The sequence below is a fragment of the Manacus candei genome, unplaced genomic scaffold (assembly GCF_025592945.1).
Source record: "Manacus candei isolate 608988 ecotype Guabito, Panama unplaced genomic scaffold, ASM2559294v1 h1tg000007l, whole genome shotgun sequence".
NCBI classification, from domain to species: Eukaryota; Metazoa; Chordata; class Aves; order Passeriformes; family Pipridae; genus Manacus; species Manacus candei.
This window is the reverse complement of record NW_026138055.1, coordinates 6979729-7050018: the sequence shown is the minus strand read 5'-3', so window position 1 is coordinate 7050018 and position 70290 is coordinate 6979729. Positions and strand designations below refer to the sequence as shown.

Here is a 70290-nt window from a genome sequence, read left to right as displayed (position 1 = left end):
AGAAGCTCTCAGGTCCCTCCTGCAGTATCCAGGCACCTTTCCAGTCTCTCCTCTACTTAGGAAAGCTCAGTTTCATGTACCACATGTTCTCAACTCTTAGACTCATAAAAGGGTTTTATTCTCTTTCCCAGACATCTCTGATGGCCTAAGAGCACATCTGGATACTTCCAGCTGTTTGTCTTTTAGGTGAATCTGTGGAGATGGGATCTGAGCTGAGAATCTGAATGGGCAGCTTTCCAGAGACCCCACAGTCACTTACCTGATGAAGGTCTTGGTGTTCAGGCAGCAGCAAATCGAGCAGCAATCACTTGGCTCCAGATGCCCTTGGGGTCAGGGAATGCTGCTTTGCCTAAAACAGCCTGGTTTTATACCCCTCCTGGTGGGTGGGACATGCCCTTATTGCTGCTGGTACAACTGTCCTTGGCCAACCAGGCAGTGCCCCATCAGTGTGGGGGTGCTGGGGCTGCCCCTCATCCCTCTCTGCTGCAGTGGCAGAGGCTGAGGGGCCTCCTGGGGCTGTTGCAATGTCACCATTATCCTCCTGCAACACGTCCTGTGACACAAGGGCTGGGCAGGAGCTGCCGGGAATGGAGAAAGAGCTTTGCTCTGCAGAGGTGAAGGGTGCTCGTGGTGACTGCTCAGGGTCAGTGTCAGGAGAGGAGAGCACAGGGGGAAGAAAAACCACAGAAGACAGGGACGATCTTAGCGTCCCTCAGTAAACTCTCCATTTCTGGAAAGCAAGGGCAGTGAAAGGCTTTTCGGGCCAGAGAAAATGGCCTCAAGTAGCAACAAGTGAGGTTTAGATGCTTGGACTCAATGATCTTAGATGGCTTTTCCAACATTAATGATTGTTGGGAGGGAAAGCCTTCCCTGAACCATCCCAGGGTCACCAGTTCCTCCCATGGACATGGACACACACAGGTATTGAACCACTCAGAACCCAAAGCCTGAGCTTTGCTTTCCAGAGAGGGAGGGGCCACTGCCTTTGTTGGAGCAGATTGATGTCAATGCAGATTGACTCCAGATGGAGCAGAGATGTCAGGCCACTCTGCTTATTCCCTGGGGGATTACAAATTGGAATATTTCCAGGCCAAAATGGGACCTTTTTCACAGGTCACCTGGTCCAGGAGCTCTATGACCTCCTCCTCCTCCTGCCTGGTGGGATTGGGTGTGGAGCAGCACAGCTCCTGCACTGTCCACAGCAAGGAGGGCTGAGCACAGAGGAACAGGACAAGGAGCAGCATCAGGGACAGGTAGTGTGGGCAATCATGGCCATGCCCACCCAAGGGATACACCAAGCACAGCTCTTCACATGAACCTGGGGTTGTAAGGGACAGGGGACACCTGTGACTGGCAGGACACTGGCACCACTTCCCAATGGGACCATGTGCAGAATTGCTCCATCACTCCCACAACAAACATCCTGCATCAACAGGCACTGACAGGCTCTGTGTCCCCACGCCACTGCCAGGCACGAGCATCCCCAGGGACACACACACTGGTCAGCCCCAACATCCCCAGCTGCTTCTCCTCACACCAAGCCACCTTTGCCACCCCCACAGCCAGCAGGCACAGCACAGCCTCCATGCCAAGGACACGCACACACGGCCCAGCCCTGCAATGCCAAACTGCTCATCTTTATTCAAGCTGGGAAAAGCAGCCTCTGCCCCACAGACCCCACGGCTGGCATGAGATGTCTCCAGCCCAGCAGCACCCAGCAGGAGCAGCTGCCACTGCTGCTGTGCCAGCAGCTGGGCATGGCAGAGGCAGGGAGGGGAGAGGACATCGGGAGGTGGTTCCAGGAGCCAGAAGCGAGGGGGACGTCCTGCTGGGACATTTCAGGGTCTCAACTCCACATGCTGTACAAAGAAAGCAGAGAAGCTCTTGTAACTTTTCCTCCCACTCTCTCCCACCTCCCCCGCAAGGACCATCCAGTCTGTGGTGCAGGAGACTCAGGCTCAGCACAGGTGAGCTCCAGTTCTTTTGTGCAGACAGTTTGGACCTGGGTTATCTCAGTGGTGACAGCCCTGACTCCAAGTCTGTGCACATGCAGCAAAACCTGGATCATGTCCTGGGTGCTGCCCAAGGACAGCAAATGCTTCACTCCTTAGCGGTTTTGATGAGTCCTCTGCAAAGCCTGAATGAGCCTCCTGGCACTGGAGGAGAGTTGGGAGGCACTGGCTGACCTGGGGCTCCTGCAGCCCCACTCTGGTCTGGTCCAAACCCACGAGGGCTTTTACCTTCATTCTTGGGCCTCTCCCACAGACCATAAATGCAGGAGAGTATTTATCAAGCATTAGCTAGAAAGAAATTTCTAACAGATCTTTCTGTGGAAAAAGGAGGAAAATCTTTTTTCAGCCAGGGTTCTTGTCCTTACCTTTTGCAGCACAGACTGACTCCTGAGCATCCTCCAATTGGTGTTGTGGGGTAGCGGCAACCCCCAAAAGCGCAGAATCCCCCTCGCCGTATGCATTCATTTGGATCTCCTGTTTCCATGGGCAAAGACACACAGAGAACAATTCCAGTGACAATCTGGGAGAGCTGTGTGTTGTGCAGGACAGCTGAAACTTCCCGTGAATTTCAGGCCAACAGATGGGCTCAGCTCAAAACTCCCTACAGACACATCTTCCATTGCAAGGAGGACTTTTCCCCCCTATATTGGGTGCACACAAGAGCAGAGAGTGGGAAGGACCAGCATGAGGTCGAGGAAGAGCCTTGCTGGCCCCCCAGCTGCATTGCCAACACTACCTGCCCCAGCACAGCTGGAAAGCAGGGGACTCCTCCCATGCCACATGCCTGTCCTGGCTGTGCCATGATTGGTGTGACCTCTGAGGGAAAGTCCTTGCCCAGCCCTTGCATGGATCATGCCTTGGGGTAATGAGATGGATGCATCACAAGATGAGAAGGGACATCTTTCAGGCACTTAAAGAGGAACATCTGGGTGCAGAGTTGGAGCCTGAAACCAACCCCCTTCCTGACCATGAGGACAAGCCAGGCTTCTATTTACAGGGGCTCTACCCGCCCCACATCTGTATCTGTTGGAAGTTCACTTGAAAAACTCCATTTTCCTCAATCCCCCCCAACATTTGCATCCTTTTAAGTACTGTGGTCAATCCAAGGCCATGGAAAACTCCAGTTCTGGGGGCTCAGACCTCCCCCTCAATCCCCTCTTTCCCTCTCACCTGCAGCACCCTGGACCAGCAGGAGGAGCAAGGGGAAGAGCAGGTACAGGATCTTCATGGCTGATCCACCACTGCCACGTCTTCACAGGGCTGCAGAGGGCACACCAAGGCAATGAGGACATGGAGGACCCCAGGGGGTGCAGAAGCCTGGGCACTGGGGTTCCCCAAACTGCAGAGGGGCTGCCTCCAAACACAGCACTCGATCTTTCCTCTACCTTTCTCTTAAGAACAATTCTGAGGTCTGTGCCACCTTGCAAACCTTGGGAGTGTTTCCTCATGTCTCAGTCTCTGGGAAATCCATTACCTAAGATGATCCTTTTCCAAGAACTTTGTCTAAGGTCTTCCATAGGCTTTCCCCAGAGAACAGACTGCACACCTGACCCCAATTCTTGCCCATTCAATCCAAAGAAAGTTTCTATTTGCCCACAAAGAAGCTCTCAGGTCCCTCCTGCAGTATCCAGGCACCTTTCCAGTCTCTCCTCTACTTAGGAAAGCTCAGTTTCATGTACCACATGTTCTCAACTCTTAGACTCATAAAAGGGTTTTATTCTCTTTCCCAGACATCTCTGATGGCCTAAGAGCACATCTGGATACTTCCAGCTGTTTGTCTTTTAGGTGAATCTGTGGAGATGGGATCTGAGCTGAGAATCTGAATGGGCAGCTTTCCAGAGACCCCACAGTCACTTACCTGATGAAGGTCTTGGTGTTCAGGCAGCAGCAAATCGAGCAGCAATCACTTGGCTCCAGATGCCCTTGGGGTCAGGGAATGCTGCTTTGCCTAAAACAGCCTGGTTTTATACCCCTCCTGGTGGGTGGGACATGCCCTTATTGCTGCTGGTACAACTGTCCTTGGCCAACCAGGCAGTGCCCCATCAGTGTGGGGGTGCTGGGGCTGCCCCTCATCCCTCTCTGCTGCAGTGGCAGAGGCTGAGGGGCCTCCTGGGGCTGTTGCAATGTCACCATTATCCTCCTGCAACACGTCCTGTGACACAAGGGCTGGGCAGGAGCTGCCGGGAATGGAGAAAGAGCTTTGCTCTGCAGAGGTGAAGGGTGCTCGTGGTGACTGCTCAGGGTCAGTGTCAGGAGAGGAGAGCACAGGGGGAAGAAAAACCACAGAAGACAGGGACGATCTTAGCGTCCCTCAGTAAACTCTCCATTTCTGGAAAGCAAGGGCAGTGAAAGGCTTTTCGGGCCAGAGAAAATGGCCTCAAGTAGCAACAAGTGAGGTTTAGATGCTTGGACTCAATGATCTTAGATGGCTTTTCCAACATTAATGATTGTTGGGAGGGAAAGCCTTCCCTGAACCATCCCAGGGTCACCAGTTCCTCCCATGGACATGGACACACACAGGTATTGAACCACTCAGAACCCAAAGCCTGAGCTTTGCTTTCCAGAGAGGGAGGGGCCACTGCCTTTGTTGGAGCAGATTGATGTCAATGCAGATTGACTCCAGATGGAGCAGAGATGTCAGGCCACTCTGCTTATTCCCTGGGGGATTACAAATTGGAATATTTCCAGGCCAAAATGGGACCTTTTTCACAGGTCACCTGGTCCAGGAGCTCTATGACCTCCTCCTCCTCCTGCCTGGTGGGATTGGGTGTGGAGCAGCACAGCTCCTGCACTGTCCACAGCAAGGAGGGCTGAGCACAGAGGAACAGGACAAGGAGCAGCATCAGGGACAGGTAGTGTGGGCAATCATGGCCATGCCCACCCAAGGGATACACCAAGCACAGCTCTTCACATGAACCTGGGGTTGTAAGGGACAGGGGACACCTGTGACTGGCAGGACACTGGCACCACTTCCCAATGGGACCATGTGCAGAATTGCTCCATCACTCCCACAACAAACATCCTGCATCAACAGGCACTGACAGGCTCTGTGTCCCCACGCCACTGCCAGGCACGAGCATCCCCAGGGACACACACACTGGTCAGCCCCAACATCCCCAGCTGCTTCTCCTCACACCAAGCCACCTTTGCCACCCCCACAGCCAGCAGGCACAGCACAGCCTCCATGCCAAGGACACGCACACACGGCCCAGCCCTGCAATGCCAAACTGCTCATCTTTATTCAAGCTGGGAAAAGCAGCCTCTGCCCCACAGACCCCACGGCTGGGATGAGATGTCTCCAGCCCAGCAGCACCCAGCAGGAGCAGCTGCCACTGCTGCTGTGCCAGCAGCTGGGCATGGCAGAGGCAGGGAGGGGAGAGGACCTCAGGAGATGGTTCCAGGAGCCAGAAGCGAGGGGGACGTCCTGCTGGGACATTTCAGGGTCTCAACTCCACATGCTGTACAAAGAAAGCAGAGAAGCTCTTGTAACTTTTCCTCCCACTCTCTCCCACCTCCCCCGCAAGGACCATCCAGTCTGTGGTGCAGGAGACTCAGGCTCAGCACAGGTGAGCTCCAGTTCTTTTGTGCAGACAGTTTGGACCTGGGTTATCTCAGTGGTGACAGCCCTGACTCCAAGTCTGTGCACATGCAGCAAAACCTGGATCATGTCCTGGGTGCTGCCCAAGGACAGCAAATGCTTCACTCCTTAGCGGTTTTGATGAGTCCTCTGCAAAGCCTGAATGAGCCTCCTGGCACTGGAGGAGAGTTGGGAGGCACTGGCTGACCTGGGGCTCCTGCAGCCCCACTCTGGTCTGGTCCAAACCCACGAGGGCTTTTACCTTCATTCTTGGGCCTCTCCCACAGACCATAAATGCAGGAGAGTATTTATCAAGCATTAGCTAGAAAGAAATTTCTAACAGATCTTTCTGTGGAAAAAGGAGGAAAATCTTTTTTCAGCCAGGGTTCTTGTCCTTACCTTTTGCAGCACAGACTGACTCCTGAGCATCCTCCAATTGGTGTTGTGGGGTAGCGGCAACCCCCAAAAGCGCAGAATCCCCCTCGCCGTATGCATTCATTTGGATCTCCTGTTTCCATGGGCAAAGACACACAGAGAACAATTCCAGTGACAATCTGGGAGAGCTGTGTGTTGTGCAGGACAGCTGAAACTTCCCGTGAATTTCAGGCCAACAGATGGGCTCAGCTCAAAACTCCCTACAGACACATCTTCCATTGCAAGGAGGACTTTTCCCCCCTATATTGGGTGCACACAAGAGCAGAGAGTGGGAAGGACCAGCATGAGGTCAAGGAAGAGCCTTGCTGGCCCCCCAGCTGCATTGCCAACACTGCCTGCCCCAGCACAGCTGGAAAGCAGGGGACTCCTCCCATGCCACATGCCTGTTCTGGCTGTGCCATGATTGGTGTGACCTCTGAGGGAAAGTCCTTGCCCAGCCCTTGCAGGGATCATGCCTTGGGGTAATGAGATGGATGCATCACAAGATGAGAAGGGACATCTTTCAGGCACTTAAAGAGGAACATCTGGGTGCAGAGTTGGAGCCTGAAACCAACCCCCTTCCTGACCATGAGGACAAGCCAGGCTTCTATTTCCAGGGGCTCCACCCACCCCACATCTGTATCTGTTGGAAGTTCACTTGAAAAACTCCATTTTCCTCAATCCTCCCCAACATTTGCATCCTTCTAAGTACTGTGGTCAATCCAAGGCCATGGAAAACTCCAGTTCTGGGGGCTCAGACCTCCCCCTCAATCCCCTCTTTCCCTCTCACCTGCAGCACCCTGGACCAGCAGGAGGAGCAAGGGGAAGAGCAGGTACAGGATCTTCATGGCTGATCCACCACTCCCACGTCTTCACAGGGCTGCAGAGGGCACACCAAGGCAATGAGGACATGGACGACCCCAGGGGGTGCAGAAGCCTGGGCACTGGGGTTCCCCAAACTGCAGAGGGGCTGCCTCCAAACACAGCACTCGATCTTTCCTCTACCTTTCTCTTAAGAACAATTCTGAGGTCTGTGCCACCTTGCAAACCTTGGGAGTGTTTCCTCATGTCTCAGTCTCTGGGAAATCCATTACCTAAGATGATCCTTTTCCAAGAACTTTGTCTAAGGTCTTCCATAGGCTTTCCCCAGAGAACAGACTGCACACCTGACCCCAATTCTTGCCCATTCAATCCAAAGAAAGTTTCTATTTGCCCACAAAGAAGCTCTCAGGTCCCTCCTGCAGTATCCAGGCACCTTTCCAGTCTCTCCTCTACTTAGGAAAGCTCAGTTTCATGTACCACATGTTCTCAGCTCTTAGACTCATAAAAGGGTTTTATTCTCTTTCCCAGACATCTCTGATGGCCTAAGAGCACATCTGGATACTTCCAGCTGTTTGTCTTTTAGGTGAATCTGTGGAGATGGGATCTGAGCTGAGAATCTGAATGGGCAGCTTTCCAGAGACCCCACAGTCACTTACCTGATGAAGGTCTTGGTGTTCAGGCAGCAGCAAATCGAGCAGCAATCACTTGGCTCCAGATGCCCTTGGGGTCAGGGAATGCTGCTTTGCCTAAAACAGCCTGGTTTTATACCCCTCCTGGTGGGTGGGACATGCCCTTATTGCTGCTGGCACAACTGCCCTTGGCCAACCAGGCAGTGCCCCATCAGTGTGGGGGTGCTGGGGCTGCCCCTCATCCCTCCCTGCTGCAGTGGCAGAGGCTGAGGGGCCTCCTGGGGCTGTTGCAATGTCACCATTATCCTCCTGCAACACGTCCTGTGACACAAGGGCTGGGCAGGAGCCCCTGGGATTGGGGAACAGCTTTGCTCTGCAGAGGTGAAGGGTGCTTGTGGTGACTGCTCAGGGTCAGTGTCAGGAGAGGAGAGCACAGGGGGAAGAAAAACCACAGAAGACAGGGACGATCTTAGCGTCCCTCAGTAAACTCTCCATTTCTGGAAAGCAAGGGCAGTGAAAGGCTTTTCGGGCCAGAGAAAATGGCCTCAAGTAGCAACAAGTGAGGTTTAGATGCTTGGACTCAATGATCTTAGATGGCTTTTCCAACAGTAATGATTGTTGGGAGGGAAAGCCTTCCCTGAACCATCCCAGGGTCACCAGTTCCTCCCATGGACATGGACACACACAGGTATTGAACCACTCAGAACCCAAAGCCTGAGCTTTGCTTTCCAGAGAGGGAGGGGCCACTGCCTTTCTTGGAGCAGATTGATGTCAATGCAGATTGACTCCAGATGGAGCAGAGATGTCAGGCCACTCTGCTTATTCCCTGGGGGATTACAAATTGGAATATTTCCAGGCCAAAATGGGACTTTTTCACAGGTCACCTGGTCCAGGAGCTCTATGACCTCCTCCTCCTCCTGCCTGGTGGGATTGGGTGTGGAGCAGCACAGCTCCTGCACTGTCCACAGCAAGGAGGGCTGAGCACAGAGGAACAGGACAAGGAGCAGCATCAGGGACAGGTAGTGTGGGCAATCATGGCCATGCCCACCCAAGGGATACACCAAGCACAGCTCTTCACATGAACCTGGGGTTGTAAGGGACAGGGGACACCTGTGACTGGCAGGACACTGGCACCACTTCCCAATGGGACCATGTGCAGAATTGCTCCATCACTCCCACAACAAACACCCTGCACCAACAGGCACTGACAGGCTCTGTGTCCCCACTCCACTGCCAGGCAGGAGCATCCCCAGGGACACACACACTGGTCAGCCCCAGCATCCCCAGCTGCTTCTCCTCACACCAAGCCACCTTTGCCACCCCCACAGCCAGCAGGCACAGCACAGCCTCCATGCCAAGGACACGCACACACGGCCCAGCCCTGCAATGCCAAACTGCTCATCTTTATTCAAGCTGGGAAAAGCAGCCTCTGCCCCACAGACCCCACGGCTGGCATGAGATGTCTCCAGCCCAGCAGCACCCAGCAGGAGCAGCTGCCACTGCTGCTGTGCCAGCAGCTGGGCATGGCAGAGGCAGGGAGGGGAGAGGACCTCAGGAGATGGTTCCAGGAGCCAGAAGTGAGGGGAACATCCTGCTGGGACATTTCAGGGTCTCAACCCCGCACACTGTAAGCAGAAAGCAGACAAGCACATTATCTCTTGTAACTTTTCCTCCCACTCTCTCCCACCTCGCCTGCAAGGACCATCCAGTCTGTGGTGCAGGAGACTCAGGCTCAGTGAAGGTCCATTGTGCAGACAGTTTGGTCCTGGGTTATCTCAGTGGTGACAGCCCTGACTCCCAGTCTGTGCAGATGCAGCAAAACCTGGATCATGTTCTCAATCTGTGCAGGAGCACATGCAGTGCAGGGAACTGAGGGTGCAGCTATAAATTGAGCTCTGGCTTGTGGGAGCCACAGGCAAGAGGCCATGAACTGCCCATCTTTTGCTTAACAAAGGGCCCAGGCACTTCTGTCACAGGCAGGTGTCAGGACACTCAGTGACATGGTAGGAGCTCTTGACCCCAGAATCTGACTCACTTAGACTCTGATGGTGTAAAACACAGTATTTCCTTTGTTGGGTTCACAGCTTCAGAGGCACCAGTTTGAGTTGTTCCTCCGTTGTTACACCCTGATTAAATTATTGCAAGGAGGATGCAGACATCTGAGACTTTGCTCTGGGAAACCTGGGGTTGAGCTGGGAATGAATCTTGTCTGCCTGTGTGGGTGTGGGGTGTGCAGGGAGTCAAGCTGGGCATCCGTGGGCTCACTGGGGCCACTCACTGCAAAGGGGCTTCGGTCCCAGCTCAGTGGTGTGAGTGTGGCTGCCAGAGTTGGCTCCTGGAGGGTTGGAAAGGATGTTTCCATTAACAGATGCTGCCCAAGGACACTAAATGCTTCACTCTTTGGTGCCTTGGGCGAGTCCTCTGCCCAACCTGAAGGACCCTCCTAGCACTGCAGGACAGTGGGGAGGTGCTGCCTGTCCTGGGGCTCCTGCAGCCCCTCTCAGGGCAGGGCCAAACCCACCAGGGCTTTTGCCTTCATTCTTGGGCATCTGTCACAAATCATAAAGGCAGGAGAGTATTTATGAGGCATTGGTGAGAAAGAAAGCTTGAACAGTTGTTCCTATGGACAAAGAAGGAAACCTTCCTCACCCAGGAATCCAGACCTTACCGTTCACAGCAAATGGTGAATGCTGAACAGTGTCCAATAAATCTTGTACCGGACTTGCACTTCCAAAATGTGCAGTATCCCCCTAGGAGCTGGCATGCATTTTTAATTCCTGTTACCATGGGGAAAGGCACACACAGAACAATTAAAGCAACAGTCTGGGAGAGCTGTGTATGTTTGCAGAAAGGCTGACACTCCCCGTACATCTCAGACCAGTAGATGGGCTCAGCTCAAAACTCCCCACAGACACAGCTTCAAGAGCAACATGTCTCACCTAGAAGGACTCTTTCCCCCTAAATTTTGCACACAAAAGCAGAGAGTGGGAAGGACCAGCATGAGGTTAAGGAAGAGCCTTGCTGGCTCCCCAGCTGCATTGCCAACACTGCCTGCCCCAGCACAGCTGGAAAGCAGGGGACTCCTCCCATCCCACATGCCTGTCCTGGCTGTGCCATGATTGGTGTGACCTCTGAGGGAAAGTCCTTGCCCAGCCCTTGCAGGGATCTTGCCTTGGGGTAATGAGGTTTTGGGACACTCAGTTGATGCAGGACTAGATGAGAAGGGACAGCTTTGTACCTCAGGCAACCCACCAATCTAAACAGTCTTGGGTCTCTCTCCCATCCAATTACAGGGCAAGAGACCCTGAAAAAGGAACATCTGGGTGCAGAGTTGAAGCCTGAAATCAAACCGTGTCCTGAGGCACAGGAGAAGCCAGGCTTCTACCTTCCAGGATTCTCTCCATCCCAAATCTGTGTGCTATTGGATGGTTACTGGAATAACATGTCAAGCCCTGCTAACCTTTGCATCCCTCCAACTAACATGGTCACTTGGTGGGACATGGAAAGCCACAATGATGGAGGATCACGTTTCCCCACCTCTCCTCTTCCCCTCTCACCTTCAACATTCTGCACCAACAGGAGGAGCAAGGGGAAGAGCAGGTACAGGATCTTCATGGCTGATCCACCTCTCCTGGCTCTTTACAGGGCTGCAGAGGGGACACCAAAGCAGTGAGGATGATCCTTTCCCAATGATTTTTCCGAAGATCTTCCACAGACTTTCCCTATAGAACTAAAGATCTTTTACTCCCTTAGGCTTCATGGATCAAACCCATGCCCTAAACACTCTGCCTAATCACTTCTTCTTCCCTGCGATCAGGAAAGTCCTCCCAGCTCGCCGAGCCCATCCCCAACTCCAGAGCAGTCCCAGGATTCCCATCAAAGACACTCCCCAGCCCCACACTTGCCACCCCTGCCCCGTGCAGCCCCGATCCAGGGATGAACCAGAGGACAGGGAAGTGTCTTGGTGACCAGAAAGGGAAACAGAAATCAACCTTGGGAGTTCCTGAAAGCCTGAAATGATGGGAAAACACTTTACTGCAGTGGGAAAAGTGTTTCCTTACTTTGCCAAGCAAAGTCCTACTTCCCCAAGAAAGAAGCTCTGAGCTCCCTCCTGCAGCATCAAGGTACATTTCCAGTCTCTCCTCTACTTAGAAAAGCTTAGTTTCACCTTCCACATATTCTGGGCTCTTCGACTCATATGAAGGCTTTTATTCTCTTTCCCAGACAACTCTGATGACCTAATAATACACCTGGATACTTCCAGCTGTTTGTCCTTTAGATGAGTCTGTGCAGATGGGCTTTGAGCTGAGAATCTGAATGGGGAGGTTTCAGAATGAGACCCCACAGTCACCTACCTGATGAGGATCTTGGTGTTCAGACACTAACAAATTGAGCAGCAATCACTTGTATCCAGACACTGCTGGGATCAGGGAATGCTGCTTTGCCTAAAACAGCCTGGTTTTATACCCCTCCTGGTGGGTGGGACATACCCTTATTGCTGCTGACACAACTGCCCTTGGCCAACCAGGCAGTGCCCCATCAGTGTGGGGGTGCTGGGGGTGCTCAGGGTCAGTGTCAGGACAGGAGAGCACAGGGAGAGAAAAGGCCATGGCAGAAAGGGCTGATCTGAATATCCCTCAGTAAACTCTGCATTTCTGGAAAGCAATGGCAGTGGAAGCTTTTTTGAGATTGGTCCCTTCTCCCAGGGAACAAGTGACAGGAGCAGAGAAAATGGCCTCAATTACACCAGGGTGGTTTAGTTCAGGCACTAGGAACAATTTCTTCACCAAAAGTGTGGTCAGGAACTGGCACAGCTGTCCAGGGTATTGTGGAGTCCCCATCCCTGGGGGGATTGAAAACCACGTAGATATGGAACTGGGGACATGGTTTAGTCATACTGTGCTTGTCAGGGACAAGGGACACCTGTGACTGGCAGGACCAGGACACAGGTCCCACTTCTCAAAGGGAGCATCTGCAGAGCTGCTCCATCACTCCCACAACAAACACCCTGCACCAACAGGCACTGACAGGCTCTGTGTCCCCACTCCACTGCCAGGCACGAGCATCCCCAGGGACACACACACTGGTCAGCCCCAACATCCCCAGCTGCCTCTCCTCACACCAAGCCACCTTTGCCACCCCCACAGCCAGCAGGCACAGCACAGCCTCCATGCCAAGGACACGCACACACGGCCCAGCCCTGCAATGCCAAACTGCTCATCTTTATTCAAGCTGGGAAAAGCAGCCTCTGCCCCACAGACCCCACGGTTGGGATGAGATGTCTCCAGCCCAGCAGCACCCAGCAGGAGCAGCTGCCACTGCTGCTGTGCCAGCAGCTGGGCATGGCAGAGGCAGGGAGGGGAGAGGACATCGGGAGGTGGTTCCAGGAGCCAGAAGCGAGGGCGACGTCCTGCTGGGACATTTCAGGGTCTCAACTCCACATGCTGTACAAAGAAAGTAGAGAAGCTCTTGTAACTTTTCCTCCCACTCTCTCCCACCTCCCCCGCAAGGACCATCCAGTCTGTGGTGCAGGAGACTCAGGCTCAGCACAGGTGAGCTCCAGTCCTTTGTGCAGACAGTTTGGACCTGGGTTATCTCAGTGGTGACAGCCCTGACTCCAAGTCTGTGCACATGCAGCAAAACCTGGATCATGTCCTGGGTGCTGCCCAAGGACAGCAAATGCTTCACTCTTTAGCGGTTTTGATGAGTCCTCTGCAAAGCCTGAATGAGCCTCCTGGCACTGGAGGAGAGTTGGGAGGCACTGGCTGACCTGGGGCTCCTGCAGCCCCACTCTGGTCTGGTCCAAACCCACGAGGGCTTTTGCCTTCATTCTTGGGCCTCTCCCACAGACCATAAATGCAGGAGAGTATTTATCAAGCATTAGCTAGAAAGAAATTTCTAACAGATCTTTCTGTGGAAAAAGGAGGAAAATCTTTTTTCAGCCAGGGTTCTTGTCCTTACCTTTTGCAGCACAGACTGACTCCTGAGCATCCTCCAATTGGTGTTGTGGGGTAGCGGCAACCCCCAAAAGCGCAGAATCCCCCTCGCCGTATGCATTCATTTGGATCTCCTGTTTCCATGGGCAAAGACACACAGAGAACAATTCCAGTGACAATCTGGGAGAGCTGTGTGTTGTGCAGGACAGCTGAAACTTCCCGTGAATTTCAGGCCAACAGATGGGCTCAGCTCAAAACTCCCTACAGACACATCTTCCATTGCAAGGAGGACTTTTCCCCCCTATATTGGGTGCACACAAGAGCAGAGAGTGGGAAGGACCAGCATGAGGTCAAGGAAGAGCCTTGCTGGCCCCCCAGCTGCATTGCCAACACTGCCTGCCCCAGCACAGCTGGAAAGCAGGGGACTCCTCCCATGCCACATGCCTGTCCTGGCTGTGCCATGATTGGTGTGACCTCTGAGGGAAAGTCCTTGCCCAGCCCTTGCAGGGATCATGCCTTGGGGTAATGAGATGGATGCATCACAAGATGAGAAGGGACATCTTTCAGGCACTTAAAGAGGAACATCTGGGTGCAGAGTTGGAGCCTGAAACCAACCCCCTTCCTGACCATGAGGACAAGCCAGGCTTCTATTTACAGGGGCTCTACCCGCCCCACATCTGTATCTGTTGGAAGTTCACTTGAAAAACTCCATTTTCCTCAATCCCCCCCAACATTTGCATCCTTCTAAGTACTGTGGTCAATCCAAGGCCATGGAAAACTCCAGTTCTGGGGGCTCAGACCTCCCCCTAAATCCCCTCTTTCCCTCTCACCTGCAGCACCCTGGACCAGCAGGAGGAGCAAGGGGAAGAGCAGGTACAGGATCTTCATGGCTGATCCACCACTCCGACGTCTTCACAGGGCTGCAGAGGGCACACCAAGGCAATGAGGACATGGAGGACCCCAGGGGGTGCAGAAGCCTGGGCACTGGGGTTCCCCAAACTGCAGAGGGGCTGCCTCCAAACACAGCACTCGATCTTTCCTCTACCTTTCTCTTAAGAACAATTCTGAGGTCTGTGCCACCTTGCAAACCTTGGGAGTGTTTCCTCATGTCTCAGTCTCTGGGAAATCCATTACCTAAGATGATCCTTTTCCAAGAACTTTGTCTAAGGTCTTCCATAGGCTTTCCCCAGAGAACAGACTGCACACCTGACCCCAATTCTTGCCCATTCAATCCAAAGAAAGTTTCTATTTGCCCACAAAGAAGCTCTCAGGTCCCTCCTGCAGTATCCAGGCACCTTTCCAGTCTCTCCTCTACTTAGGAAAGCTCAGTTTCATGTACCACATGTTCTCAGCTCTTAGACTCATAAAAGGGTTTTATTCTCTTTCCCAGACATCTCTGATGGCCTAAGAGCACATCTGGATACTTCCAGCTGTTTGTCTTTTAGGTGAATCTGTGGAGATGGGATCTGAGCTGAGAATCTGAATGGGCAGCTTTCCAGAGACCCCACAGTCACTTACCTGATGAAGGTCTTGGTGTTCAGGCAGCAGCAAATCGAGCAGCAATCACTTGGCTCCAGATGCCCTTGGGGTCACGGAATGCTGCTTTGCCCAAAGCAGCCTGGTTTTATACCCCTCCTGGTGGGTGGGACATGCCCTTATTGCTGCTGGCACAACTGCCCTTGGCCAACCAGGCAGTGCCCCATCAGTGTGGGGGTGCTGGGGCTGCCCCTCATCCCTCCCTGCTGCAGTGGCAGAGGCTGAAGGGCCTCCTGGGGCTGTTGCAATGTCACCCTTATCCTCCTGCAACACGTCCTGTGACACAAGGGCTGGGCAGGAGCCCCTGGGATTGGGGAACAGCTTTGCTCTGCAGAGGTGAAGGGTGCTTGTGGTGACTGCTCAGGGTCAGTGTCAGGAGAGGAGAGCACAGGGGGAAGAAAAACCACAGAAGACAGGGACGATCTTAGCGTCCCTCAGTAAACTCTCCATTTCTGGAAAGCAAGGGCAGTGAAAGGCTTTTCGGGCCAGAGAAAATGGCCTCAAGTAGCAACAAGTGAGGTTTAGATGCTTGGACTCAATGATCTTAGATGGCTTTTCCAACATTAATGATTGTTGGGAGGGAAAGCCTTCCCTGAACCATCCCAGGGTCACCAGTTCCTCCCATGGACATGGACACACACAGGTATTGAACCACTCAGAACCCAAAGCCTGAGCTTTGCTTTCCAGAGAGGGAGGGGCCACTGCCTTTCTTGGAGCAGATTGATGTCAATGCAGATTGACTCCAGATGGAGCAGAGATGTCAGGCCACTCTGCTTATTCCCTGGGGGATTACAAATTGGAATATTTCCAGGCCAAAATGGGACCTTTTTCACAGGTCACCTGGTCCAGGAGCTCTATGACCTCCTCCTCCTCCTGCCTGGTGGGATTGGGTGTGGAGCAGCACAGCTCCTGCACTGTCCACAGCAAGGAGGGCTGAGCACAGAGGAACAGGACAAGGAGCAGCATCAGGGACAGGTAGTGTGGGCAATCATGGCCATGCCCACCCAAGGGATACACCAAGCACAGCTCTTCACATGAACCTGGGGTTGTAAGGGACAGGGGACACCTGTGACTGGCAGGACACTGGCACCACTTCCCAATGGGACCATGTGCAGAATTGCTCCATCACTCCCACAACAAACACCCTGCACCAACAGGCACTGACAGGCTCTGTGTCCCCACTCACGGTCAGGCAGGAGCATCCCCAGGGACACACACACTGGTCAGCCCCAACATCCCCAGCTGCTTCTCCTCACACCAAGCCACCTTTGCCACCCCCACAGCCAGCAGGCACAGCACAGCCTCCATGCCAAGGACACGCACACACGGCCCAGCCCTGCAATGCCAAACTGCTCATCTTTATTCAAGCTGGCAAAAGCAGCCTCTGCCCCACAGACCCCACGGCTGGCATGAGATGTCTCCAGCCCAGCAGCACCCAGCAGGAGCAGCTGCCACTGCTGCTGTGCCAGCAGTTGGGCATGGCAGAGGCAGGGAGAGGAAAGGACATCGGGAGATGGTTCCAGGAGCCAGAAGTGAGGGGAACATCCTGCTGGGACATTTCAGGGTCTCAGCCTCGCACACTGTAAGAAGACAGCAGACAAGCACATTCCCTTTTGTAACTTTTCCTCCCACTCTCTCCCACCTCGCCTGCAAGGACCATCCAGTCTGTGGTGCAGGAGACTCAGGCTCAGTGAAGGTCCATTGTGCAGACAGTTTGGTCCTGGGTTATCTCAGTGGTGACAGCCCTGACTCCCAGTCTGTGCAGATGCAGCAAAACTGGATCATGTTCTCAATCTGTGCAGGAGCACATGCAGTGCAGGGAACTGAGGGTGCAGCTATAAACTGAGCTCTGGCTTGTGGGAGCCACAGGCAAGAGGCCATGAACTGCCCATCTTTTGCTTAACAAAGGGCCCAGGCACCTCTGGCACAGGCAGGTGTCAGGACACTCAGTGACATGGTAGGAGCTCTTGACCCCAGAATCTGACTCACTTAGACTCTGATGGTGTAAAACACAGTATTTCCTTTGTTGGGTTCACAGCTTCAGAGGCACCAGTTTGAGTTGTTCCTCCGTTGTTACACCCTGATTAAATTATTGCAAGGAGGATGCAGACATCTGAGACTTTGCTCTGGGAAACCTGGGGTTGAGCTGGGAATGAATCTTGTCTGCCTGTGTGGGTGTGGGGTGTGCAGGGAGTCAAGCTGGGCATCCGTGGGCTCACTGGGGCCACTCACTGCAAAGGGGCTTCGGTCCCAGCTCAGTGGTGTGAGTGTGGCTGCCAGAGTTGGCTCCTGGAGGGTTGGAAAGGATGTTTCCATTAACAGATGCTGCCCAAGGACACTAAATGCTTCACTCTTTGGTGCCTTGGGCGAGTCCTCTGCCCAACCTGAAGGACCCTCCTAGCACTGCAGGACAGTGGGGAGGTGCTGCCTGTCCTGGGGCTCCTGCAGCCCCTCTCAGGGCAGGGCCAAACCCACCAGGGCTTTTGCCTTCATTCTTGGGCATCTGTCACAAATCATAAAGGCAGGAGAGTATTTATGAGGCATTGGTGAGAAAGAAAGCTTGAACAGTTGTTCCTATGGACAAAGAAGGAAACCTTCCTCACCCAGGAATCCAGACCTTACCGTTCACAGCAAATGGTGAATGCTGAACAGTGTCCAATAAATCTTGTACCGGACTTGCACTTCCAAAACGTGCAGTATCCCCCTAGGAGCTGGCATGCATTTTTAATTCCTGTTACCATGGGGAAAGACACACACAGAAAAATTAAAGCAACAGTCTGGGAGAGCTGTGTAGGTTTGCAGAAAGGCTGACACTCCCCATGAATCTCAGACCAGTAGATGGGCTCAGTTCAAAACTCCCCACAGACACAGCTTCAAGAGCAACATGTCTCACCTAGAAGGACTCTTTCCCCCTAAATTTTGCACACAAAAGCAGAGAGTGGGAAGGACCAGCATGAGGTTAAGGAAGAGCCTTGCTGGCTGCCCAGCTGCATTGCCAACACTGCCTGCCCCAGCACAGCTGGAAAGCAGGGGACTCCTCCCAACCCACATGCCTGTCCTGGCTGTGCCATGATTGGTGTGACCTCTGAGGGAAAGTCCTTGCCCAGCCCTTGCAGGGATCTTGCCTTGGGGTAATGAGGTTTTGGGACACTCAGTTGATGCAGGACTAGATGAGAAGGGACAGCTTTGTACCTCAGGCAACCCACCAATCTAAACAGTCTTGGCTCTCTCTCCCATCCAATTACAGGGCAAGAGACCCTGAAAAAGGAACATCTGGGTGCAGAGTTGAAGCCTGAAATCAAACCGTGTCCTGAGGCACAGGAGAAGCCAGGCTTCTACCTTCCAGGATTCTCTCCATCCCAAATCTGTGTGCTATTGGATGGTTACTGGAATAACATGTCAAGCCCTGCTAACCTTTGCATCCCTCCAACTAACATGGTCACTTGGTGGGACATGGAAAGCCACAATGATGGAGGATCACGTTTCCCCACCTCTCCTCTTCCCCTCTCACCTTCAACATTCTGCACCAACAGGAGGAGCAAGGGGAAGAGCAGGTACAGGATCTTCATGGCTGATCCACCTCTCCTGGCTCTTTACAGGGCTGCAGAGGGGACACCAAAGCAGTGAGGATGATCCTTTCCCAATGATTTTTCCGAAGATCTTCCACAGACTTTCCCTATAGAACTAAAGATCTTTTACTCCCTTAGGCTTCATGGATCAAACCCATGCCCTAAACACTCTGCCTAATCACTTCTTCTTCCCTGCGATCAGGAAAGTCCTCCCAGCTCGCCGAGCCCATCCCCAACTCCAGAGCAGTCCCAGGATTCCCATCAAAGACACTCCCCAGCCCCACACTTGCCACCCCTGCCCCGTGCAGCCCCGATCCAGGGATGAACCAGAGGACAGGGAAGTGTCTTGGTGACCAGAAAGGGAAACAGAAATCAACCTTGGGAGTTCCTGAAAGCCTGAAATGATGGGAAAACACTTTACTGCAGTGGGAAAAGTGTTTCCTTACTTTGCCAAGCAAAGTCCTACTTCCCCAAGAAAGAAGCTCTGAGCTCCCTCCTGCAGCATCAAGGTACATTTCCAGTCTCTCCTCTACTTAGAAAAGCTTAGTTTCACCTTCCACATATTCTGGGCTCTTCGACTCATATGAAGGCTTTTATTCTCTTTCCCAGACAACTCTGATGACCTAATAATACACCTGGATACTTCCAGCTGTTTGTCCTTTAGATGAGTCTGTGCAGATGGGCTTTGAGCTGAGAATCTGAATGGGGAGGTTTCAGAATGAGACCCCACAGTCACCTACCTGATGAGGATCTTGGTGTTCAGACACTAACAAATTGAGCAGCAATCACTTGTATCCAGACACTGCTGGGATCAGGGAATGCTGCTTTGCCTAAAACAGCCTGGTTTTATACCCCTCCTGGTGGGTGGGACATACCCTTATTGCTGCTGACACAACTGCCCTTGGCCAACCAGGCAGTGCCCCATCAGTGTGGGGGTGCTGGGGGTGCTCAGGGTCAGTGTCAGGACAGGAGAGCACAGGGAGAGAAAAGGCCATGGCAGAAAGGGCTGATCTGAATATCCCTCAGTAAACTCTGCATTTCTGGAAAGCAATGGCAGTGGAAGCTTTTTTGAGATTGGTCCCTTCTCCCAGGGAACAAGTGACAGGAGCAGAGAAAATGGCCTCAATTACACCAGGGTGGTTTAGTTCAGGCACTAGGAACAATTTCTTCACCAAAAGTGTGGTCAGGAACTGGCACAGCTGTCCAGGGTATTGTGGAGTCCCCATCCCTGGGGGGATTGAAAACCACGTAGATATGGAACTGGGGACATGGTTTAGTCATACTGTGCTTGTCAGGGACAAGGGACACCTGTGACTGGCAGGACCAGGACACAGGTCCCACTTCTCAAAGGGAGCATCTGCAGAGCTGCTCCATCACTCCCACAACAAACACCCTGCACCAACAGGCACTGACAGGCTCTGTGTCCCCACTCCACTGCCAGGCACGAGCATCCCCAGGGACACACACACTGGTCAGCCCCAACATCCCCAGCTGCCTCTCCTCACACCAAGCCACCTTTGCCACCCCCACAGCCAGCAGGCACAGCACAGCCTCCATGCCAAGGACACGCACACACGGCCCAGCCCTGCAATGCCAAACTGCTCATCTTTATTCAAGCTGGGAAAAGCAGCCTCTGCCCCACAGACCCCACGGTTGGGATGAGATGTCTCCAGCCCAGCAGCACCCAGCAGGAGCAGCTGCCACTGCTGCTGTGCCAGCAGCTGGGCATGGCAGAGGCAGGGAGGGGAGAGGACATCGGGAGGTGGTTCCAGGAGCCAGAAGCGAGGGCGACGTCCTGCTGGGACATTTCAGGGTCTCAACTCCACATGCTGTACAAAGAAAGTAGAGAAGCTCTTGTAACTTTTCCTCCCACTCTCTCCCACCTCCCCCGCAAGGACCATCCAGTCTGTGGTGCAGGAGACTCAGGCTCAGCACAGGTGAGCTCCAGTCCTTTGTGCAGACAGTTTGGACCTGGGTTATCTCAGTGGTGACAGCCCTGACTCCAAGTCTGTGCACATGCAGCAAAACCTGGATCATGTCCTGGGTGCTGCCCAAGGACAGCAAATGCTTCACTCTTTAGCGGTTTTGATGAGTCCTCTGCAAAGCCTGAATGAGCCTCCTGGCACTGGAGGAGAGTTGGGAGGCACTGGCTGACCTGGGGCTCCTGCAGCCCCACTCTGGTCTGGTCCAAACCCACGAGGGCTTTTGCCTTCATTCTTGGGCCTCTCCCACAGACCATAAATGCAGGAGAGTATTTATCAAGCATTAGCTAGAAAGAAATTTCTAACAGATCTTTCTGTGGAAAAAGGAGGAAAATCTTTTTTCAGCCAGGGTTCTTGTCCTTACCTTTTGCAGCACAGACTGACTCCTGAGCATCCTCCAATTGGTGTTGTGGGGTAGCGGCAACCCCCAAAAGCGCAGAATCCCCCTCGCCGTATGCATTCATTTGGATCTCCTGTTTCCATGGGCAAAGACACACAGAGAACAATTCCAGTGACAATCTGGGAGAGCTGTGTGTTGTGCAGGACAGCTGAAACTTCCCGTGAATTTCAGGCCAACAGATGGGCTCAGCTCAAAACTCCCTACAGACACATCTTCCATTGCAAGGAGGACTTTTCCCCCCTATATTGGGTGCACACAAGAGCAGAGAGTGGGAAGGACCAGCATGAGGTCAAGGAAGAGCCTTGCTGGCCCCCCAGCTGCATTGCCAACACTGCCTGCCCCAGCACAGCTGGAAAGCAGGGGACTCCTCCCATGCCACATGCCTGTCCTGGCTGTGCCATGATTGGTGTGACCTCTGAGGGAAAGTCCTTGCCCAGCCCTTGCAGGGATCATGCCTTGGGGTAATGAGATGGATGCATCACAAGATGAGAAGGGACATCTTTCAGGCACTTAAAGAGGAACATCTGGGTGCAGAGTTGGAGCCTGAAACCAACCCCCTTCCTGACCATGAGGACAAGCCAGGCTTCTATTTACAGGGGCTCTACCCGCCCCACATCTGTATCTGTTGGAAGTTCACTTGAAAAACTCCATTTTCCTCAATCCCCCCCAACATTTGCATCCTTCTAAGTACTGTGGTCAATCCAAGGCCATGGAAAACTCCAGTTCTGGGGGCTCAGACCTCCCCCTAAATCCCCTCTTTCCCTCTCACCTGCAGCACCCTGGACCAGCAGGAGGAGCAAGGGGAAGAGCAGGTACAGGATCTTCATGGCTGATCCACCACTCCGACGTCTTCACAGGGCTGCAGAGGGCACACCAAGGCAATGAGGACATGGAGGACCCCAGGGGGTGCAGAAGCCTGGGCACTGGGGTTCCCCAAACTGCAGAGGGGCTGCCTCCAAACACAGCACTCGATCTTTCCTCTACCTTTCTCTTAAGAACAATTCTGAGGTCTGTGCCACCTTGCAAACCTTGGGAGTGTTTCCTCATGTCTCAGTCTCTGGGAAATCCATTACCTAAGATGATCCTTTTCCAAGAACTTTGTCTAAGGTCTTCCATAGGCTTTCCCCAGAGAACAGACTGCACACCTGACCCCAATTCTTGCCCATTCAATCCAAAGAAAGTTTCTATTTGCCCACAAAGAAGCTCTCAGGTCCCTCCTGCAGTATCCAGGCACCTTTCCAGTCTCTCCTCTACTTAGGAAAGCTCAGTTTCATGTACCACATGTTCTCAGCTCTTAGACTCATAAAAGGGTTTTATTCTCTTTCCCAGACATCTCTGATGGCCTAAGAGCACATCTGGATACTTCCAGCTGTTTGTCTTTTAGGTGAATCTGTGGAGATGGGATCTGAGCTGAGAATCTGAATGGGCAGCTTTCCAGAGACCCCACAGTCACTTACCTGATGAAGGTCTTGGTGTTCAGGCAGCAGCAAATCGAGCAGCAATCACTTGGCTCCAGATGCCCTTGGGGTCACGGAATGCTGCTTTGCCCAAAGCAGCCTGGTTTTATACCCCTCCTGGTGGGTGGGACATGCCCTTATTGCTGCTGGCACAACTGCCCTTGGCCAACCAGGCAGTGCCCCATCAGTGTGGGGGTGCTGGGGCTGCCCCTCATCCCTCCCTGCTGCAGTGGCAGAGGCTGAAGGGCCTCCTGGGGCTGTTGCAATGTCACCCTTATCCTCCTGCAACACGTCCTGTGACACAAGGGCTGGGCAGGAGCCCCTGGGATTGGGGAACAGCTTTGCTCTGCAGAGGTGAAGGGTGCTTGTGGTGACTGCTCAGGGTCAGTGTCAGGAGAGGAGAGCACAGGGGGAAGAAAAACCACAGAAGACAGGGACGATCTTAGCGTCCCTCAGTAAACTCTCCATTTCTGGAAAGCAAGGGCAGTGAAAGGCTTTTCGGGCCAGAGAAAATGGCCTCAAGTAGCAACAAGTGAGGTTTAGATGCTTGGACTCAATGATCTTAGATGGCTTTTCCAACATTAATGATTGTTGGGAGGGAAAGCCTTCCCTGAACCATCCCAGGGTCACCAGTTCCTCCCATGGACATGGACACACACAGGTATTGAACCACTCAGAACCCAAAGCCTGAGCTTTGCTTTCCAGAGAGGGAGGGGCCACTGCCTTTCTTGGAGCAGATTGATGTCAATGCAGATTGACTCCAGATGGAGCAGAGATGTCAGGCCACTCTGCTTATTCCCTGGGGGATTACAAATTGGAATATTTCCAGGCCAAAATGGGACCTTTTTCACAGGTCACCTGGTCCAGGAGCTCTATGACCTCCTCCTCCTCCTGCCTGGTGGGATTGGGTGTGGAGCAGCACAGCTCCTGCACTGTCCACAGCAAGGAGGGCTGAGCACAGAGGAACAGGACAAGGAGCAGCATCAGGGACAGGTAGTGTGGGCAATCATGGCCATGCCCACCCAAGGGATACACCAAGCACAGCTCTTCACATGAACCTGGGGTTGTAAGGGACAGGGGACACCTGTGACTGGCAGGACACTGGCACCACTTCCCAATGGGACCATGTGCAGAATTGCTCCATCACTCCCACAACAAACACCCTGCACCAACAGGCACTGACAGGCTCTGTGTCCCCACTCACGGTCAGGCAGGAGCATCCCCAGGGACACACACACTGGTCAGCCCCAACATCCCCAGCTGCTTCTCCTCACACCAAGCCACCTTTGCCACCCCCACAGCCAGCAGGCACAGCACAGCCTCCATGCCAAGGACACGCACACACGGCCCAGCCCTGCAATGCCAAACTGCTCATCTTTATTCAAGCTGGCAAAAGCAGCCTCTGCCCCACAGACCCCATGGCTGGCATGAGATGTCTCCAGCCCAGCAGCACCCAGCAGGAGCAGCTGCCACTGCTGCTGTGCCAGCAGTTGGGCATGGCAGAGGCAGGGAGAGGAAAGGACATCGGGAGATGGTTCCAGGAGCCAGAAGTGAGGGGAACATCCTGCTGGGACATTTCAGGGTCTCAGCCCCGCACACTGTAAGAAGACAGCAGACAAGCACATTCCCTTTTGTAACTTTTCCTCCCACTCTCTCCCACCTCGCCTGCAAGGACCATCCAGTCTGTGGTGCAGGAGACTCAGGCTCAGTGAAGGTCCATTGTGCAGACAGTTTGGTCCTGGGTTATCTCAGTGGTGACAGCCCTGACTCCCAGTCTGTGCAGATGCAGCAAAACTGGATCATGTTCTCAATCTGTGCAGGAGCACATGCAGTGCAGGGAACTGAGGGTGCAGCTATAAACTGAGCTCTGGCTTGTGGGAGCCACAGGCAAGAGGCCATGAACTGCCCATCTTTTGCTTAACAAAGGGCCCAGGCACCTCTGGCACAGGCAGGTGTCAGGACACTCAGTGACATGGTAGGAGCTCTTGACCCCAGAATCTGACTCACTTAGACTCTGATGGTGTAAAACACAGTATTTCCTTTGTTGGGTTCACAGCTTCAGAGGCACCAGTTTGAGTTGTTCCTCCGTTGTTACACCCTGATTAAATTATTGCAAGGAGGATGCAGACATCTGAGACTTTGCTCTGGGAAACCTGGGGTTGAGCTGGGAATGAATCTTGTCTGCCTGTGTGGGTGTGGGGTGTGCAGGGAGTCAAGCTGGGCATCCGTGGGCTCACTGGGGCCACTCACTGCAAAGGGGCTTCGGTCCCAGCTCAGTGGTGTGAGTGTGGCTGCCAGAGTTGGCTCCTGGAGGGTTGGAAAGGATGTTTCCATTAACAGATGCTGCCCAAGGACACTAAATGCTTCACTCTTTGGTGCCTTGGGCGAGTCCTCTGCCCAACCTGAAGGACCCTCCTAGCACTGCAGGACAGTGGGGAGGTGCTGCCTGTCCTGGGGCTCCTGCAGCCCCTCTCAGGGCAGGGCCAAACCCACCAGGGCTTTTGCCTTCATTCTTGGGCATCTGTCACAAATCATAAAGGCAGGAGAGTATTTATGAGGCATTGGTGAGAAAGAAAGCTTGAACAGTTGTTCCTATGGACAAAGAAGGAAACCTTCCTCACCCAGGAATCCAGACCTTACCGTTCACAGCAAATGGTGAATGCTGAACAGTGTCCAATAAATCTTGTACCGGACTTGCACTTCCAAAACGTGCAGTATCCCCCTAGGAGCTGGCATGCATTTTTAATTCCTGTTACCATGGGGAAAGACACACACAGAAAAATTAAAGCAACAGTCTGGGAGAGCTGTGTAGGTTTGCAGAAAGGCTGACACTCCCCATGAATCTCAGACCAGTAGATGGGCTCAGTTCAAAACTCCCCACAGACACAGCTTCAAGAGCAACATGTCTCACCTAGAAGGACTCTTTCCCCCTAAATTTTGCACACAAAAGCAGAGTGGGAAGGACCAGCATGAGGTCAAGGAAGAGCCTTGCTGGCTGCCCAGCTGCATTCCCACCACTGCCTACCCCAGCACAGCTGGAAAGCAGGGAACTCCTCCCAACCCACATGCCTGTCCTGGCTGTGCCATGATTGGTGTGACCTCTGAGGGAAAGTCCTTGCCCAGCCTTTGCAGGGATCATGCCTTGGGGTAATGAGGTTTTGGGACACATGGTTGATGCAGCACTAGATGAGAAGGGACAGCTTTGTACCTCAGGCAACCCACCAATCTAAACAGTCTTGGCTCTCTCTCCCATTCCTGTACAGGGCAAGAGACCCTGAAAAAGGAACATCTGGGTGCAGAGTTGAAGCCTGAAATCAACTGTGTCCTGATGCACAGGAGAAGCCAGGCTTCTACCTTCCAGGATTCTCTCCATCCCAAATCTGTGTGCTATTGGATGGTTACTGGAATAACATGTCAAGCCCTGCTAACCTTTGCATCCCTCCAACTAACATGGTCACTTGGTGGGACATGGAAAGCCACAATGATGGAGGATCACGTTTCCCCACCTCTCCTCTTCCCCTCTCACCTTCAACATTCTGCACCAACAGGAGGAGCAAGGGGAAGAGCAGGTACAGGATCTTCATGGCTGATCCACCTCTCCTGGCTCTTTACAGGGCTGCAGAGGGGACACCAAAGCAGTGAGGATGATCCTTTCCCAATGATTTTTCCGAAGATCTTCCACAGACTTTCCCTATAGAACTAAAGATCTTTTACTCCCTTAGGCTTCATGGATCAAACCCATGCCCTAAACACTCTGCCCAATCACTTCTTCTTCCCTGCGATCAGGAAAGTCCTCCCAGCTCGCCGAGCCCATCCCCAACTCCAGAGCAGTCCCAGGATTCCCATCAAAGACACTCCCCAGCCCCACACTTGCCACCCCTGCCCCGTGCAGCCCCGATCCAGGGATGAACCAGAGGACAGGGAAGTGTCTTGGTGACCAGAAAGGGAAACAGAAATCAACCTTTGGAGTTCCTGAAAGCCTGAAATGATGGGAAAACACTTTACTGCAGTGGGAAAAGTGTTTCCTTACTTTGCCAAGCAAAGTCCTACTTCCCCAAGAAAGAAGCTCTGAGCTCCCTCCTGCAGCATCAAGGTACATTTCCAGTCTCTCCTCTACTTAGAAAAGCTTAGTTTCACCTTCCACATATTCTGGGCTCTTAGACTCATATGAAGGCTTTTATTCTCTTTCCCAGACAACTCTGATGACCTAATAATACACCTGGATACTTCCAGCTGTTTGTCCTTTAGATGAGTCTGTGCAGATGGGCTTTGAGCTGAGAATCTGAATGGGGAGGTTTCAGAATGAGACCCCACAGTCACCTACCTGATGAGGATCTTGGTGTTCAGACACTAACAAATTGAGCAGCAATCACTTGTATCCAGACACTGCTGGGATCAGGGAATGCTGCTTTGCCTAAAACAGCCTGTTTTTATACCCCTCCTGGTGGGTGGGACATACCCTTATTGCTGCTGACACAACTGCCCTTGGCCAACCAGGCAGTGCCCCATCAGTGTGGGGGTGCTGGGGGTGCTCAGGGTCAGTGTCAGGACAGGAGAGCACAGGGAGAGAAAAGGCCATGGCAGAAAGGGCTGATCTGAATATCCCTCAGTAAACTCTGCATTTCTGGAAAGCAATGGCAGTGGAAGCTTTTTTGAGATTGGTCCCTTCTCCCAGGGAACAAGTGACAGGAGCAGAGAAAATGGCCTCAATTACACCAGGGTGGTTTAGTTCAGGCACTAGGAACAATTTCTTCACCAAAAGTGTGGTCAGGAACTGGCACAGCTGTCCAGGGTATTGTGGAGTCCCCATCCCTGGGGGGATTGAAAACCACGTAGATATGGAACTGGGGACATGGTTTAGTCATACTGTGCTTGTCAGGGACAAGGGACACCTGTGACTGGCAGGACCAGGACACAGGTCCCACTTCTCAAAGGGAGCATCTGCAGAGCTGCTCCATCACTCCCACAACAAACACCCTGCACCAACAGGCACTGACAGGCTCTGTGTCCCCACTCCACTGCCAGGCACGAGCATCCCCAGGGACACACACACTGGTCAGCCCCAACATCCCCAGCTGCCTCTCCTCACACCAAGCCATCTTTGCCACCCCCACAGCCAGCAGGCACAGCACAGCCTCCATGCCAAGGACACGCACACACGGCCCAGCCCTGCAATGCCAAACTGCTCATCTTTATTCAAGCTGGGAAAAGCAGCCTCTGCCCCACAGACCCCACGGTTGGGATGAGATGTCTCCAGCCCAGCAGCACCCAGCAGGAGCAGCTGCCACTGCTGCTGTGCCAGCAGCTGGGCATGGCAGAGGCAGGGAGGGGAGAGGACATCGGGAGGTGGTTCCAGGAGCCAGAAGCGAGGGGGACGTCCTGCTGGGACATTTCAGGGTCTCAACTCCACATGCTGTACAAAGAAAGCAGAGAAGCTCTTGTAACTTTTCCTCCCACTCTCTCCCACCTCCCCCGCAAGGACCATCCAGTCTGTGGTGCAGGAGACTCAGGCTCAGCACAGGTGAGCTCCAGTCCTTTGTGCAGACAGTTTGGACCTGGGTTATCTCAGTGGTGACAGCCCTGACTCCAAGTCTGTGCACATGCAGCAAAACCTGGATCATGTCCTGGGTGCTGCCCAAGGACAGCAAATGCTTCACTCTTTAGCGGTTTTGATGAGTCCTCTGCAAAGCCTGAATGAGCCTCCTGGCACTGGAGGAGAGTTGGGAGGCACTGGCTGACCTGGGGCTCCTGCAGCCCCACTCTGGTCTGGTCCAAACCCACGAGGGCTTTTACCTTCATTCTTGGGCCTCTCCCACAGACCATAAATGCAGGAGAGTATTTATCAAGCATTAGCTAGAAAGAAATTTCTAACAGATCTTTCTGTGGAAAAAGGAGGAAAATCTTTTTTCAGCCAGGGTTCTTGTCCTTACCTTTTGCAGCACAGACTGACTCCTGAGCATCCTCCAATTGGTGTTGTGGGGTAGCGGCAACCCCCAAAAGCGCAGAATCCCCCTCGCCGTATGCATTCATTTGGATCTCCTGTTTCCATGGGCAAAGATACACAGAGAACAATTCCAGTGACAATCTGGGAGAGCTGTGTGTTGTGCAGGACAGCTGAAACTTCCCGTGAATTTCAGGCCAACAGATGGGCTCAGCTCAAAACTCCCTACAGACACATCTTCCATTGCAAGGAGGACTTTTCCCCCCTATATTGGGTGCACACAAGAGCAGAGAGTGGGAAGGACCAGCATGAGGTCAAGGAAGAGCCTTGCTGGCCCCCCAGCTGCATTGCCAACACTGCCTGCCCCAGCACAGCTGGAAAGCAGGGGACTCCTCCCATGCCACATGCCTGTCCTGGCTGTGCCATGATTGGTGTGACCTCTGAGGGAAAGTCCTTGCCCAGCCCTTGCATGAATCATGCCTTGGGGTAATGAGATGGATGCATCACAAGATGAGAAGGGACATCTTTCAGGCACTTAAAGAGGAACATCTGGGTGCAGAGTTGGAGCCTGAAACCAACCCCCTTCCTGACCATGAGGACAAGCCAGGCTTCTATTTCCAGGGGCTCCACCCACCCCACATCTGTATCTGTTGGAAGTTCACTTGAAAAACTCCATTTTCCTCAATCCCCCCCAACATTTGCATCCTTCTAAGTACTGTGGTCAATCCAAGGCCATGGAAAACTCCAGTTCTGGGGGCTCAGACCTCTCCCTAAATCCCCTCTTTCCCTCTCACCTGCAGCACCCTGGACCAGCAGGAGGAGCAAGGGGAAGAGCAGGTACAGGATCTTCATGGCTGATCCACCACTCCCACGTCTTCACAGGGCTGCAGAGGGCACACCAAGGCAATGAGGACATGGAGGACCCCAGGGGGTGCAGAAGCCTGGGCACTGGGGTTCCCCAAACTGCAGAGGGGCTGCCTCCAAACACAGCACTCGATCTTTCCTCTACCTTTCTCTTAAGAACAATTCTGAGGTCTGTGCCACCTTGCAAACCTTGGGAGTGTTTCCTCATGTCTCAGTCTCTGGGAAATCCATTACCTAAGATGATCCTTTTCCAAGAACTTTGTCTAAGGTCTTCCATAGGCTTTCCCCAGAGAACAGACTGCACACCTGACCCCAATTCTTGCCCATTCAATCCAAAGAAAGTTTCTATTTGTCCACAAAGAAGCTCTCAGGTCCCTCCTGCAGTATCCAGGCACCTTTCCAGTCTCTCCTCTACTTAGGAAAGCTCAGTTTCATGTACCACATGTTCTCAGCTCTTAGACTCATAAAAGGGTTTTATTCTCTTTCCCAGACATCTCTGATGGCCTAAGAGCACATCTGGATACTTCCAGCTGTTGGTCCTTTAGGTGAATCTGTGGAGATGGGATCTGAGCTGAGAATCTGAATGGGCAGCTTTCCAGAAAGAGACCCCACAGTCACTTACCTGATGAAGGTCTTGGTGTTCAGGCAGCAGCAAATCGAGCAGCAATCACTTGGCTCCAGATGCCCTTGGGGTCAGGGAATGCTGCTTTGCCTAAAACAGCCTGGTTTTATACCCCTCCTGGTGGGTGGGACATGCCCTTATTGCTGCTGACACAACTGCCCTTGGCCAACCAGGCAGTGCCCCATCAGTGTGGGGGTGCTGGGGCTGCCCCTCATCCCTCCCTGCTGCAGTGGCAGAGGCTGAGGGGCCTCCTGGGGCTGTTGCAATGTCATCCTTCTCCTTCTGCAACACGTCCTGTGACACAAGGGCTGGGCAGGAGCCCCTGGGATTGGGGAACAGCTTTGCTCTGCAGAGGTGAAGGGTGCTCGTGGTGACTGCTCAGGGTCAGTGTCAGGAGAGGAGAGCACAGGGGGAAGAAAAACCACAGAAGACAGGGACGATCTTAGCGTCCCTCAGTAAACTCTCCATTTCTGGAAAGCAAGGGCAGTGAAAGGTTTTTCGGGCCAGAGAAAATGGCCTCAAGTAGCAACAAGTGAGGTTTAGATGCTTGGACTCAATGATCTTAGATGGCTTTTCCAACATTAATGATTGTTGGGAGGGAAAGCCTTCCCTGAACCATCCCAGGGTCACCAGTTCCTCCCATGGACATGGACACACACAGGTATTGAACCACTCAGAACCCAAAGCCTGAGCTTTGCTTTCCAGAGAGGGAGGGGCCACTGCCTTTCTTGGAGCAGATTGATGTCAATGCAGATTGACTCCAGATGGAGCAGAGATGTCAGGCCACTCTGCTTATTCCCTGGGGGATTACAAATTGGAATATTTCCAGGCCAAAATGGGACCTTTTTCAAAGGTCACCTGGCCCAGGAGCTCTATGACCTCCTCCTCCTCCTGCCTGGTGGGATTGGGTGTGGAGCAGCACAGCTCCTGCACTGTCCACAGCAAGGAGGGCTGAGCACAGAGGAACAGGACAAGGAGCAGCATCAGGGACATGTCGTGTGGGCAATCATGGCCATGCCCACCCAAGGGATACACCAAGCACAGCTCTTCACATGAACCTGGGGTTGTAAGGGACAGGGGACACCTGTGACTGGCAGGACACTGGCACCACTTCCCAATGGGACCATGTGCAGAATTGCTCCATCACTCCTACAACAAACACCCTGCACCAACAGGCACTGACAGGCTCTGTGTCCCCACTCCACTGCCAGGCACGAGCATCCCCAGGGACACACACACTGGTCAGCCCCAGCATCCCCAGCTGCTTCTCCTCACACCAAGCCACCTTTGCCACCCCCACAGCCAGCAGGCACAGCACAGCCTCCATGCCAAGGACACGCACACACGGCCCAGCCCTGCAATGCCAAACTGCTCATCTTTATTCAAGCTGGGAAAAGCAGCCTCTGCCCCACAGACCCCATGGCTGGCATGAGATGTCTCCAGCCCAGCAGCACCCAGCAGGAGCAGCTGCCACTGCTGCTGTGCCAGCAGCTGGGCATGGCAGAGGCAGGGAGAGGAAAGGACATCGGGAGATGGTTCCAGGAGCCAGAAGCGAGGGGGACGTCCTGCTGGGACATTTCAGGGTCTCAACCCCGAAAACTGTAAGCAGAAAGCAGAGAAGCACATTATCTCTTGTAACTTTTCCTCCCACTCTCTCCCACCTCCCCCGCAAGGACCATCCAGTCTGTGGTGCAGGAGACTCAGGCTCAGCACATATGGGGCCCAGTCCTTTGTGCAGACAGTTTGGACCTGGGTTATCTCAGTGGTGACAGCCCTGACTCTAGGTCTGTGCAGATGCAGCAAAACCTAGATCATGTCCTCAGTGCTGCCCAAGGACAGTAAATGCTTCTCTCTTTGGTGACTGGGTGAGTCCTCTGCAAACCTGAATGAGCCTCCTGGCACTGGAGGAGAGTGTGGAGGCACTGGCTCCTGCAGCTCCCCTTCTGACAAGTCCAAACCTACCAAAACTTTTCCCTTCTTTCTTGGGTCTCTCCCATAGGTCACAAATGAGGATATTCTTTGACAAGCATTGCCATGAAAGAAATTTCTAATGGACCCTTCTAAGGAAATGAGAGGGCCAGGAATGCAGTCCTTACCGTCTGCAGCACAGGGTTTGTGCTGTACATCTCCCAACGGGTCTTGTACCCAGGGGGCATCTCCCAAAAACACAGATTCCCCTTTGATGTCTGCATAGATGTACACTTCCTGTTTCCATGGGGAAAGGCACACAGAGAGCAATTAAAGCAACAGTCTGGGAGAGCTGTGTAGGTTTGCAGAAAGGCTGACACTCCCCATGCATTTCAGGCCAATAGATGGACCCATCTCCAACATCTCCATAGGCACATCCTCAAGAACAACACGTCTCACCTAGAAGGACTCTTTCCCCCTATATTGGGTGCACACAAGAGCAGAGAGTGGGAAGGACCAGCATGAGGTCGAGGAAGAGCCTTGCTGGCTCCCCAGCTGCATTCCCAACACTGCCTGCCCCAGCACAGCTGGAAAGCAGAGGACTCCTCCCATGCCACATGCCTGTCCTGGCTGTGCCATGATTGGTGTGACCTCTGAGGGAAAGTCCTTGCCCAGCCCTTGCAGGGATCATGCCTTGGGGTAATGAGATGGATGCATCACAAGATGAGAAGGGACATCTTTCAGGTACTTAAAGAGGAACATCTGGGTGCAGAGTTGGAGCCTGAAACCAACCCCCTTCCTGACCATGAGGACAAGCCAGGCTTCTATTTACAGGGGCTCCACCCACTCCACATCTGTATCTGTTGGAAGTTCACTTGAAAAACTCCATTTTCCTCAATCCCCCCCAACATTTGCATCCTTCTAAGTAATGTGGTCAATTCCAAGGCCATGGAAAACTCCAGTTCTGGGGGCTCAGACCTCCCCCTAAATCCCCTCTTTCCCTCTCACCTGCAGCACCCTGGACCAGCAGGAGGAGCAAGGGGAAGAGCAGGTACAGGATCTTCATGGCTGATCCACCACTCCCACGTCTTCACAGGGCTGCAGGGGGCACACCAAGGCAATGAGGACATAGAGGACCCCAGGGGGTGCAGAAGCCTGGGCACTGGGTTTCCCCAAACTGCAGAGGGGCTGCCTCCAAAAACAGCACATGATCTTTCCTCTACCTTTCTCTTAAGAACAATTTTTATGTTAGTGCCACCTTGCAAACCTTGGGATCTTTTCATGATGTCTCAGTCTCTGGGAAATCCATTATCTGAGCTGATCCTCTTCCATTAGTTTTCTCAATGGTCTTCCAAACACCTTCCCAACAGCACAGATTGCAGACTTGAGGCCAGTTGTTCCCAGTTCAAAGCAAAGAACAGCCAGTGAAATATGGGAAATGCAGAGATAAAATTGTCACTGAAAATTACGGGTCTAAATGTCTTTTACTGCCTGGGTTTCATGGATCAAACCCATGGCCCAAACACCCCAAGTGGTCATCTCTGCTTCCCTGGGCTCAGGAAAGTCCTCCCAGCTTGGCTTGGCAGTGCCCATCCCCATCTTCAGACCATTCCCAGGCATCCCATCAAGGACACTCCCCAGCCTCACACTTGCCCCCCCTGCCCCATGCAGCCCCGATCCAGGGATGAGCCAGAGGGCCAGGAAGTGTCTTGGTGCCCAGCAATGGAAACAGAAATCAACCTTTGGAGTTCCTGAAAGCCTGAATTGACAGGGAATCTCCCGACTGCTGTGGGAAAAGAATCTCCCTACATTGCTAAAGAAAGTCTCTGTTCGCCCAAGAAAAAAAATCTCAGGTCCCTCCTGCAGCATTAAGACAGCTTCCCAGTCTTTCCTCTACTTAGGAAAGCTTAGTTTGACCTCCCTCGTGTTCTCAGCTCTTCGACTCTTATGAAGGCTTTTATGCTCTTTCCCAGACATCTCTGGATACTTCCAGCTGTTTGTCCTTTGGGTGAGTCTGTGCAGATGGGCTTTGAGCTGAGAATCTGAATGGGGAGGTTTCCAGAAAGAGACCCCACAGTCACCTACCTGATGAAGGTCTTGGTGTTCAGGCAGCAGCAAATCCAACAGGAATCACTTGGCTCCAGATGCCCTTGGGGTCAGGGAATGCTGCTTTGCCTAAAACAGCCTGGTTTTATACCCCTCCTGGTGGGTGGGACATGCCCTTATTGCTGCTGACACAACAGCCCTTGGCCAACCAGGCAGTGCCCCATCAGTGTGGGGGTGCTGGGGCTGCCCCTCATCCCTCCCTGCTGCAGTGGCAGAGGCTGAGGGGCCTCCTGGGGCTGTTGCAATGTCATCCTTCTCCTTCTGCAACACGTCCTGTGACACAAGGGCTGGGCAGGAGCCCCTGGGATTGGGGAACAGCTTTGCTCTGCAGAGGTGAAGGGTGCTTGTGGTGACTGCTCAGGGTCAGTGTCAGGAGAGGAGAGCACAGGGGCAGGAAGGTTCACAGCAGGCAGGGATGACCTGAAAGTCCCTCAGTAAACTCTCCATTTCTGGAAAGCAAGGTCAGTGGAATCTGTTTTATTTCAGTCTCTCCTCCCAGGTAACAATTGACAGAACCAGAGGAAATGGCCTCAAGATGTACCAGGGAAGATTTAGACTGTATATTACGAACAATTTCTTTGCAGTAAGGGTGGTCAAGCACTGGAACAGGCTGCCAAGGGCAGTGGTGGAATGACCATTACGGTGTACATGCGGCACTTGGCACATGGGTTAGTGTTGGGCTTGGCAGTGCTGGGGGAGAGATTGGACCCAGTGATCATAGAGGGCTTTTCCAACATTTCTAAATGTTGGAAATCCATGATTCTTGGAAGGGAAAGCCTTTACTGAAGTTGCCAAGGTCACCAGTTGCTCCCATATGCACATGGACATGGACACAAACATGTATTGATTGCACTCAGGGAATCTAAAGCCTCAGGTTTGCTTTTGCTGACAGAGAGAGGCCACTGCCTTCAATGGCATGTGGCATGTGGCACTGCCATGCCAGACTGACTGCAGTTGGGCAGAGAGGAGAGCACAATCTGTTTATGGCCTGTGGCTAAACAAATTGGAACATTTCCAGGCCAGGGTCAGTTGGAGACATCCCACAGGTCACCCAGACCAGGAGGTCGACGCCTTCCTCCTCCTGCCGGGTGTGACAGGGTGTGGAGCAGCACAGCTCCTGCACTGCCCACAGCAAGGAGGGCTGAGCACAGTGGAACAGGACAAGGAGCAGCATCAGGGACAGGTCGTGTGGGCACCCATGGCCATGCCCACCCAAGGGACTCACCACCAAGCACAGCTCTGCACACAAGGTTGTGGTTGTCAGGGACAAGAGACACCTGTGACTGGCAGAACCAGGACACAGGTCCCACTTCCCAGGGGGAGCATCTGCAGAGCAACTCCATCACTCCCACAACAAACACCCGGCACCAACAGGCACTGACAGGCTCTGTGTCCCCACTCCACTGCCAGGCACGAGCATCCCCAGGGACACACACACTGGTCAGCCCCAGCATCCCCAGCTGCTTCTCCCCACACCAAGCCACCTTTGCCACCCCCACAGCCAGCAGGCACAGCACAGCCTCCATGCCAAGGACACGCACACACGGCCCAGCCCTGCAATGCCAAACTGCTCATCTTTATTCAAGCTGGGAAAAGCAGCCTCTGCCCCACAGACCCCACGGCTGGCATGAGATGTCTCCAGCCCAGCAGCACCCAGCAGGAGCAGCTGCCACTGCTGCTGTGCCAGCAGCTGGGCATGGCAGAGGCAGGGAGGGGAGAGGACCTCAGGAGATGGTTCCAGGAGCCAGAAGCGAGGGGGACGTCCTGCTGGGACATTTCAGGGTCTCAACTCCACATGCTGTACAAAGAAAGCAGAAAAGCTCTTGTAACTTTTCCTCCCACTCTCTCCCACCTCCCCCGCAAGGACCATCCAGTCTGTGGTGCAGGAGACTCAGGCTCAGCACAGGTGAGCTCCAGTCCTTTGTGCAGACAGTTTGGACCTGGGTTATCTCAGTGGTGACAGCCCTGACTCCAAGTCTGTGCACATGCAGCAAAACCTGGATCATGTCCTGGGTGCTGCCCAAGGACAGCAAATGCTTCACTCTTTAGCGGTTTTGATGAGTCCTCTGCAAAGCCTGAATGAGCCTCCTGGCACTGGAGGAGAGTTGGGAGGCACTGGCTGACCTGGGGCTCCTGCAGCCCCACTCTGGTCTGGTCCAAACCCACGAGGGCTTTTGCCTTCATTCTTGGGCCTCTCCCACAGACCATAAATGCAGGAGATTATTTATCAAGCATTAGCTAGAAAGAAATTTCTAACAGATCTTTCTGTGGAAAAAGGAGGAAAATCTTTTTTCAGCCAGGGTTCTTGTCCTTACCTTTTGCAGCACAGACTGACTCCTGAGCATCCTCCAATTGGTGTTGTGGGGTAGCGGCAACCCCCAAAAGCGCAGAATCCCCCTCGCCGTATGCATTCATTTGGATCTCCTGTTTCCATGGGCAAAGATACACAGAGAACAATTCCAGTGACAATCTGGGAGAGCTGTGTGTTGTGCAGGACAGCTGAAACTTCCCGTGAATTTCAGGCCAACAGATGGGCTCAGCTCAAAACTCCCTACAGACACATCTTCCATTGCAAGGAGGACTTTTCCCCCCTATATTGGGTGCACACAAGAGCAGAGAGTGGGAAGGACCAGCATGAGGTCAAGGAAGAGCCTTGCTGGCTCCCCAGCTGCATTCCCAACACTGCCTGCCCCAACACAGCTGGAAAGCAGGGGACTCCTCCCATGCCACATGCCTGTCCTGGCTGTGCCATGATTGGTGTGACCTCTGAGGGAAAGTCCTTGCCCAGCCCTTGCAGGGATCTTGCCTTGGGGTAATGAGATGGATGCATCACAAGATGAGAAGGGACATCTTTCAGGCACTTAAAGAGGAACATCTGGGTGCAGAGTTGGAGCCTGAAACCAACCCCCTTCCTGACCATGAGGACAAGCCAGGCTTCTATTTACAGGGGCTCCACCCGCCCCACATCTGTATCTGTTGGAAGTTCACTTGAAAAACTCCATTTTCCTCAATCCCCCCCAACATTTGCATCCTTCTAAGTACTGTGGTCAATCCAAGGCCATGGAAAACTCCAGTTCTGGGGGCTCAGACCTCTCCCTAAATCCCCTCTTTCCCTCTCACCTGCAGCACCCTGGACCAGCAGGAGGAGCAAGGGGAAGAGCAGGTACAGGATCTTCATGGCCGATCCACCACTGCCACGTCTTCACAGGGCTGCAGAGGGCACACCAAGGCAATGAGGACATGGAGGACCCCAGGGGGTGCAGAAGCCTGGGCACTGGGGTTCCCCAAACTGCAGAGGGGCTGCCTCCAAACACAGCACTCGATCTTTCCTCTACCTTTCTCTTAAGAACAATTCTGAGGTCTGTGCCATCTTGCAAACCTTGGGAGTGTTTCCTCATGTCTCAGTCTCTGGGAAATCCATTACCTAAGAGGATCCTTTTCCAAGAACTTTGTCTAAGGTCTTCCATAGGCTTTCCCCAGAGAACAGACTGCACACCTGACCCCAATTCTTGCCAATTCAATCCAAAGAAAGTTTCTATTTGCCCACAAAGAAGCTCTCAGGTCCCTCCTGCAGTATCCAGGCACCTTTCCAGTCTCTCCTCTACTTAGGAAAGCTCAGTTTCATGTACCACATGTTCTCAGCTCTTAGACTCATAAAAGGGTTTTATTCTCTTTCCCAGACATCTCTGATGGCCTAAGAGCACATCTGGATACTTCCAGCTGTTTGTCTTTTAGGTGAATCTGTGGAGATGGGATCTGAGCTGAGAATCTGAATGGGCAGCTTTCCAGAAAGAGACCCCACAGTCACTTACCTGATGAAGGTCTTGGTGTTCAGGCAGCAGCAAATCGAGCAGCAATCACTTGGCTCCAGATGCCCTTGGGGTCAGGGAATGCTGCTTTGCCCAAAACAGCCTGGTTTTATACCCCTCCTGGTGGGAGGGACATGCCCTTATTGCTGCTGGCACAACTGTCCTTGGCCAACCAGGCAGTGCCCCATCAGTGTGGGGGTGCTGGGGCTGCCCCTCATCCCTCCCTGCTGCAGTGGCAGAGGCTGAGGGGCCTCCTGGGGCTGTTGCAATGTCACCCTTATCCTCCTGCAACACGTCCTGTGACACAAGGGCTGGGCAGGAGCCCCTGGGATTGGGGAACAGCTTTGCTCTGCAGAGGTGAAGGGTGCTCGTGGTGACTGCTCAGGGTCAGTGTCAGGAGAGGAGAGCACAGGGGGAAGAAAAACCACAGAAGACAGGGACGATCTTAGCGTCCCTCAGTAAACTCTCCATTTCTGGAAAGCAAGGGCAGTGAAAGGCTTTTCGGGCCAGAGAAAATGGCCTCAAGTAGCAACAAGTGAGGTTTAGATGCTTGGACTCAATGATCTTAGATGGCTTTTCCAACATTAATGATTGTTGGGAGGGAAAGCCTTCCCTGAACCATCCCAGGGTCACCAGTTCCTCCCATGGACATGGACACACACAGGTATTGAACCACTCAGAACCCAAAGCCTGAGCTTTGCTTTCCAGAGAGGGAGGGGCCACTGCCTTTCTTGGAGCAGATTGATGTCAATGCAGATTGACTCCAGATGGAGCAGAGATGTCAGGCCACTCTGCTTATTCCCTGGGGGATTACAAATTGGAATATTTCCAGGCCAAAATGGGACCTTTTTCAAAGGTCACCTGGTCCAGGAGCTCTATGACCTCCTCCTCCTCCTGCCTGGTGGGATTGGGTGTGGAGCAGCACAGCTCCTGCACTGTCCACAGCAAGGAGGGCTGAGCACAGAGGAACAGGACAAGGAGCAGCATCAGGGACAGGTAGTGTGGGCAATCATGGCCATGCCCACCCAAGGGATACACCAAGCACAGCTCTTCATATGAACCTGGGGTTGTAAGGGACAGGGGACATCTGTGACTGGCAGGACACTGGCACCACTTCCCAATGGGACCATGTGCAGAATTGCTCCATCACTCCCACAACAAACACCCTGCACCAACAGGCACTGACAGGCTCTGTGTCCCCACTCCACTGCCAGGCAGGAGCATCCCCAGGGACACACACACTGGTCAGCCCCAACATGCCCAGCTGCTTCTCCTCACACCAAGCCACCTTTGCCACCCCCACAGCCAGCAGGCACAGCACAGCCTCCATGCCAAGGACACGCACACACGGCCCAGCCCTGCAATGCCAAACTGCTCATCTTTATTCAAGCTGGGAAAAGCAGCCTCTGCCCCACAGACCCCACGGCTGGCATGAGATGTCTCCAGCCCAGCAGCACCCAGCAGGAGCAGCTGCCACTGCTGCTGTGCCAGCAGCTGGGCATGGCAGAGGCAGGGAGGGGAGAGGACCTCAGGAGATGGTTCCAGGAGCCAGAAGCGAGGGGAACATCCTGCTGGGACATTTCAGGGTCTCAACCCCGCACACTGTAAGCAGAAAGCAGACAAGCACATTATCTCTTGTAACTTTTCCTCCCACTCTCTCCCACCTCGCCTGCAAGGACCATCCAGTCTGTGGTGCAGGAGACTCAGGCTCAGTGAAGGTCCATTGTGCAGACAGTTTGGTCCTGGGTTATCTCAGTGGTGACAGCCCTGACTCCCAGTCTGTGCAGATGCAGCAAAACCTGGATCATGTTCTCAATCTGTGCAGGAGCACATGCAGTGCAGGGAACTGAGGGTGCAGCTATAAATTGAGCTCTGGCTTGTGGGAGCCACAGGCAAGAGGCCATGAACTGCCCATCTTTTGCTTAACAAAGGGCCCAGGCACTTCTGGCACAGGCAGGTGTCAGGACACTCAGTGACATGGTAGGAGCTCTTGACCCCAGAATCTGACTCACTTAGACTCTGATGGTGTAAAACACAGTATTTCCTTTGTTGGGTTCACAGCTTCAGAGGCACCAGTTTGAGTTGTTCCTCCGTTGTTACACCCTGATTAAATTATTGCAAGGAGGATGCAGACATCTGAGACTTTGCTCTGGGAAACCTGGGGTTGAGCTGGGAATGAATCTTGTCTGCCTGTGTGGGTGTGGGGTGTGCAGGGAGTCAAGCTGGGCATCCGTGGGCTCACTGGGGCCACTCACTGCAAAGGGGCTTCGGTCCCAGCTCAGTGGTGTGAGTGTGGCTGCCAGAGTTGGCTCCTGGAGGGTTGGAAAGGATGTTTCCATTAACAGATGCTGCCCAAGGACACTAAATGCTTCACTCTTTGGTGCCTTGGGCGAGTCCTCTGCCCAACCTGAAGGACCCTCCTAGCACTGCAGGACAGTGGGGAGGTGCTGCCTGACCTGGGGCTCCTGCAGCCCCTCTCAGGGCAGGGCCAAACCCACCAGGGCTTTTGCCTTCATTCTTGGGCATCTGTCACAAATCATAAAGGCAGGAGAGTATTTATGAGGCATTGGTGAGAAAGAAAGCTTGAACAGTTGTTCCTATGGACAAAGAAGGAAACCTTCCTCACCCAGGAATCCAGACCTTACCGTTCACAGCAAATGGTGAATGCTGAACAGTGTCCAATAAATCTTGTACCGGACTTGCACTTCCAAAACGTGCAGTATCCCCCTAGGAGCTGGCATGCATTTTTAATTCCTGTTACCATGGGGAAAGACACACAGAGAAAATTAAAGCAACAGTCTGGGAGAGCTGTGTAGGTTTGCAGAAAGGCTGACACTCCCCATGAATCTCAGACCAGTAGATGGGCTCAGTTCAAAACTCCCCACAGACACAGCTTCAAGAGCAACATGTCTCACCTAGAAGGACTCTTTCCCCCTAAATTTTGCACACAAAAGCAGAGAGTGGGAAGGACCAGCATGAGGTTAAAGAAGAGCCTTGCTGGCTGCCCAGCTGCATTCCCACCACTGCCTACCCCAGCACAGCTGGAAAGCAGGGAACTCCTCCCAACCCACATGCCTGTCCTGGCTGTGCCATGATTGGTGTGACCTCTGAGGGAAAGTCCTTGCCCAGCCCTTGCAGGGATCTTGCCTTGGGGTAATGAGGTTTTGGGACACTCCGTTGATGCAGGACTAGATGAGAAGGGACAGCTTTGTACCTCAGGCAACCCACCAATCTAAACAGTCTTGGCTCTCTCTCCCATCCCTGTACAGGGCAAGAGACCCTGAAAAAGGAACATCTGGGTGCAGAGTTGAAGCCTGAAATCAACTGTGTCCTGATGCACAGGAGAAGCCAGGCTTCTACCTTCCAGGATTCTCTCCATCCCAAATCTGTGTGCTATTGGATGGTTACTGGAATAACATGTCAAGCCCTGCTAACCTTTGCATCCCTCCAACTAACATGGTCACTTGGTGGGACATGGAAAGCCACAATGATGGAGGATCACGTTTCCCCACCTCTCCTCTTCCCCTCTCACCTTCAACATTCTGCACCAACAGGAGGAGCAAGGGGAAGAGCAGGTACAGGATCTTCATGGCTGATCCACCTCTCCTGGCTCTTTACAGGGCTGCAGAGGGGACACCAAGGCAGTGAGGATGATCCTTTCCCAATGATTTTTCCTAAGATCTTCCACAGACTTTCCCTATAGAACTAAAGATCTTTTACTCCCTTAGGCTTCATGGATCAAACCCATGCCCTAAACACTCTGCCTAATCACTTCTTCTTCCCTGCGATCAGGAAAGTCCTCCCAGCTCGCCGAGCCCATCCCCAACTCCAGAGCAGTCCCAGGATTCCCATCAAAGACACTCCCCAGCCCCACACTTGCCACCCCTGCCCCGTGCAGCCCCGATCCAGGGATGAACCAGAGGACAGGGAAGTGTCTTGGTGACCAGAAAGGGAAACAGAAATCAACCTTTGGAGTTCCTGAAAGCCTGAAACGATGGGAAAACACTTTACTGCAGTGGGAAAAGTGTTTCCTTACTTTGCCAAGCAAAGTCCTACTTCCCCAAGAAAGAAGCTCTGAGCTCCCTCCTGCAACATCAAGGTACATTTCCAGTCTCTCCTCTACTTAGAAAAGCTTAGTTTCACCTTCCACATATTCTGAGCTCTTAGACTCATATGAAGGCTTTTATTCTCTTTCCCAGACAACTCTGATGACCCAATAATAATCCTGGATACTTCCAGCTGTTTGTCCTTTAGATGAGTCTCTGCAGATGGGCTTTGAGCTGAGAATCTGAATGGGGAGGTTTCAGAATGAGACCCCACAGTCACCTACCTGATGAGGATCTTGGTGTTCAGGCAGCAGCAAATCGAGCAGCAATCACTTGTATCCAGACACTCCTGGGATCAGGGAATGCTGCTTTGCCTAAAACAGCCTGTTTTTATACCCCTCCTGGTGGGTGGGACATACCCTTATTGCTGCTGGCACAACTGCCCTTGGCCAACCAGGCAGTGCCCCATCAGTGTGGGGGTGCTGGGGCTGCCCCTCATCCCTCTCTGCTGCAGTGGCAGAGGCTGAAGGGCCTCCTGGGGCTGTTGCAATGTCACCCTTATCCTCCTGCAACACGTCCTGTGACACAAGGGCTGGGCAGGAGCTGCCGGGAATGGAGAAAGAGCTTTGCTCTGCAGAGGTGAAGGGTGCTCGTGGTGACTGCTCAGGGTCAGTGTCAGGAGAGGAGAGCACAGGGGGAAGAAAAACCACAGAAGACAGGGACAATCTTAGCGTCCCTCAGTAAACTCTCCATTTCTGGAAAGCAATGGCAGTGGAAGGTTTTTCGGGCCAGAGAAAATGGCCTCAAGTAGCAACAAGTGAGGTTTAGATGCTTGGACTCAATGATCTTAGATGGCTTTTCCAACATTAATGATTGTTGGGAGGGAAAGCCTTCCCTGAACCATCCCAGGGTCACCAGTTCCTCCCATGGACATGGACACATACAGGTATTGAACCACTCAGAACCCAAAGCCTGAACTTTGCTTTCCAGAGAGGGAGGGGCCACTGCCTTTCTTGGAGCAGATTGATGTCAATGCAGATTGACTCCAGATGGAGCAGAGATGTCAGGCCACTCTGCTTATTCCCTGGGGGATTACAAATTGGAATATTTCCAGGCCAAAATGGGACCTTTTTCACAGGTCACCTGGCCCAGGAGCTCTATGACCTCCTCCTCCTCCTGCCTGGTGGGATTGGGTGTGGAGCAGCACAGCTCCTGCACTGTCCACAGCAAGGAGGGCTGAGCACAGAGGAACAGGACAAGGAGCAGCATCAGGGACATGTCGTGTGGGCACCCATGGCCATGCCCACTCAAGGGATACACCAAGCACAGCTCTTCACATGAACCTGGGGTTGTAAGGGACAGGGGACATCTGTGACTGGCAGGACACTGGCACCACTTCCCAATGGGACCATGTGCAGAATTGCTCCATCACTCCCACAACAAACACCCTGCACCAACAGGCACTGACAGGCTCTGTGTCCCCACTCCACTGCCAGGCACGAGCATCCCCAGGGACACACACACTGGTCAGCCCCAGCATCCCCAGCTGCTTCTCCTCACACCAAGCCACCTTTGCCACCCCCACAGCCAGCAGGCACAGCACAGCCTCCATGCCAAGGACACGCACACACGGCCCAGCCCTGCAATGCCAAACTGCTCATCTTTATTCAAGCTGGGAAAAGCAGCCTCTGCCCCACAGACCCCACGGCTGGCATGAGATGTCTCCAGCCCAGCAGCACCCAGCAGGAGCAGCTGCCACTGCTGCTGTGCCAGCAGCTGGGCATGGCAGAGGCAGGGAGAGGAAAGGACATCGGGAGGTGGTTCCAGGAGCCAGAAGCGAGGGGGACGTCCTGCTGGGACATTTCAGGGTCTCAACCCTGAAAACTGTAAGCAGAAAGCAGAGAAGCACATTATCTCTTGTAACTTTTCCTCCCACTCTCTCCCACCTCCCCCACAAGGACCATCCAGTCTGTGGTGCAGGAGACTCAGGCTCAGCACAGGTGAGCTCCAGTCCTTTGTGCAGACAGTTTGGACCTGGGTTATCTCAGTGGTGACAGCCCTGACTCCAAGTCTGTGCACATGCAGCAAAACCTGGATCATGTCCTGGGTGCTGCCCAAGGACAGCAAATGTTTCACTCTTTAGCAGTTTTGGTGAGTCCTCTGCAAAGCCTGAATGAGCCTCCTGGCACTGGAGGAGAGTTGGGAGGCACTGGCTGACCTGGGGCTCCTGCAGCCCCACTCTGGTCTGGTCCAAACCCACGAGGGCTTTTGCCTTCATTCTTGGGCCTCTCCCACCAACCATAAATGCAGGAGATTATTTATCAAGCATTAGCTAGAAAGAAATTTCTAACAGATGTTTCTGTGGAAAAAGGAGGAAAATCTTTTTTCAGCCAGGGTTCTTGTCCTTACCTTTTGCAGCAGAAAGTGTCTTCTGAGCATTGTCCAATTGGTACTGTAGGGGGACGGCAACCCCCAAAAGTGCAGATTCCTCTTTGCCGTATGCATTTATCTGGATTTCCTGTTTCCATGGGCAAAGACACACAGAGAACAATTCCAGTGACAATCTGGGAGAGCTGTGTGTTGTGCAGCACAGCTGAAACCTCCCGTGAATTTCAGGCCAACAGATGGGCTCAGCTCAAAACTCCCTACAGACACATCTTCCATTGCAAGGAGGACTTTTCCCCCCTATATTGGGTGCACACAAGAGCAGAGAGTGGGAAGGACCAGCATGAGGTCAAGGAAGAGCCTTGCTGGCTGCCCAGCTGCATTCCCAACACTGCCTGCCCCAACACAGCTGGAAAGCAGGGGACTCCTCCCATGCCACATGCCTGTCCTGGCTGTGCCATGATTGGTGTGACCTCTGAGGGAAAGTCCTTGCCCAGCCCTTGCATGAATCATGCCTTGGGGTAATGAGATGGATGCATCACAAGATGAGAAGGGACATCTTTCAGGCACTTAAAGAGGAACATCTGGGTGCAGAGTTGGAGCCTGAAACCAACCCCCTTCCTGACCATGAGGACAAGCCAGGCTTCTATTTACAGGGGCTCTACCCGCCCCACATCTGTATCTGTTGGAAGTTCACTTGAAAAACTCCATTTTCCTCAATCCCCCCCAACATTTGCATCCTTCTAAGTACTGTGGTCAATCCAAGGCCATGGAAAACTCCAGTTCTGGGGGCTCAGACCTCCCCCTAAATCCCCTCTTTCCCTCTCACCTGCAGCACCCTGGACCAGCAGGAGGAGCAAGGGGAAGAGCAGGTACAGAATCTTCATGGCTGATCCACCACTCCCACGTCTTCACAGGGCTGCAAAGGGCACACCAAGGCAATGAGGACATGGAGGACCCCAGGGGGTGCAGAAGCCTGGGCACTGGGGTTCCCCAAACTGCAGAGGGGCTGCCTCCAAACACAGCACATGATCTTTCCTCTACCTTTCTCTTAAGAACATTTCTGAGGTCTGTGCCACCTTGCAAACCTTGGGAGTGTTTCCTCATGTCTCAGTCTCTGGGAAATCCATTACCTAAGATGATCCTTTTCCAAGAACTTTGTCTAAGGTCTTCCATAGGCTTTCCCCAGAGAACAGACTGCACACCTGACCCCAATTCTTGCCCATTCAATCCAAAGAAAGTTTCTATTTGCCCATCAAGAAGCTCTCAGGTCCCTCCTGCAGTATCCAGGCACCTTTCCAGTCTCTCCTCTACTTAGGAAAGCTCAGTTTCATGTACCACATGTTCTCAGCTCTTAGACTCATAAAAGGGTTTTATTCTCTTTCCCAGACATCTCTGATGGCCTAAGAGCACATCTGGATACTTCCAGCTGTTTGTCTTTTAGGTGAATCTGTGGAGATGGGATCTGAGCTGAGAATCTGAATGGGCAGCTTTCCAGAAAGAGACCCCACAGTCACCTACCAGATGAAGGTCTTGGTGTTCAGGCAGCAGCAAATCCAACAGGAATCACTTGGCTCCAGATGCCCTTGGGGTCAGGGAATGCTGCTTTGCCTAAAACAGCCTGGTTTTATACCCCTCCTGGTGGGTGGGACATGCCCTTATTGCTGCTGGCACAACTGCCCTTGGCCAACCAGGCAGTGCCCCATCAGTGTGGGGGTGCTGGGGCTGCCCCTCATCCCTCCCTGCTGCAGTGGCAGAGGCTGAGGGGCCTCCTGGGGCTGTTGCAATGTCATCCTTATCCTCCTGCAACACGTCCTGTGACACAAGGGCTGGGCAGGAGCCCCTGGGATTGGGGAACAGCTTTGCTCTGCAGAGGTGAAGGGTGCTTGTGGTGACTGCTCAGGGTCAGTGTCAGGAGAGGAGAGCACAGGGGGAAGAAAAACCACAGAAGACAGGGACGATCTTAGCGTCCCTCAGTAAACTCTCCATTTCTGGAAAGCAAGGGCAGTGAAAGGCTTTTCGGGCCAGAGAAAATGGCCTCAAGTAGCAACAAGTGAGGTTTAGATGCTTGGACTCAATGATCTTAGATGGCTTTTCCAACATTAATGATTGTTGGGAGGGAAAGCCTTCCCTGAACCATCCCAGGGTCACCAGTTCCTCCCATGGACATGGACACACACAGGTATTGAACCACTCAGAACCCAAAGCCTGAGCTTTGCTTTCCAGAGAGGGAGGGGCCACTGCCTTTCTTGGAGCAGATTGATGTCAATGCAGATTGACTCCAGATGGAGCAGAGATGTCAGGCCACTCTGCTTATTCCCTGGGGGATTACAAATTGGAATATTTCCAGGCCAAAATGGGACCTTTTTCACAGGTCACCTGGTCCAGGAGCTCTATGACCTCCTCCTCCTCCTGCCTGGTGGGATTGGGTGTGGAGCAGCACAGCTCCTGCACTGTCCACAGCAAGGAGGGCTGAGTACAGTGGAACAGGACAAGGAGCAGCATCAGGGACATGTCGTGTGGGCAATCATGGCCATGCCCACCCAAGGGATACACCAAGCACAGCTCTTCACATGAACCTGGGGTTGTAAGGGACAGGGGACATCTGTGACTGGCAGGACACTGGCACCACTTCCCAATGGGACCATGTGCAGAATTGCTCCATCACTCCCACAATAAACACCCTGCACCAACAGGCACTGACAGGCTCTGTGTCCCCACTCCACTGCCAGGCAGGAGCATCCCCTGGGACACACACACTGGTCAGCCCCAGCATCCCCAGCTGCTTCTCCTCACACCAAGCTACCTTTGCCACCCCCACAGCCAGCAGGCACAGCACAGCCTCCATGCCAAGGACACGCACACACGGCCCAGCCCTGCAATGCCAAACTGCTCATCTTTATTCAAGCTGGGAAAAGCAGCCTCTGCCCCACAGACCCCACGGCTGGCATGAGATGTCTCCAGCCCAGCAGCACCCAGCAGGAGCAGCTGCCACTGCTGCTGTGCCAGTAGCTGGGCATGGCAGAGGCAGGGAGGGGAGAGGACCTCAGAAGATGGTTTCAGGAGCCAGAAGCAAGGGGGACGTCCTGCTGGGACATTTCAGGGTCTCAACCCCGCACACTGTAAGCAGAAAGCAGAGAAGCACATTATCTCTTGTAACTTTTCCTCCCACTCTCTCCCACCTCGCCTGCAAGGACCATCCAGTCTGTGGTGCAGGAGACTCAGGCTCAGTGAAGGTCCTTTGTGCAGACAGTTTGGTCCTGGGTTATCTCAGTGGTGACAGCCCTGACTCCAAGTCTGTGCACATGCAGCAAAACCTGGATCATGTCCTGGGTGCTGCCCAAGGACAGCAAATGCTTCACTCTTTTGTCGTTTTGGTGAGTCCTCTTCAAAGCCTGAATGAGCCTCCTGGCACTGGAGGAGAGTTGGGAGGCACTGGCTGACCTGGGGCTCCTGCAGCCCCACTCTGGTCTGGTCCAAACCCACGAGGGCTTTTGCCTTCATTCTTGGGCCTCTCCCACCAACCATAAATGCAGGAGAGTATTTAACAGGCATTGACACAAACCAAATTTGTAACAGATTTTTCTGGACAAAGGAGGAAACTCTTCCCTCTGCCAGGAATCCAGACCTTATCTTTTGCAGCACACACTATACAGGGAGCATCTTCCAATAGGTCTCGCAGGGAAGTTGCATCTTCCATAAGTGCAGTATCCCCCTTGCCGTCTGCATCCAGCTGCATTTCAGGTTTCCATGGGGAAAGATACACATAGAACAATTAAAGCAATAATCTGAGAGAGCTGTGTTTGGTCACAAAAGGCTGATATTCCCTGTGCATTTCAGGCCAACAGATGGGCTCAGCTCCAACCTCTCCACAGCAAAGATCAACCACAATGCAAAAGATCATCCAGAAACACCAAAACAGGAACAGCTGGGTGCAAGGTTGGAGCATTAAACACAACCCCCTTCCTGACCCACAGTAGAAGCCAGGTTTTTATTTCCAGGGGCTCCCTCCAACCCCTGTCTATGTTCACTTAGACAATCACTGGAGACCCACCGTTCTCCTCAATCTCCCCTACCCTTCACATCACTCCAACTGACGTAATCACTTGCTGGGACATGGAAAATCCTAATGATGAAGGTTTATACCTCCTCCTATCTCCCCAGTTGCCCTCTCACCTGCAGCACCCTGGACCAGCAGGAGGAGCAAGGGGAAGAGCAGGTACAGAATCTTCATGGCTGATCCACCACTCCCACGTCTTCACAGGGCTGCAAAGGGCACACCAAGGCAATGAGGACATGGAGGACCCCAGGGGGTGCAGAAGCCTGGGCACTGGGGTTCCCCAAACTGCAGAGGGGTTGCCTCCAAACACAGCACATGATCTTTCCTCTACCTTTCTCTTAAGAACAATTCTGAGGTCTGTGCCACCTTGCAAACCTTGGGAGTATTCCTTCATGTCTCAGTCTCTGGGAAATCCATTACCTAAACTGATCCTTTTCCAGGAAACCCCACAGTTACCTACCTGATGAAGGTCTTGGTGTCCAGGCAACAACAAACCCAAGAGGGATCACTTGAGTCTAGATGCCCTTGGGTCCAAGGACCACGTTTTTTGGCCAAAATGCTCTGATTTTATATCATCGCAGATTACAGGAACATTCCTTTATTCTTGCTGACACATCTCCCCTCGGCCAATCAGAAAACCACCATCAGTGTGGGGGTGCTGGGGCTTCCCCTTCTCCCTCCCTGCTGCAGTGGCAGAGGCTGAGGTGTCTCCTGGGGCTGTTGCAATGTCACCCTTATCCTTCTGCAACATGTCCTGTGATACCCCCTGCACAGCAGCACACGGGCAGAGCAGGCTGGTTGATGCAGATTCCAGTAGAAATCAGTCCCAATCATTCTTTACTGTGTGAGGCCCTGGCACAGGTTGCCCAGAGAAGCTGTGGCTGCCCCATCCCTGGAAGTGTTCAAGGCCAGGTTGGTCAGGGCTTGGAGAGACCTGGGATAGTGGAAGGTGTCCCTGTCCTTGGCAGAGTGTGGGATGAGATGATCTTTAAGGTCCCTTCCTCCCCAAATCATCCCGTGATTCTGTGATAAAAAGATAAAATATTTGTCTCTTCCTTTCCTGTCATTTTACTCAGTGAGCTGGTGCTGTGTGATGTGCAGAAACATGCAAAATATTTTGGTTTTCTTCTCTTTTAACAGCTTCATCCTTGCCAAGGTGAATTGTGTTTGATACGCTGGGAAGTGTCAAGCTCAAGGTTGTCTTTCTCATGCATACTCAGATCAACAGCAGTGGGTAAAAGAAAAGCAATCAGATGTCAATCACCCTGTCTGAATGCACTGCTCCTAAAACTGCCATTCTTGGTATAAAAACTGCAAATGTGATTCAGCAGAAGTAAAACTCCTGTTTAAGGAGTGTAAAGGTGTGCAAACTAAGGGAGATTAGTGAAGGAAGGTGAATAGGACCTTAGTAGGCCTTGGAGATGTGGACTTGATTAAGAGAGTTTGTGGATTTATAGGAAATCTACGATGTTTCAGAAAGGTAAAGATCAAGGTGGATCGTGAAAAAACAGCCGATGGGATAGAAAGAAGCAAGACATCCCTTGTGGCATGTCATGTGGCCCAGCTCAAGTAATTATGGCCATGCCTGACATCTGATCACCGTAATCTGTCCTGTGTTGCAAGTAAACTTTAATTCTAACCGTTTTATGTACAAACAGTCTGTCTCTGGCGTGTCTCCATGGCTGTGCAGTCCTCTAGCAAGCTTCAAAACAGAGCACTGGGTATGGGAGAGAACACCAGGAGTGTTGGTCCATTGCCCAGAGATACCAAAGTTCTGGGAGTTGAATCCTGGAGAAAACAAAGGGGCTTGAGGTTGGATGCATGAGGGGCACAGGGTTTAGTGCCATCTATCAGAGACACGCATAGAATCATGGAGTAGTTTGGGTTGGAAGGGACATTTAAGATCATCTCATTCCAACACCCTGCCATGGTCAGGGACACCTTCCACCAGACCAGGTTGCTCAAAGCTTGTTCAACCCAGCCTTGATGCACGATGGGGATATTCCCTGAGCATCAATCCACAGAAGTAGGATTGGGCATCCATTGTTAAGTCTTTGTGGATGTAAAAGTCCTGGGAAGTTTGGTACCAGGCTCAGGATCACTCCAGGACCAGCAGAGCCAAGGACCCTCTATGGTGTGGAAAGGTCTTCTCGTCCACCCTGCATGGAGGCCGTGGCTGGGGATCTTGTGCTGGACCCCACCAGAGAGGCAGCTCGGCCCTGCTGATCCAGACCTGGATGTGTACCCACAGTTGACATCCCGGCCTGGCTTTGGCCCATCCCCATGGAGATGCCCAAAGCCCCAGGCAGAGGCTGCTCCCACCCCCTGTCTACCCTGTTCCCTGGTGGGGGGCAGTGGGATGCCCCCTGCCCTCACAGCTGCCGTGGTGGACTGACCCATGGCAGTGTAGGGGCCACTCCCATGGCATCCCTGAGCTGAGCATCATGGATCTGCTCCAAGGATCATCCATAAGGCTGACCCACCTGGGCTCCTAACTGAGCCTCCCAAGCCTATAACCAGCCCTGAAACCCCTGCAGTGCTGACCCTTAACTCAGTCTCAAGCTCCTAAGAAGCCCCATGGCACAGCCATCAGTCCCCATTTCTTCTGAAGCAGAATGGCTTCCCCCACCCCCAGCTACCCCTGGACCCCACAATACCCCCATGGTGCCACACACCCAGGCCCCCCAGCTGGGGATGGACCCAAATGTGTGTGTCCAGTGGAACAGCCCCACGAGGACTCCCGACCAGGCTTGGGAGGCACTGAAATTAGGGTGGTCATAGCAACCAATCAATCCCTGAACCCAAATGGGACATGCAGGGGTGGCCTTGCTGAGCAGGAAGGCTGGTGCTGGGCTCCCTGTGGGTGTCACGTGCACCGCCCTCCCTCCATGGGTGGAATGCTGGTGTGGTTGGGCCAACTTGGAGAGCTGGTGGATGTGGAGGGTTTTTTTTATGAGTCCATGTCTATCTGGAATTCCCCCCATCTGCTCTGCCCTTCCCTGCAGCCAGAGGAAAGAGATGCACACTGAGGACACACACAAATCTTGGCAGCGGGAATGCAAACCACCACCTTGTATTGAGGACACTAGGTTAAAGGGATTCCCATGGGATCAGGGTCTGGCTGTCCAGGGCTGTTGCTGCTCCCAGCAGTGCTCAGTGCCTTCATGCAGCATCGTCCTGACCACGCAGAGAGGGCAAGGGCTGGTCTCAGAGACTGGCACCAGGGATCCAGGAGCCTCTCAGGGATACCATCGCCTGCAGGAGGAAAGGTCTGGCAGTGCCTGTCCCAGCCAAGGTAGCTGTGAGGGCTCAGGGATGTTCCCATACCCTTGGGTTGCATATTCCCCTCCCTCTTTCTCTAACAGCCTCACCTCTAACCCCCCAGAGCCCTCTGAGCAACCCTGAACTTACATCCGACAGCAGAATTCCTGCTCAGAGCAGAGGCCAACACGGCCGATCCCGGGAGGGCAGGACTGGTAAGAACAGAAGCCCCCCCGGCGCTCGCATTCCTGGTGGGATCCTCGAGCCAGGGACAGCCCTGCAGAGAACCAGGAGAGGAGACCTTCAGGACAGCCCTGCTGAGGTGCTGAGCACAGCCCCTGGTCTCTGTGTGGCCAACATTGGCCCAGCCCTGCCTGTCCCTCGCCATGGACAGTGAGCAGGTGTCTGCAGCAGAAATCAAGGTGATGTTTATGACACTTGGAGGGGATGGTCACTACCACCCCTCAGCAGGCTCTGGGAGAGGCTGTCCAACATGTCTGCTGCCTCCCTTCTGGAAGAAGAGAGGAATCCAAAGGTGAAGGCAGGGTCTGCCTTCCTCCCACCTCCTCTTCTTCGGCACGACTGCTGTGCCCAGTGCTGCTGACTCAGAGAGGTAAGGGACAGGAGGTATGGAAATGGTGGCAAAACCTCATCCCTGGAACACAAGAGCTTTAGTACAAGGTTCCAGCTCCAGTCCCAACTGCAGAGCCTGCAGCGGGAGCCTTTCCTTAAAGGTATGGGATGAGAGAGATCCCAGGGAGGATGGCACAGCGACCAGGAGAACTCACACGTGACTCATCAGCTCAGCTGGCAAATCCTCCCTACAAAATACCAACAGAAGACAAACCCTCCACCTCCTCCTCCACATTTCTTACCTATCACTCCCAGGAGCATCAGGAGGAGCAGAACACAGAGGACAGGCAGGATCCTCATGGTTGGGAGTCGCCAGCAGTGTCACAGCTCTGAGGAGAAGAGAAAGGAGGCAGAGATAAATGAGAGGATCCCTGCCTGCGGGTTCTGTAGCACCTGTTCAGGGACAGAACTGAGGAGAAGGGATGTCACCAGTCACTGGCAGGAGGATGAGCTCAACAGCCCAGGGGTAGGAGCTCCCACAGCCTCTCAGCTCCCGACAGCAGCAGTTTGGTCCCAGCCAGCTAGTCTCTCCACGTAGCACAGTGTCCCTTGGGATGGCTGACACCTCAAAATGTCCAGCCAAAAAGTTCCCTTTCCTGTTTCTCCCCCTGCCAGAGAATAAGAAGCATAGTTTTCCTCCTCTGACACCTCTGAGAAGGATTCCCAGGCCTCCAGCCAGGGATCTTGTGTCATCCCGCCTTGCGTAAGGGCCGCTCGGTGCTGTGGTTTGCTGGACACCTCTTGGGACACACACAGCATCCCTGTTCGTTAGACCTTGGCCAGCAATCAGCTTTCACAACACAAAGGAGCTCTGTCCTCCTCCCCCCACGTGAAGCGTGCTCTCTATGCTTCGCTGCAAAATAACTGGGAAGACGCCACATGGGATGACATCTCTGTCCAACTGGCAGCCCCGTGAAGGACAAGCTTTAATTGTGCCTTTGTTTTGTGGAGCTTGCTGTATGTAACCCTTTACTGGTTCTCAATGTGTTGGTGGTGCATCTTCATATATGTTTTCGGCCTTCTTGCAGATTCATTGAGTACATGTGTGTGTGTGTATGTTAAAAACATACTCGGGCATAGTAATGTGTATTCCCTGAGTGTTGCATGAATCATAGAATCACAGGATAGCTTGACTTGGAAGGGACCTTTAAGCTCATCTCATTCCAACTCACTGCCATGGGCAGGGACACCCTTCACTAGCCCAGGTTGCTCCAAGCCTTGTCTGACCTGGCCTTGGACACTTCCAGGGATGAGGCAGCCACAGCTTCTCTGGGCAACCTGTGCCAGGGACAGACCACCCTCACAAGTTCAAAGAGGGCTGCTAGGGCACTGGGGTGAGCAGATGTCCTGTTCTTCACACTTTTTTTTCCATGAAACAATGTCCTCTCTCAGACCTGCACAGAGGGAGAGGGGCTGTGCTAAAAGGCTGACAATAGCACCATTGCCAGGAGTTGGACTCAGTGATCCTTGTGAGCCCCTTCCAACTCAGGGTATTCTATGATTCTGTGATTAATTGGGATGTAGTAGAAACCTAGAGGCACAAACTGTGATTTTGTGTGACCAGCCATTCCACCAAGGGCTTGATATGTGTCTCAAATGAGTTTTAGCCACTGCACATCTGGCTGTGGCATGCACAGTCCCACTCCACTAGTTCAGTTATAATCTGCCTGGCATTATCTAATCCATCTTCAGTACCATCTCTACCTCCTGGGAAGAGCTGTGAGATAAATTTGGAGCAGATTGTCCAGAGAAGTTTTGGATTCCCCATACCTGGAAGTGTTCAAGGCCAGATTGGTCAAGGCTTGGAGCAACCTGATCTAGTAGAAGGTGCCCCTGCCCATGGCAGGGGCTTGGATCTAGATGATTTTAAAGTCCCTTACAACCCAAACCATTTTATGATTCTATGATTTTATGAATTTGAACATGTACAGTGCTAGGGCAGTAGAATTGGGATAAGAAGCAAGGAGGAGATGTGCAGCATGGATCCTGTGAGGTGAGGTTTCAGCATGTGTTTCACTTTAAACTGCCTCTTGAAGCCATTCCTAAGTCATGAAGGCAAGGGCTGCTATTTGTGGTGGTGAACTGAAAGCATGATGATAAAAGATGTATTCTGCATGCTGGTGATTCCAGACACTGTCTCCAGAGCTGAATCTAAAATAACAAGGGCTGAACCCTCCATGCAAAGTCCTCAGTCCTTGAGCAAAAGATCTTGAGCCATTCCAGTTTGTGAAAGAAACACTCACCTTCTGTGGATTGTGCAAAACTTCTTAGGACATAAACTGTAAATTGCTGGTTTGGTTCCCCTTGGCAATTTCCTCAGGTTTCCATCCAGGGGAATCCCTGGGAGGTGGCCGTTGGCCCAGTTTCCTGCCCTTCACAAGGCTGTGGTTTCAATGGTGGCAGAGTCATTTGCAGCAATATTTGCTTTCAACAGGCCCAGAGACTGTGGACGCTGGGCCTGTTCAGTCTAGAGCAGCAAAGGTTGAGAGGGGATCTCATCAATACATATAGATATCTCAAAGGCAGGTGCCAAGAGGACGGTCCCAAACTCCTTTTGGTGGTGGCCAGGGACAGGATGAGCAGCAGTGGCCATAAACTAAACACAAGAAGTTCTACCTCAACATGAGGAAGAACTTCTTTCCCTTGAGGGTGGCAGAGCACTGGAACAGGTTGTCCAAGGAGGGTGTGGAGTCTTCCTCTCTGGAGACATTCCAAATCCACATGAACATGTTCCTATGTCACCTGCTCCAAGTGATCCTGCCTTGACAGGAGGATTGGACTGGATGATCTCCAGAGGTCCCTTCCAACCTTAAAAATTCTGTGATTCTGTGAAGGGAGGACAGATGATCTGCAACAAATGGGGAGCTCAGGGCTTCAAGTCAGTCCTTTGCACGCAGGTATTTGGGTTTGTTGTGTACCTTAAAAGTCAACCATTACTGCTCCTACCTTCATAGAATCACAGGATAGTTGGAGTTGGAAGGAACTTTAAAGATCATCTAGTTCAACCCCCTGCCATGGGCAGGGACACCTTCCACTAGACCAGGCTGCTCAGAGCCCTATCCCACCTGGCCTTGATGCACTTCCAGGGATGGGGCAGCCACAGCTTCTCTGGGCAACAAGAATCAAAGGATCACAGAATCACAGAATCAATTAAGTTGGAAAAGACCTCTGAGATCATCAAGTCCAACCTACACAAGTCCTTGTCTGCACAAGGATGTTCTCAGTGGTGCAGGGGCAGCTGCAGAGACGGGAGCTCACCAAGCAACCTGCACCTTCAGAGTTTTCTGTTCTGGTTCAGGGCAGGACAGGATGAACCTCTTAGATGAAAAGTGATCACAGTCACAGAGGTATTGGTCTCTTGTACACGTTGTCTAATTGTCTCAAGCAATGTCGTAGGTCTAGCTCAGATCTCCTGATTTGCAACTGCAGCCGATACAAATTTTGCAGATTGACTCCAAATTTATATCAGATGGAATAACCAAAGGTAAAATCAGGCTTTGAATTATAAGGGGTCACCTGCCTCCCTTTGTCCTGCTCAGTGTGTGCTTAGTTCCTATAATGAAAGAAGATATTGTTCCCAGGTCTGAAAGCTTTGGACCAGGAGGTGGGAACTGAAAGATTTCTCAGCAGAGGTTCTATGAAGCATCCACATGGGAGAAGACTTTTGTGCTTCCTGTGGAAATGATGACTGATCCCAGTTTTAGTCACAGCAGAGGATCCCTAGCAGGGATGTGTGGAGAACATGCCAGTATTCACTCAGTCAGCAACCCAAGATGGGGAAATATTTTGGTAAACTAGGCTTTCCTGGTAAATTTAGCCTGATTTCAGAATTCTCACTTAAAATTCTAAATGGAAATAAGACTTCTAGAAAAATGAATGACAACAAACAGCCATACAAACTTCCCAAATCTTGCTTTTATTGAGAGAAGAATGACAAATCCTTGATGACTGGTGCAACAATTCCCCGAATCCAACGATGGCAAAAGCAATCATCCCTGGAGATTCTCTGCAATTAGCCACACTACAACCTGCACAAAGGAAAGGGTGTTTCAGAATTATGTTGATGAGGAAAGTCTTACTCAGGGCTCAGCTGAAAATGTGGGGACCCATCTTTGCCCCATTTAAATCCTAAACTTACCATCTGCAGCAATTATACCCGAAACGACACAACCCCAGGTAAGCGTTGCCACGAGGGCATTTCCCACTGTGGCAGAAAGTCCCACGGTATCCACATTCCATGTAAGGTCTTACAGGTCCTGCAAGGCTCCTACCTTAAAAACAAACAAACAAACAAAACCAGGAGACAGTTGTTTCTGTCGGGGTTTTGCATTTTGCTAAACTCCTGTGAGCTGAGACCGTGCCACACCTGTGCCCAAACACGGTCTTGATGCAGCCCTCAGAAGAGGAGGCCAGGGAGCAGAACAACCAAGCATATGCTCTAATTCCTTCTTCAGATGTAAGAACTGTGTCTCCAAGCCCAAGACTCCTTTAGGAACTCACATTTTAGGGATAGACACCAGGGACCTGGTATTAAACAGTAAGTGGGCACTAAGCAGCTCTGAAAGTCTTGTAGGTCACACTTAAGGAGGGAGGCACCAGCTCGATTGGGAGGCTCACACTTGTACAAAAGAGAGGGAGAGATATTTTTTTACATGGACAAATAGTGACAGGACAAGGTGGAAAATTTTTAAACTAAAAGAGGAGAGATGTACATCAGGTTTTAGGAAGAAATTCTTCCCTGTGAGGGTGGTGAGACCCTGGCACAGGTTGCCCAGAGAAGTTGTGGCTGCCCTTGGAATTGTCCAAGACCAGGTTGGACTGGGCTTGGAGCAGCCTGGGATAGTGGAAGGTGTCCCTGCCCATGGCAGGGGATTGGGACTGGATGATCTTTAAGGTCCCTTCCAACCCAAACCATTCCATGATTCCATGGTTCTACTGATTTGGCCTATTTTCCTCCCTATAAATTTCAGCTATATCTCAAAACAGGTCCTGGTGTCCACACATGGGTAAATTCATCAATCCACGTAGAAAAATTCCATGCTACCAAACACAGCAAACCAGGCATTGCCCTCTGGGTCTGAGGCCTGGTAGCCTGGCATTGTCTTACCTACATGGCTAAACTGTCTTCTCCATTAAAATAGCATCCCCACATCCAAACTGCCTTTTAGGAATGGTCAGCAGCCTGTGCTATTCCCAGAACAATTTTTTTTCTATGGCAGTGCTAGTTGTCAGGGATCAAAATGACCCCAGTGAGCAGATTACTAATTAGGCAGCCTGTTGCCTGGTCCTGTTTGGGTGATTAATAGAGATGTAGCCTGGCAGCTGATGTGTTCTGGATGCACCTGAATGACTGCACATGAACCAATTAATTCCAGTTTCACAGCTCATCCATGGAACTACACTAAGTCCAGCATATTCAGAGAGAGGAGAGTTTGTTCCAGCACACAGATAATGGATATTACACATTCACAGTGGATCCAGCACATCCCTGGTGTGTTAGATTCCCAGCATGGGAGTGGATCGGTGCACGCACACTCAGCAAGACCCAGAAAATCCCAGGCAGAAATAAAAGAGAAGGGTGAATAAAACACTTCTGGTGCCAAACTATCTTTCTGTGGGACATTGCAGAAATGATTGCAAGCAGTCTGAGCTCTCAGAAGTATTTTTTTTCCAGAGAAATGTCTTGCTTTTTATATCCAGAAGAAAGGTCCTACTGTAAACAGGTCAAACATCCACTGTGTGTATTTGTATGTTAAACAAGGACATAAAACAGAGCAAAGGAATGCTTTGCCCCGTGTCCTGTCTGTGAGTACTGCCATAAGGAAAGGCCCAGGTAAGAATAAGATCAGACAAGCATATGTAATTATGGAGTCATGGAATCACTTAGGTTGGAAAAGACCTCTGGGATTATTGAGTCCAACCATTCCTCCAGCACTGCCAAGCTCACCACTAACCCATGTCCCCAAGTGCCACATCTACAGGGATATATGTGATACTGGTCTTCTGGTCTTCTGCAGTCCATCACAGTCTTTTCCCATCCTTACTCCCCCAAAGGACACTTTCCACCCTGTTCCCACAGAGATCAACCCCAAAACTTCACTGGGCACTTGTTTGTGCACAGAGTGCCCTGCAACTGCAGTGGTGCCATTTTCAGAGATGGTTTTAAAACACAAACCCTTTTCCTGGATAATAGAGTGGGTTTGGGGTTCCAGACTCCTTTGCATCCCCCCAAAAGGCATAGCCTTACACCACCACTTATGATTGCACAGGCTTCTCCACTGAAGAGATACTACCAGTAGAATTTCAGTCCTAACTCATCATCTTCTGCCTCCTCACTCCAAGAACAAACACCTGAAACAAACAATATTTGGAGAATATGGGACCAGATTCCTTTTATTTTCTGTGTGGCTTAAAAATATTTGATTATGATTTGATTTGGTTGTTGCTGGGTGACTCAGAAACAAGTTGATTTAAGTACAAGTCTGCAATGGGGAAAATGCTGGTGCTGAATGGTAATTTTGGGGTTTCCCCTCATGCTTTCACCTCAGACTGGACTTCCAGAGGAGTAGCAAAGGCACTGAAGTGATGGTTGGAGTTTTTGCCCGCTAATTTCATGTATCATCTGTTGTCTGCCAACAAGTTTTGATGGTATGTGTGAAGATTCTTTGCAGGAGGCAGCTTGGCCACATCCCAAAGGGGATGGGACACCTTTGTAAGACACCAGCACCTCCTTCTCTATAGTCCCCCATCTTCATTTACAGCTTACCTGCAGCTCCATGAAATGCCACCAAGAGGAGACCAAAGAGAAAGGGAAGGATTTTCATGGCAGAAAGTGGGCTGGGAACTCAGATCCCTACAGGGAAAGGAGGCAAAGACACCAGTGAGAAGGTTGTCCCTCCACAGTCATCGTGGGCTGAGAAGTGACACACAGAAATGTTCTTGAAGACCCAGGAGTTATCTAGAAGAGGTGTTCCACATTTTTGTTATGGTAATGTCTATTGTCCTAAGGTTTCTCTGGAGCATACATAGGATCGTGGTGTAGGAAGAAACTACCATGCAGAAAATACTATTTTAAACTCCCTTTTGATTAATGCATTAAGCACCCAGACATTTATTCTTGATTTCTTGATACTTTGCAATGCATTACAATAAATTTGATTTGTTTTATGGAAGTTAAATCTGTTAATTTAAATAGAAAAATAAGAACATTTTTGCCATATTTACACAAAACAACCCAATGTGTGTTCTTAAGTTTTTCTAATTAAAAAAAAAGAGCAGAGAAGTTCCTTTACAATTAAATCAAAATCCAGTTTCTCCTTATTCTTTCTTAGTGGCTATTGCCTTTCCTTTACCTCAAGAATTATATGATTTCCAGGATAAATTTTTGAGTGTTTACATTTCCTGCAGCCAACAGAAACTCTTCTCCCTTGTCAATATTAGAAGCCTCCTGAACTGACTCCTGTCAGACTGGATTCACTGCACAGTTAAGGCTAAAACAGTGAAATGCAGCTAAAAGTGAAAGATATGAAGTCTCCAGCCAGTTTAAGAATGACAAAACTTTCTCAGAGAGGCTGAATAACGAGAAGGTTTTGGTTGTTACCAGGCAGGAGGAGGCTCTAGATTGGAACAGTCCTTGGATCAGTGTCAGCCACCCCGATGCAGGAAGATGAAGGAGCAGAGCGTGGCCTTGTGCTCTTTCTGGAGGGTGGTGGAGGATGGTTGATCTCCACAGTCTTCTGGTGGCCAATCACACAGTCCCTGTGACTTTGGGGTGACACAATGAATCCTCTTTCTTGCCATCTTCCTATGAGGAACCAAGGTATGGCTTTCAAAATGTTGCAGCATCCACTGGGGAAATGGGTTGAGCGGCTTAAACTGCCTTGAACCACCTCCCTTTGAGCAGCCCTTGGGCCACAGCAGCTCGCTCAAGGTGTCTGGGCCATATATTGTCTTCTGGCCAGCTGAGGCTTGGTGGCATCTGCTCTCCAGCATGATAAAATAAATAAATAATAAATATACAATATATATTTATATAACATATAATATAATATATTTATATAGTAGTTGTAATATATAAATATATCATAAACAGATACACAATATATTATTAAGATATATGCATATATTATACATATATATTATAAACATGATATTTTATATTCATATATATATATATATATATATATATATAAACATAATGAATAAAATAAAACCAGCCATGCAGGCTGTCCTGCTGCTGGATGATCATTCTGCACATCTCCATTGGAAGCTGGTGCTGTCTGATGGGAACCCTCAGGGAAATGGTACATGGTGGGATTTACTCAGCTGATGTCCACAGAGTAAGAATCTTTCAAAGGATACCTCTCATCCACAATTTTGGTTCCTGTGGCGTGGAAGAAAACTATAAAAACTATATACCTGAAGCTAATATATATACATATATATATATATATATATATACATACAATGTCAACCAGTATTTGAGGGATATGCAATGATTTCTAGCTCTAGGTATTAATTTTGCCTTCTGCAGTGATCTGCTTCAGGTTTTGATGAGGCTAGTCATGTGCATCTGAGTGTTACTAATGAACTAGCCAGTTATTTAATTTACCACATAAATCCCAGCAGGAATTTCTCCTTAAATGCCTGCAATTGTCTCATAGGGAAGTGCTGTCTCCATCTGTTTTCAGAGGTTTTGTATTAATTCCTTAAAAACATGAACATTCTGTCACCCTAAAAGAAAAATAATTATCAGCCGGAATTAGGTTAAAAAACCCCACCTAAAGCTATGTTAAATGGGAAGTTCATTCTTCTTTGGAAATTCAGGAAGAGTGTTAATGAGGTGTTATTAATACTATATCATTTCTACTGTTGGAAGAGAAAATTTGGGCAGTTCTGTTTTGATTAAGAACATGGAAAAGATCTGCACTAGAGATTGGTAGGGAAAAAAGTGAGAGTAAAAGAGTAATCTAATAGTTAGGAGTAAAAAAAAAGAAAATAAATGAAAAAGTGATTTTTTTTTTTTAAACTTTTGCACCAAACCATTTTTAGTACTAATTGCCTGCACTGTATGTAAGATATTTTAAGCCACATCTATTTATGGAAATTATTACAGCCCATGCTCAGCAATTTCAGTTTTATTGTAGCCTTCACTCTCTTGCCATGGGCAGAACAGTGCACTGAGCACAGCACCCCTAAGTGTCCTTCTCCTTTCTCAAGGACTCCCCCAATGGTTTCCTGCTTTCCAGGGATTTGCAGACATTTCTATAAATTCAGGTGTCTGTTGCAATGGGATCTTCACTTTCCTTTTATACCTTTTTCCTTCTGGAATCTGACCCGTTTCATGGGAGTTGCCGCTCTCCTCTGCCAGCTGTATGAGCCCCGCTGAGCTCATCCCTGCCAGAGCCTCCCTTGACTCTCCCTTCGTGCCCTGCAGGGATTTTTCTTAGATCTCTTTGTTTTCTTTCCCAGTCAAATCCAATACTTCATGGACGTTTCTAGCACAGCCTTTCTTAACAGCTTTCAGGCTGCCTGCAGGCTTCTCGTTTCTCTGGACTGTTCCTTTTGGTGCTTTTCTTTCCTCATTTTCACTTTTTTTTTTTTTTTTGGTTTTTTTTTGGTTTTTTTTGAGTTTCAGTACTCACATGTTGAATGCATTTAGTCCCACAAGGTGATTAAACCTAATTATACCGTCACTTTTACAGAGCAGCTCTCACAAACAGCTTTGGAATTAGGTCCTTTGCACCTAATCCAGGAAGGCAAATGTTCTTGTGGGTGTCTGGACTAGTTGCTCTAAGAATCGCCATCTTGCAGCCATAAAAACCTGATCTCTACATCTCCTGATATCACCCACAATCACCCCTCAGAACTTCTTTGCTCAGTCACCTCGAGCAAGGGAATGACCTGCAGAAGATGTGACCCCTGTGTCCACCAGGGTGGGATTATTCACTGAAAACCTTCTCTAAAGTGTGTGAAGTATTTGCAGACAGGGTGTGTGGCAGAACACCTGGGCAGAAACGTGGCACAGCATGTGAGGGGCAGCTGGGTCTGTGTGATGTCACCTGTAGGCAGCTTACCTGGAGCACTGAGCCCAGGTTTGGGGCTCTCAATGTCAGAAGGACATGGAGCTGCTGGAGCAGGTCCAGAGGAGGCCACAGAGATGCTCCAAGGGCTGGAGCACCTCTGCTGTGGATCCAAGCTGGAAGAGCTAGGAGTGTTCACCTGGAGAAGAGAAGGCTCTGAGGAGACCTTAGAGACCCTTCCAGTGCCTAAAGGGGAGCCAGGAGAGCTGGAGAGGGACTTGGGACAAGGGATGGAGTGACAGGACAAGGGGGAATGGTCTTAAACTGCAAGAGGGAAGGTTTAGATTAGATAATAGGGGAAATTCTTGGCTATGAGGGTGGTGAGGCCCTGGCACAGGTTGCCCAGAGAAGCCTCAGTTCGCAGGTACAAAGGACTTTCAAATCAGTAGATGGAAGGAGTAATTAAAGTTTCAACAGCTTGGGCTTGGAGAGCTTGATTATTATTATTATTATTATTATTATTATTATTATTATTATTATTATTATTATTAATGATTTTTTCCTTTGGCTTGGTGCTGTGCAATAATGTCACTGTGCCTGGAGAAGCTGCTACATCAAAATCAGCAGAGATGGATGATGAGACACCTTCCACTATCCCAGGTTGCTCCAAGCTCCATCCAACCTGGCCTTGAACACTTCCAGGGATGGGGCAGCCACAGTTTCTCTGGGCAATCTATGCCAGGGCCTCACCACCCTCACCGGGAAGAGTTTTTCCTATTATCTAATCTAAACCTTCCCTCTGATAGCTTAAGACCATTCCCCCTTGTCCTGTCACTCCAGGCCCTCGTCCAAAGTCCCTCTCCAGTTCTTCTGGAGGCCCTTAAGGTACTGGAAGGGGCTGTAATGTCTCACCAGAGCTACTCTTCTTCAGGATGTACCTTTGTTGGAGGCCTGAGAGTTGTTTTTTTTTTATCAGAAGAGGTTCCTGAACACCAAAGTCCAGTAGAGAAAAGCACAGCCAAACCAGTGGCTGGAAGGCAGCCAGAGCAACTGGGAGCTGGCAGTGAAACTGGGGAGGGTGGATAGCTCTGGGAATATCTTCTGGAAGGCCTTCTGGCTTTCGCCTTTTCTGCTTGGCATTGCTACGGGGTGATAACAGCATGACCCATGTGGCGTGGAAATTTATTCCTGGCTTGGAATACAGCCCTTGAGCAGGAGAAGAGGCTGAGAAAAGACAGCTGAGACACCTTGGGGTGGGTTCTTCCCAGGAATGATGATGATGGAGGGCAGGGGGATGAGATGATGAGGTTCTCACATATCTTCTGTGGGTGACAAGAAGGATCACACCACGTTGTGCCTGCATGGACCCTTGCAGCTTCTTCACTGCTGGATTTACAAGCAAGATGGTTCTTCAACATCCCACCCTCAGCTCTGGGAAAGGCTTTGGTGCCCATTAGAGGCCGAGTTGTGCTTTGCATGCAAAAAAAAATGGGTTTTCTAGGAATGGGCCATTTGGCAGCTGTGTATTTGCTACTGTGGAGGACAAGGCTCAGTGACAACCAAGGCTGAGCTTCACTTGGCTCCAGAGCCTAATTACACCCTTGGCTTTATTAAAATGCTTCGCTGGAGCTGGGCCCAACAGCTCGACATTGTTAATTAATTGAAACATGAATGTGGATGTGACAACATTAACCCACAAACCCCCAACCCAACCACCGGAGTTGAAGATGCAAACATGCCAAGTTATGGTCAAAAGCAGTGCTGGACACGGACAGAGATCCTGGGGATGCTCCCACAAGAAGGGATAACCAGGCAAGGACATCTCTGAGCGGTTTGGTGGCTCCTGTTAAGCATCAGACTCTGGGCTTTGTTCTCAGAGTTGCAAAAACAATAGTTAAAATTTAAAAAAAAAAATAAAAAACGTATGAAAGCCCCTGAACACACATACATCCAACAGCCCAGCCAATGTACAAAGCTGTGGGAGCCTCCTGCAGGATTTTGCAAAAGCAATTACAAAACCTTAGATGATATTTGGACCTAATTAAACCTCTTTTCATGGCTTTTCCTGTAGGGACCTGCTGGGGATTTATTTCCTAAAAAGCATCAGGGATGGAGGCTGCAGGGCTGGGAATTGTGATAAAAAGCAGATGAAGCACATCTCTGTACACACAAGGGCCCCTGGAGCCACCGACGGTTGGGATAGCGTTTCACAAAGGTTTTGTCTTCGGGGTAGGAGGGGGGAAAACAACCTGATTAATTTACGGGTCCGTGCACACCATGTCCCGGCTGCCACCTAGTGCTCATCCCTGCGGCACAGGGACACGGCGGGCATCGCACAGGGGGACATCGGGGTGCGCTTGTGCCAGTTCACAAGAACCAAGGGGAAATCAGGGTGGGCTTGCGCCAGTGTACAAAAACCTGGGAGACACCGGGGTGGGCTTGTGCTAGCGCACAAAAACCTGGGAGACACCGGGGTGGGCTTGCGCCAGTGCACAAAAACCTGGGAGACACCGGGGTGGGGTTGTGCTAGTGTACAAAAACCTGGGAGACACCGGGGTGGGCTTGTGCTAGCGCACAAAAACCTGGGAGACACCGGGGTGGGCTTGTGCTAGTGCACAAAAACCTGGGAGACACCGGGACGGGGTTGTGCCCGTGCACGAGAGCCTGGGGGACATCAGGGTGGGCTTGTGCCAGTGCACAGCAACTTGGGGGACAGCGGGATGGGCTTGTGCCAGTGTGCAGTTGCCCCAGAGGTGTCGGGCTGGTGCAGCCCCCGAGGTGTGACGCAAGCACCGTGACGTCACACCGCCCGGCGGGAAAGGGCACTGGGGGAGGTGCCCGGGAGGGGGGCAGGGTAAGGGCGGCTCCTTCTTCTTCCTCCTCCGCCTTCTCCTCCTCCTTTTCCTCCTTCTCTTCCTCCTCCTCCTTCTCCTCCTCCTCCTCCCCTTCCACCCTCTCCTGCTCCTCCGCAGGATGCGCGGGGCCATCCCGCGGCTCAGCCTGGCGCTGCTGGCGGCGGAGCGCGGGGCGAGTGAGTGAGCGCGCAGGATGCGCGCAGGATGCGCGGGGCTGTGGGGAGGCTGCGCCACCCCGAAGAGGGGGGAACGGCGGGCGGGAGGGTGGCAGCTGCCCCTCTACGGCCATCTCCGGGGTCCCGGGTCACCCCTGGAGATCGGGGAGTGGGGAATCATCCCTGCGCTCCCGCGGAGGGGGGAGATGAGCGGTTCCGCCCGCAGGCTGGGGCGTTCAGCATCCCTGCAGACCCAGCCGGTCTCTGGGGGGTTTAATATGAAAAGTTGGGGGGGTTCTTCACTTTTTAAAATTTTATTTATTTATTTATGTGTTTTGGAGACTGAGGTTTTTATCAGAGCCCTTCCTGGGGCTGGGCCCCTCGGTGGCGGTGGCTGTGCCACTGCTGACAAGCCACCGGGAGCCGGCAGCTGGAGATAAGACTGGGACAAGGGCTGCGAAACCCCTCGGTGGCTGGGAGACGGAATTGTGGCGGGAATGGCTTTAAACTGAAAGAGAGTAGATTTAGATTGGATATTAGGAAGAAATTCTTCCTTGTGAGGGTGGTGAGACCCTGGCCTGGGTTGCCCAGAGAAGCTGTGGCTGCCCCATCCCTGGAAGTGTTCAAGGCCAGGTTGGATGGGGCTTGGAGCAACTTGGGATAGTGGAAGGTGTCCCACCCCTTGGCAGGGATTAGAACTGGATAGTATTTGAGGTCCCTTCTAACTTAAACTTTTTAAGAATTCTAAGACTGTAGGTGGCAGCTCTCAGTTGCTGGGTTGTGTGGCTGTGGCATCCCTCAGCGCTGCTTCTCTGCCCTTCTCCAGGGCTCTGTACCATCACCCATTACCTTGTCCATGGGCAGCTGGGCTGGTTTGGGCTGACCATGGCCTGTGTGGTGCCTGGCTATGCCGCTCAGCTCCTCAGCATCCTCTGGTTCCGGGCGGACGGACACCCACCCAGCTGCTGGCTCCTGGTGCTCCACCTCCTCCAGCTGGGCCTTTGGAAGCGGTGAGAGATGCTCCCTGTGACCCATCCAACCCCCCCAAACCCAGGTGCAGTCCCAAACTTGCCAAAACTAGGGTGGACATCCCAGCACGGTGACTCCTGCAGGTACTGGGATGTTTTGCGGATGGCAGGCGGCAGTGCCCGTGCTGGGGAGGTGCTGACACAGCTCGGGGACGTGTGTGTGCTGCAGCTCCTGGAAGCCCTGTTGCAGACCCTGCCTCACCTCCTGCTCCAGGCCTACGTGGCTGTTGACCCAGTGGGCTTCATCCCTGGTAAGGTGGGAGTTCCCAGGAGGATGCTTTGAATTGTGTAGGAACGATGCGTTTGGGTGAGGGATGCATGTGCCCACCTGGCAGGGCACAGGGTGGGCTCTGGGTGAAGGAGAAAGCTGCAAAGGGACTGGGAAGCCTCAGTGCAAAGCACCAGGGACAAATGTGGCTGCAAGATCTGCTGTGGCTGAACGCAGAGGAGTTCTGAGCCACCCATGGCTTCTCCTGGCCAGTATAGTCTGTATGAGCAGTATCCATGTGCAGTGTCTTGGCTGGATGTGAACCCAGCGTGTTCCTGTTGGTGGTCCAGCCCTAATCACACTGCAGTGCTGAGCGTTTAGGGGTTTGGGGCTGCTTTGCAGGAAAGGTGAACTTTCAGCTGTGCAAAGGGAGAATTTGAGGCGTGCGAGGTCACACTCTGTGTCCATCTCTGGTCTGATGCCAGTGACCAGGATGGAGCTGCCCTGGGGCTGCAGAGATCTACCCATGGGAGAGAGTGGTCAGAGGATTTCCACAGGCAGATGCTAAGCACACAAAGAAGACCAGATTTAGCATAAACTAATTGAAATATTCCAGTTCCATCCCTGGAAACATTCAAAGCCAGGTTGGACGGGGCTCTGAGCAACCTGATCTAGTGGAAGCTGACCCTGCTCCTTGCAGGGGGGTCAGACTAGATGGCCTTTAAGATCCCTTCCGACCCAAACCATTCTGTGACTCCATGATTCCATGATTCTGTTGGCAGGAGCATGAGGTGTCTAGCTTGTTTTGGGGTGCCATGCTACCAGCAGCTCCTTGACACTGAAATATGGCCCCACAGCGCAGCTGGGCATCCTTCAGAGCCCTGACTGCCCTGTCCCTGTGCAGGTGTCAGCGCAGGGCTGTCCCTGCTCTCCCTCTCCTGGGCTTTGGCCTCCTACAGCCACTTCACCTGCCTGCTGAAGCCTGGCCACCTCAGCCTGCCGGCCGTGGCCATGCTCTGCCTGCTGCTCTGGAGGACAGGGATGCTGGGGACCAGGGTCCTGGCCCTGGTGCTCTTTGCCAGGCTCTACTCCTTTTGGGTTTTCGCTGTGGCAGGTAAGACCTGAGATCCCTCTTCCCCACATCCCACCCTGAGGTCAGCCCTGCGATGCTCCTGGTGCTGGAGCTGTTTGCAGCCTCCCCCAGGAACGGCTTTGCCCACACAGTCCCTTCTCCTTGCAGGTGTCCACTGGTTGCTCATGTCCTTCTGGCTGGTGGCCCAGCAGACAAATATTGTGGTCCAGCCGTGCCGCTGGAGGCTGTTTAATGGCCTGGTGGGGGCCGTGTACATCTTCTGCTACATCAATGTCCGACCTGGTCCCTCCAAGACCAGGGTGTCTGTATTTTATGCAGTAAGTACCCAGGGTATTCCTTCCTCCACATGGATGCAGCTGCTGGAGAGAAGCTTCAAACTTTCCATTCTCATTTCTCACATCACCACCTGATGAAAGTCCAGTGTGGATAAAAAGCCACATGGTCACTAAGGTGGATGCACCTTCTCTTCTGGTTTCGTTTTTTTTAGGGGCAGCCATACAATGTCAGAGTTATTTTTCCTGGTAAAAAAGGGTGGACACCTTGCAGAAAGTTAAGGTCAACAACTTTTATGTTTTAAGTGGTACGTTAGGTATGAAATAAAACAGGGAAAGTATTCAAAGCCAGGTTAAACGGGGCTCTGAGCAACTTGGTCTAGTGGAAGGAGTCCCTGCCATGGCAAGGGGTTGGAACAAGATGAATTTTAAGGTCCTTTCCAACTCAAACCAGTCTGTGATTTGTGAATTTATGAAAATTAGAAATTGAGTGTTTTCTGTCATCAGAAGCACATCTAAAACCATCAGAAGGATAAAGGTGACGACTCTCTTCCCTCTGCTCTGCAGATAATGCTGATGGAGAACACGCTCCTGCTGCTGTTGGCCACCCGGTTCCTGCAGGCAGAGCTGAGGAACAGCCTGGGTGTGACTGGGGCTGTCATGTCAGGGTCTGCAATAGGTAAGATCTGGGGGTTTTAGAGCCTGGATTGCACATTTTGAGAGAAGTTTGAGTAAATGAGCATCGTCAGTTATTTTAGTTGCATCAGACTATTTGCTTTGTTTCTTTGAGCTTTCAGTTTAAGCCATTCCCCTTCGCATCACTCCAGGCCCTTGTCCAAAGTCCCTCTCCAGCTCTCTTGGAGCCCCTTTAGGCACTGGAAGGGGTTCTAAAGGTCTCCCTGGAGCCTTCTCTTCTCCAGGTGAACACCCCCAGCTCTCCCAGCCTGTCTCCAGAGCAGAGGGACTCCAGCCCTTGGAGCATCTCCGTGCTGACCAGGCTCATGTTTTCCCTGTGGGTTGGGAGCAAAGGGAAGCTGTAATTCCCACGTGTGCTGGGCTTTGTGCATCCCCCCAGACTGGTTGCACGCAGATCAGTTGTGATCAAGAAAGGGCATGTTTGGGCTGGAAAAGGAGCAATCCCTCTGCCCTTGGATGAGTTTAAGATAGGACTAGGAAGGAACCTGATGTCTGTACCAGTAGAAAGCACCCGATGTCCAGCACCTTTTCTGCAAAGGGCTTGGTGATCTAGAGGTGGCAGTGAGGTCTGGCCTCTCCTCCACATCTCACCCAAATGCTGCTGGGACTCATCCCTTGACACCTTTCTGCTCTTTTCCAGGTGCCACAGCTCTGGTGGTTTATTACAGCCTGCTCCATCCCAAGTCCACAGAGATCTGGCAGGGATTCCTGGAGACATCCTGCAGTGCTGCAGCAGCGGGTGATGATGAGGTCTCTGGGGAGAGCTCCCAGGCTGGGCAGAGCTCAGGAATTTCAGGAGATGAAGAGTCCTTGTCAGGGGAAGGGACCACAGCAGATCCAAAAACTGGGAACAGCTCATCTCTCCTGCAATCCAAAGGGTGTTTGGAGGACAGCTGGACAAACCATCACCACTGGCTGCTGGTAAAGCTGGCCTTGAAGACAGGAGATCTGTCTGTGATCAACGCAGCCTTCGGAGATGGTGGCGTGGGAGAGGTTTATCCTGGAGGATGGATGGTGGGGAAACTCACCGGAGTTGAGCCTGGGGCAAACTTTTCTCTCCCCATGAGGGACATTGTTCCTCAGGAGGCTGAATCTGGTCTGACAGTGGGGAATGGAGGAAGCATCAAACCCAGCACTGGCGCTGCAGGAATGGCACAGGAGGATGGAGCAGGGCAGGACCCTGTTTTTCCCCCATCCATATCCTGTCCCAGCAGCTTCTCCCCGGATTCAGCTGAGGGCTCCTCTGTGTATTTCACTGCCATTGCAGGAGGCATCACCTTGCCTGGGACAGGGACAGGCACAGAAACAACGATGTGCATGGCCTTGGTGCAAAAGGACAATGAAGCCCAGGCTTCTCCAGGATGCCTGAGAGAAGGAGGAGGAGCAGTAGGAAGAGGAGAGGGAGAGGATTTATCCCTTGGGATGGCAAGCATCAGCCCAATCCTGGTCACTTGTGCCCACAGGCACCTGCAGAGGAGCTTTTCCCTTGGCAACACAGGCAGCTGTGGGGTGGCAGGTCCCCCCAGCGAGGGCTCAGAGGGGGCAGAGGGTGCCCTCATGGAGTGGCATCACCTCTGGGACATCCACCCTTGTGGCACGCAGGGGACTGTCAGGAGGAGCAAGCTGAGGTCACCGTGCTTCACCTCCACCCCCAAGGCTGACCCTAAATGCCCACAGCAAGGACTGGGGGAACTGGGAGAGGGGACAGACCTGTCTGGGTTGCCAGGGTGACCCTGTAAAGGGCTGCACTGTCACCTTGGGGTGACTGTCTCATCAATAAGGCCTGGCAGGAGGTGGTGGGGCGAAGACTGTCCCTGTGATGCCCCTGACACTGGGCAGATGTGCTCCTCCATCACCAGGAGGACATGGTTTATCTTCTACTTGCATTTTTGGAGAACTTCAAAGGTCTTAAAAAGCCCTAAAAGTCCAGGGCTAGTTATTTTTTGACCTTATTTATGTCACAGTCCTGCCAGGCTGCCAGAGTGTGCTGCC

The 70290-nt window shown here is 52.1% G+C and overlaps 2 protein-coding genes and 2 long non-coding RNA genes across 4 annotated transcripts; 1 reads left to right on the top strand and 3 right to left on the bottom strand.

Annotated features, from left to right (window-relative positions):
• Nucleotides 1–40029: 40029 nt before the first annotated feature.
• Nucleotides 40030–41984, bottom strand: LOC127460893 (uncharacterized). The gene is made up of 3 exons (XR_007899894.1): nt 41915–41984; nt 41117–41206; nt 40030–40338 (listed from the first exon to the last, which is right to left on the bottom strand). It is a non-coding gene; the product is annotated as an uncharacterized LOC127460893 (long non-coding RNA).
• A 9214-nt stretch (nt 41985–51198) lies between these two features.
• LOC127460907 (uncharacterized) lies at nt 51199–52718 on the bottom strand. Its single transcript, XR_007899908.1, has 4 exons — nt 52399–52718; nt 52212–52298; nt 51487–51613; nt 51199–51330 (listed from the first exon to the last, which is right to left on the bottom strand). It is a non-coding gene; the product is annotated as an uncharacterized LOC127460907 (long non-coding RNA).
• A 3385-nt stretch (nt 52719–56103) lies between these two features.
• LOC127460888 (gallinacin-4-like) lies at nt 56104–59704 on the bottom strand. Its single transcript, XM_051767954.1, has 3 exons — nt 59570–59704; nt 58736–58822; nt 56104–56240 (listed from the first exon to the last, which is right to left on the bottom strand). The coding sequence occupies exons 2-3, from the start codon at nt 58791–58793 to the stop codon at nt 56104–56106; spliced, it is 195 nt and encodes a 64-aa protein (XP_051623914.1). The 5' UTR covers nt 58794–58822; nt 59570–59704.
• Nucleotides 59705–64964: 5260 nt separating this feature from the next.
• On the top strand, nt 64965–70029 carry XKR5 (XK related 5). Its single transcript, XM_051811177.1, has 7 exons — nt 64965–65022; nt 65828–66011; nt 66114–66280; nt 67142–67351; nt 67478–67647; nt 68170–68281; nt 68939–70029. The coding sequence occupies exons 1-7, from the start codon at nt 64965–64967 to the stop codon at nt 70027–70029; spliced, it is 1992 nt and encodes a 663-aa protein (XP_051667137.1).
• The last annotated feature ends 261 nt before the right edge of the window (nt 70030–70290 follow it).

Excerpts from the sequence above, each read along its gene's own strand:
- XKR5 (XM_051811177.1), top strand. The coding sequence starts at position 64,965 with ATGCGCGGGGCCATCCCGCGGCTCAGCCTGGCGCTGCTGGCGGCGGAG. Across the intron at positions 66,012-66,113 it reads CAGCTGGGCCTTTGGAAGCG|GTACTGGGATGTTTTGCGGA; the intron begins GTGAGAGATGCT and ends TGACTCCTGCAG. Across the intron at positions 66,281-67,141 it reads CCCAGTGGGCTTCATCCCTG|GTGTCAGCGCAGGGCTGTCC; the intron begins GTAAGGTGGGAG and ends GTCCCTGTGCAG.
- LOC127460888 (XM_051767954.1), bottom strand. The coding sequence starts at position 58,793 with ATGAAAATCCTTCCCTTTCTCTTTGGTCTCCTCTTGGTGGCATTTCAT. Across the intron at positions 56,241-58,735 it reads GGCATTTCATGGAGCTGCAG|GTAGGAGCCTTGCAGGACCT; the intron begins GTAAGCTGTAAA and ends TTTGTTTTTAAG.